The 67,126-nt window shown below is 51.5% G+C and overlaps 6 protein-coding genes across 23 annotated transcripts in view; 2 read left to right on the top strand and 4 right to left on the bottom strand.

Annotated features, from left to right (window-relative positions):
• ZBTB45 (zinc finger and BTB domain containing 45) overlaps nucleotides 1-953 on the bottom strand; it is a 6,078-nt gene extending 5,125 nt beyond the window's left edge. For 2 of the 5 annotated variants that reach the window (XM_055311927.1, XM_055311928.1), the window contains exons 1-2: nucleotides 874-953; nucleotides 157-260 (exon numbers count right to left, since the gene is read on the bottom strand). The gene's annotated coding sequence lies outside the window, so the exon portion shown is untranslated. The remainder of the gene's footprint in view (nucleotides 1-156; nucleotides 261-873) is intronic. The other 3 variants (XM_055311925.1, XM_055311926.1, XM_055311929.1) reach the window with 2 other exon arrangements.
• An 11,620-nt stretch (nucleotides 954-12,573) lies between these two features.
• TRIM28 (tripartite motif containing 28) lies at nucleotides 12,574-18,838 on the top strand. The gene is made up of 17 exons (XM_055311864.1): nucleotides 12,574-13,210; nucleotides 13,551-13,663; nucleotides 13,864-13,996; nucleotides 15,591-15,726; nucleotides 15,802-15,918; nucleotides 15,998-16,112; nucleotides 16,266-16,412; nucleotides 16,512-16,626; nucleotides 16,710-16,816; nucleotides 16,914-16,950; nucleotides 17,032-17,077; nucleotides 17,158-17,410; nucleotides 17,492-17,811; nucleotides 17,892-18,015; nucleotides 18,094-18,180; nucleotides 18,254-18,391; nucleotides 18,489-18,838. The coding sequence occupies exons 1-17, from the start codon at nucleotides 12,874-12,876 to the stop codon at nucleotides 18,663-18,665; spliced, it is 2,502 nt and encodes an 833-aa protein (XP_055167839.1). The 5' UTR covers nucleotides 12,574-12,873; the 3' UTR covers nucleotides 18,666-18,838.
• Nucleotides 18,839-19,529: 691 nt separating this feature from the next.
• On the bottom strand, nucleotides 19,530-22,466 carry CHMP2A (charged multivesicular body protein 2A). Of its 2 annotated transcripts, none has more exons than XM_055311678.1 (6): nucleotides 22,286-22,466; nucleotides 21,284-21,500; nucleotides 20,224-20,403; nucleotides 20,009-20,139; nucleotides 19,857-19,918; nucleotides 19,530-19,741 (listed from the first exon to the last, which is right to left on the bottom strand). In XM_055311678.1, exons 2-6 carry the CDS (start codon nucleotides 21,449-21,451, stop codon nucleotides 19,614-19,616), a joined length of 669 nt encoding a protein of 222 aa, XP_055167653.1. In that variant the 5' UTR covers nucleotides 21,452-21,500; nucleotides 22,286-22,466; the 3' UTR covers nucleotides 19,530-19,613. The 2 variants fall into 2 exon arrangements, with proteins under 2 accessions (XP_055167653.1, XP_055167654.1); XM_055311679.1 differs by having other exon boundaries at nucleotides 21,284-21,496; nucleotides 22,286-22,463.
• A 574-nt stretch (nucleotides 22,467-23,040) lies between these two features.
• UBE2M (ubiquitin conjugating enzyme E2 M) lies at nucleotides 23,041-26,357 on the bottom strand. Its single transcript, XM_055311680.1, has 6 exons — nucleotides 25,624-26,357; nucleotides 24,347-24,441; nucleotides 24,180-24,218; nucleotides 23,966-24,069; nucleotides 23,642-23,705; nucleotides 23,041-23,555 (listed from the first exon to the last, which is right to left on the bottom strand). Exons 1-6 carry the CDS (start codon nucleotides 25,730-25,732, stop codon nucleotides 23,415-23,417), a joined length of 552 nt encoding a protein of 183 aa, XP_055167655.1. The 5' UTR covers nucleotides 25,733-26,357; the 3' UTR covers nucleotides 23,041-23,414.
• A 2,809-nt stretch (nucleotides 26,358-29,166) lies between these two features.
• Nucleotides 29,167-39,967, bottom strand: MZF1 (myeloid zinc finger 1). 12 transcript variants are annotated; one of them, XM_055309850.1, is made up of 7 exons: nucleotides 39,010-39,593; nucleotides 38,386-38,507; nucleotides 37,766-38,198; nucleotides 37,145-37,328; nucleotides 36,423-36,493; nucleotides 36,188-36,308; nucleotides 29,167-32,186 (listed from the first exon to the last, which is right to left on the bottom strand). In XM_055309850.1, exons 2-7 carry the CDS (start codon nucleotides 38,397-38,399, stop codon nucleotides 30,733-30,735), a joined length of 2,277 nt encoding a protein of 758 aa, XP_055165825.1. In that variant the 5' UTR covers nucleotides 38,400-38,507; nucleotides 39,010-39,593; the 3' UTR covers nucleotides 29,167-30,732. The 12 variants fall into 12 exon arrangements, with proteins under 12 accessions (XP_055165825.1, XP_055165823.1, XP_055165829.1 ...); XM_055309848.1 differs by lacking the exon at nucleotides 39,010-39,593 and adding an exon at nucleotides 39,856-39,967 and having other exon boundaries at nucleotides 37,766-38,507; XM_055309854.1 differs by lacking the exons at nucleotides 38,386-38,507; nucleotides 39,010-39,593 and adding an exon at nucleotides 39,856-39,967.
• A 208-nt stretch (nucleotides 39,968-40,175) lies between these two features.
• On the top strand, nucleotides 40,176-57,170 carry LOC129499869 (tigger transposable element-derived protein 1-like). 2 transcript variants are annotated; one of them, XM_055309856.1, is made up of 6 exons: nucleotides 40,176-41,863; nucleotides 43,724-48,979; nucleotides 53,329-53,407; nucleotides 53,856-53,991; nucleotides 54,217-54,323; nucleotides 55,465-57,170. In XM_055309856.1, the coding sequence occupies exon 2, from the start codon at nucleotides 43,830-43,832 to the stop codon at nucleotides 45,690-45,692; it is 1,863 nt and encodes a 620-aa protein (XP_055165831.1). In that variant the 5' UTR covers nucleotides 40,176-41,863; nucleotides 43,724-43,829; the 3' UTR covers nucleotides 45,693-48,979; nucleotides 53,329-53,407; nucleotides 53,856-53,991; nucleotides 54,217-54,323; nucleotides 55,465-57,170. The 2 variants fall into 2 exon arrangements, with proteins under 2 accessions (XP_055165831.1, XP_055165832.1); XM_055309857.1 differs by lacking the exons at nucleotides 53,329-53,407; nucleotides 53,856-53,991; nucleotides 55,465-57,170 and having other exon boundaries at nucleotides 54,217-54,235.
• The last annotated feature ends 9,956 nt before the right edge of the window (nucleotides 57,171-67,126 follow it).

The following is a 67,126-nucleotide window of genomic DNA, read 5'->3' as shown; positions in this document are numbered from 1 at the left end:
CTAGAGTGTAGCCTCTCTCTCTCTCTCTCTTTTTTTTTTTTTTGGAGTGTAGCCTCTCTTAACCTTCGGGGTCTAATGGTGTCTCACTACCCTCCCCCCCCCTCCCGTTTTCTCATGCCGGAAGCACCTCCCTTTCTCGCATGCTCCACATCTCACCCTCAGATCACTTGGCACACCTCCACTGCCCCGGTACCGCTGGGAGCGCTGGCCGAGGCTGACGGAGTCATCTCCTCGTGTTCCCCCGCCTCCCAGTCTATTCCCTGCGACAGCCAGAGGGAGCCTGTTGAGACCTGACAGATAGGGACCCTCCAGCGCTCAGAGCCCTCCACGGCGATGAATTAATTCTTGGCAATCCCTCAAACAAGCCAAGTCTTTGCACGTGCCGTTATCTATGCCACAGCCCTTTCCCTGTCTTCATTCACCCACCATCTAAAGAACTTCAAATCCGTGCCTGGGCGACTGGGGCGGAAACCCGCGCATCAACCCGGACGGCTTTAAAGCCTGCCGAAGCTGCACGGCCTTCTTGGCGCTTCAGAACAAAGGCCCACCCTCCCGGGTATGGCGCCGCTTCGCGCTGCCACGCCTTTGCCCACGCCATACACTTTGATCCAAGCACCCTTCTCACACTCTGCTCACTTGCTCGCGCCCTCCCCTGAACCGCGAGCCCCTTCTCTGATGCGCTCCGCCTGCACCCGCTGCAGACCCGGACAGCCTGTATTTCCCGCCTCCGCGCGCTTGCCAGAGCCATGCCCCCATCCTGCAGCGCCCCCTCACGTCCACAGCGTGCGCTCCAGGCCCAGCACCGGTACCCCTCCCCTGGCACGCCCCGCTGCCGGTGGGCCCCGCAGCAGGGGGATGCCCGCAAGACCCCACCTCCGGCTCCTCCTCAGGCACCAGGCCGGGACGTGGTCTTCTCTCGCTCGCCACCGACAAGGCCGCACTTTCGGGCTGCGACGCTGGCGGAACCCAAGTCCGAGGCGCTGTGGAGTTGGGGAGCACTAGGTCAGAGCACGTTTCCGGTGTTTCTATGGCGATCAGCCGCCGCTACCAGGCTGCACTTCCGGTTCTAGCAGACTCGGAACTAAAGTCACAGAGGCTCTGGCGCGGGGGCAGCGAGGAATGTCTGTGCCAGAGGACGCTTTCAGTGTCGCCTTAGGGACGGGGTAGAGAAGGGACCAGCGCTGTCCATCCGCGGGCCACGCCCCCGTGCGCTCCCCGCTGTGCTGGAGCTGGAGCGCTGCGACCCAGGCTGGAAATGCGGTCTGAAGCCCCAGAATTGTCTCGGCTGGCTCAGACTGCACTGCGACCCCAGGTGGTAGCCTTCAGCCCTTAACATGAATGAAAGCAGCAGTAGGGCTCGCCCTCTGGTCCACCGGACTCCAGCCCGGGCGTGGAGAGCAGAGACATTTCTGCAGCCTACCTCCACTCCCGCCGGTGGCTACGAGTGTAATAATGGAGCAGACACCACCCCAGGCTCTGGCTACCACCTTCCGCCCCTTCTGTCTCTAAGCCTGGGTCCAGGTAGAAGGTGGAGGTGGCCTGTCTCTATGCCCCCTACCTCCTCACACACACAGCAGGCCCACCTGCCCCAGGGCAGGAGGTGAACAAATAAATGAGTGGATATTGAACTAAGTGCCTTCTGCATGCAGCACTCTGAGAGACACCTCAGAATAAAAGAACGGCAGGGGTGAGATGGGTGGTGCGTCTGCCAGGATGGTGATGACCAGCCAGACTCCAAAGATCAGAAGTCACTTTAGGGGACAGAATATGTAGGAAGAGCTGTCCGGGCAGAGGAAACAGCCGTGGTCTTCAAGGACCTTGATGGGGTTGGCTATCCAGGACACCGTGAACCAGGCTTGATGGTGGGGCTGGAATGGTGGGCTGGCCTAGCTTTAAGCTTTGTTCATGAGGGCCAGAGGGCAGGCAGGACAACAAAAAAGTCAGAAGATTCCTGAGACCTCAGAGGACCCCATGCCTTGTTCAGTATGTGTGGAATACAACATGGGGGAAGGAGGGGTGCTGATTTAGCTTCACCTATGAGGACAAGATTAGAGTACCTGCCTCCCACCTTGGGCAGCTGTATTGTAGATGTGTTAAAGGTCAAGAGAGGAACCACTGTCCGTACTGGAAGCCTATCCTGTGGCCCATGCCCTGAGGAACCTTATTAAAACTCAAATCTAATGGCCTTAGTGTCTTTCTTCAGAATCTGGGCCCCTTCGGATGGCCTGCCCAGCCTCAGTAGCCACTCTCCAATCCTATCACTGCTCATTCTTCCTTGGTTCTACCTACCTCAAGGCTGGCTCGTGCCATTCCCTCTTTTTTGTAGCACTCTCACACATAGCTCAGCTGCCACTACCTCCTCCAGGGACTTTCCTGAATGAAGGCCTCCCTGTCTTCTATCACAGGGCCTGTAAGGGTAGGAGTCATCTGTGTTCCTCACCTTGACAGGCAGCTGCTGCTACTACTGAATCAGGAAAGGAGGTGCTAATAGCAGCTTCACCCTGTCATGGGCCTGACTACTACTGAATCAGGAAAGGAGGTGCTAACAGCAGCTTCACCCTGTCGTGGGCCTGATTCCACAGGATTCTGGGACATTGTAAGTCATAGGGGAGCTGAATTCTAAAATACCCCTTCCAAGATTCCATGCACTTTTTTTTTAAGGATTTTATTTATTCATAGGGACACAGAGAGAGAATGAGAGGCAGAGACACAGGCAGAGGGAGAAGCAGGCTCCATGCAGGGAGCCTGATTTGGTACTCCATCCAGGGTCTCCAGGATCACTCCCTGGGCTGCAGGCGGCGCTAAACCGCTGCGCCACTGGCACTGCCCATGCACTTTTTTTTTTTTTAGATTTTATTTATTCATGAGACACACACACACACACACAGAGAGAGAGAGAGAGAGAGAGAGAGAGAGAGAGAGGCAGAGACACAGAGGGAGAAGCAGACTCCATGCAGGGAGCCCGATTCGGGACTCGATCCCAGGACCCGGTATCATGCCCTGAGCTGAAAGCAAACATTCAGCTGCTGAGCCACCTAGGTGTCCCCCATATCCAGTACTTATACATAGTAACAGTACATGGCAGATATAATTAAGGTTACTAACCAGCTGACCTTAAAATGAGATGATCCTTGATTGCTTGGATAGGCCAAAGGTAATCATAGACCTTTCAAGGCAGAGGAGGGAAAAAGAGAGAATTGAAGTAGAAGGATTCCAGGGGCTTTGAAACCCCATGTGACAAGAAATAGGGGGGGGGGGCGGTCCAGAATCTGAAAATAGGCTCACATGACAGCCAGCAAGGAAAATGGGACCTCAGTCTACAACTGCACAGAACTGGAATCTGCCAACTGCCTGAATGAGCTGGGAAGCCAATTTTCCCCCAGAGTTTTCAGATAAGAGCCCAGTCCTGCCCAAAACTTGATTGCAGCCTCTGTGAGACTTAGAGCAGAGGTCACTGCCTGGATTTCTGACCAGCAGAAAAGTAAGCTAATAGATGGGTGTTGTTTTAAGCTACTGAGTTTGTGGTAATTTGTTAAGTAGCAATAGAAAATGGATTAAGCTGCCAGAGACTCAGGGTCTGCACACAGTAAGTTTCTGATAAATGCCACTGTTTTTCCATCTGATGAATACCTTCCCCTTGCCTCTCCCTTGCTGAATGCTTCATTTCTGCCTTATCAGCATCTATCAGCCACCTTGGTGGTCTTATTACCCCATCCTACAAGCAGAGGGATGCAGGGGTGAGAAAGGGAATGAACCATTCAGACACATGGCTAGAACAACCTCAGGCAGGAAGAAAGGCATTTATGGGGTTCTGAGGAGGAACAGTGGCTTTCCTAAGTTGAAGAAAGCAAGAGAATTGTGCACTGGGCTGCTATGGGGATTGTGGAGTTGGGAGAGGAGAGCGGGAGGACCACAGTCCCACCTGCATGTTTAAGGAACTATGGGGAGAGCAATGGATCCAGTGGAGCAGCAAACACAGGAGGCCGAAAGGGCAACAATGGCTGCTCAGACCTCAGCAGGGAAGGCCAGAAGGGGACAGGATAGGGGATAGGATTCAGGGTAGGAAGGAGAGGACATGGGTGGCTTCAGAGGTCTTAGTAGATGAGGGTGAGATGGAGGACTTGGTCCAGTAGGAGGCAGGAGAGAGAAACACAAATCCTGACCAGTCTCAGGCAGCAAGAGAAGTAGGAGCTACAGCCTCCAGTATCACAAACCTTGAGGAGACATCTGTTTTGCTTTCCTCTCCAAAGGCCTTATCACGGTGGTTGTGGGGGCATTTTGAGGAGTAAATAATATATCTAAGGACACAGGTTTAATAAGCCAAGTTAGGATCAATGTGGCCTGAAAATATTGGAAATTTTAGGCCAGGTCCTAGGGTCTTAGTGGCAGTAGGTGAGGAGGGGCAGGTGGCACTAGCTGACAGACCATCAAGGGAAGAACCTGTGAGATTTCAACAGTCACAGACACATGAAAGGAGAGGAAATTAAGCTACTAATTGACTGGGCCTCCTCAGCTGCCAAGAGGCAGGAAGCCCTGATCCCCCACCCCCCTCACAACCACACACACAGCTTAGGCCAGAAGTCAGAAGGCTCAGTCCCTGCTCCCAGCTCAGGGTTCCCAATCTCCCTCCACCCTCCATTACTAGCTTCTCACACAGGATCTCCTTCAGTGGCAGCCACTGCCCACAGGTAAACACTGCTCAGGTCCCACTGTCTACAAGCCCAGCCCTACCCTAATGGGGCTGGATGGTGCCAGATATGGGATGCAGGTCCCAAGATTCAAGTACATACCTCAATCTGCCAGGAGCTTCCCCTTGGCCAGGGGTCCAACACAAAGCCCATTTCTGGAAAAATGCTTCCCAGTACAAGGCAGATAGGATAGAGACAGGAAGGTCCCGGGCAAGGCAGGTAGGTACCAGCTGTGGAGGGTCTAGCCCTCCTGACAAGACTGAGAGGAAATGAGGACCCCTCTGGGGTAGGGTAAGAGTAACGACAGGATCCCATTTCTACACTGATAAGGTCTTGGAAGCTTGGGAGAGGGGTAGGGATAACCCAGCCCCAGGCCCTGGTGAAGTGTATGAAAGATGATAGGAGGGATCCCTGGGTGGCGCAGCGGTTTGGCGCCTGCCTTTGGCCCAGGGCGCGATCCTGGAGACCCGGGATCGAATCCCATATCGGGCTCCTGGTGCATGGAGCCTGCTTCTCCCTCTGCCTATGTCTCTGCCTCTCTCTCTCTCTCTGTGACTATCATAAATAAATAAATTAAAAAAAAAGAAAGATGATAGGAGCAGTAGGTCAGATAATGCAAGATGCCTACAGGACTTATCAAAAAAGAAATATCCAGACAGGGATCAAGGACTGTTGAGGAAGGGGTGGAGGGGGAAATGGACAAGGGATATTTGCAATAAGAGAGAAAATATTTAATTTGCGTTCATATGTAAAAGACCAGAACATCCTGCTAGTCCATGGACAGAGACCTGAGAAAATCACAGGGAAAATAGGAGACCTACATTGAAAGTAATAATCATCATAACACAACTACCATTGTCACTCCTCTTGGGTCCCTGCACAGGGTCCTGTACTGGTTCTTGATTTAATTTTGAAAAGTGAAAAAAACAACAAGAAACACGAAGTACAATACAGCACACCCTGGAACACTCACACCCCCAAATTAACAAATGTTCTTGTTTTGCCCGTTTTCTTTAGAGATCTATTTATTTATTTGAGAGAGAAAGAGCACGAGCCTGGGTAGCAGTAGCGGGAGAGAATGTCCAGTGGACTCCCCTCTGAGCATGGATCCCGACACAGAGCTCAATCTCATTACCCTGAGATCATGACTAGAGTCAGACACTTAACTGGCTAAGCCAACCAGGAGACCCTGTCCTTTTTTTTTTTTTCCCTACTTTTAGTACACACACACAAAAGGCAAAAAACATTTTTCTCTTTTCTTTTTTTTAAAAGTAAGGCTTGTAGGCAAAGGAGAAAGCCCCTCAAGGTGGCACACCTGGGCACTTCTGTCCCTTAAAGGCCTTTTGTTTCATCCTCAGTTTAACAGATCTACTGAAGCCAGATTAATGTTTTTGGTTTTGTTTCGTTTTTTTCACATGTGACAACTTTTTTAAAGTTAATGTTTAGGGGTACCTGGGTGGCTTAGTCAGCTAAGCATCTCCCTTTGACTTAGGTTATGATCCCAGGGTCCTGGAATAGAGCCCCATATCAGGCTCCTAGCTCATGGGGAGTCTGCTTCTCCTTCTACTCCTCTCTCCTGCTTGTGCTCACACAGTCTCTCTCTCTAAATAAATAAATGAATAAAAGTCATTAAAAAAAAAAGAAAGTTAGGGATGTCTGGGTAGCCTAGCGGTTGAGCGTCTGCCTTCAGCCCAGGGTGCAATACTGGAGTCCCGGGATGGAGTCCCACATCGGGCTCCCTGCATGGAGCCTGCTTCTCTCTCTGCCTGTGTCTCTGCCTCTCTCTGTGTGTGTCTCTCATGAATAAATAAAATCTTTTTAAAAAGATAAAGTATACTTATTTTTTAAAGTGATCTCTACAACCATTCATGAGGCTGAAACTCACCACCCTGAGAGCAAGAGTCCTATGCTCCTCTGAGCCAGCCAGCTACCCTATATGTTTCTATTTAAATGTTTTAAATTATTTTTTATTAGAAAGAGCATGGAGGGTGGTCAGAGGGAGAGGGAGAGAGAGAATCTGAAGCAGGCTCCATTCTGAGTGCAGAGACTGATGTGGGGCTCAGTCTCACAATTCTGAGATCATGATTTAAGTCAAAATCAAGTCAGACACTTAACTGACTGAGCCACCCAGGTACCCCTCTATTTTAATCAATGTTCCTCAATCACTGCTTCTTGGAGCCCCCTGTGCATAGAGGATTTGACATCTTCACACATTGACAAGATTGCCTCACCATGGGGGTGTCCAAATATAGCCTTACCTGCCTTTGGACACCAACTCTTTCATATAATTCTCCCATTTCCAGTGTACATAAAATCCAACCATTTTTAGTAAATTTGCCATATGTGTAACCCTAAGCATCCTATTTTAGAACAATTCTATCGTAACCAATGAGATAACCTCCACCCATTCACTGTGAGTTCCTATTCCCATCCCTGTCCCAGGCAACTGTTAATCTAATGTCATTATAGATTAGTCTGTGCTGGACATTTCACATTAATGGAATCACACAATATGAAGTCTGGGTCACTTTGCCTTAGGCTTCTGTGCCACCCAGATGTTGTCAAATTTGTTTAGTTGGGCTGTTAATGGTTTCTGTTCAGGTGCTGTGTCCATGGCTTCGGTTCTAAAAAGCATTTCCCTGCCATGGTGGGTAACTGAGGCAGGAGCTTCTCCAGTCCTGCTTTTACCAGCTGTCCTCCTGCTAAACCCATGCTCTCCTCACGATATAAACTATTCTCTACCCTGCCCTCTTTGTGCTTAACACACTACTCAGGGACGCCTGGATGGCTCAGTGGTTGGGCATCTGCCTTTGGCTCAGGATGTGATCCTGGAGTGTTGGGATCGAGTACCGCATTGGGCTTCGTGCATGGAGCCTGTTCCCTTTCTGCCTATGTCTCTACCTCTCTCTCTGGGTCTCTCATAAATAAATAAATATTTTTTTTTAAAAAAAAGACACTGCTCAACTCTTTTTTCTTTTTTTAAAAAAATATTTTATTTATTTGAGAGTGAGAATGAGTGGGAAGGAGAGGGAGAAAGAATATGAAGCGGCCTCTGTGCTGAGTACAGGGCCAAACATGGGGCTCCATCCCATGACTGTGAGATCATAACTTGAGCTGAAACCAAGAGTTGGACACCCAACCGACTGAGCCACCCAGGCGCCCTTCAATTCTCCTCTTCTAATGTCAGGATGCATCTTTTAAAAATAAGGATGAAAAAAAAAAAAAGGATGAAGGGCACCTGGGTGGCTCAGTTGGTTAAGCAGCCAACTCAATTTTGGCTCAGGTCATGATCTCAGGGTTATGAGATGGAGCCCCATGTGGGCTCTGTGCTCAGCGGGGAGTCAGCTTGAGAATTCTCTCCCTCCCCCCCTCTGTCCTTCTCCCTGCTTGTGTGATCTCTCAATAAATAAGTAAATCCTTATTTAAAGGATCCTTTTTTTAAAAAAGATTTTATTTATTTATTCATGAGAGACACACACAGAGAGAGGCAGAGATACAGGCAGAGGGAGAAGCAGGCTCCACGCAGGGAGCCCAATGTGGAACTTGATCCCAAGACTCCAGGACCAGGCCCTGGGCTGAAGGCAGGCGCTCAACCCCTGAGCCACTCAGGTGTCCCATAAATAAGTAAATCATAAAAAAAAACAACAACAACAGCAAGTTTGGGACACCTGGGTGGCTTAGTCAGTTAAGCATCTAACTCTTGATCTCAGCTCAGGTCTTGATCTCAGGGTGTGGGTTTGAGCCCCATGTTGGGCTCCACACCCAAAGCAAAACCCAAAAAACCAAGAATGGTTTCCTAGTTGCCTGTTTTCAAAAGCTTCCTCACTCCTTAGCATGCCTGGTCCCCATTCCCAAGTCACCAGCTATCCATAAATGGGCCCTGACAGCTGATTTGTCTCTGCCAGGAACCCTTTCAGAACCGCTCAGATTCCTTTCTCCCTGTTGATCCAGAAGTTCCACTCACCCTTTTTAAATTAAGGTGAAATTCATATAAAATAAAATTAACCATTTTAAAGTGAACAATTCAGGAACACCTGGGTGGCTCAAGTGGTTAGGCATCTGACTCAATTTCTGCTCAAGTCGTGATCTCAGGGTCGTGGGATCAAGCCCCAAGTCAGGCTCCACACTCAGCATGGAATCTGCTTAGGATTCTCTCCTCCTGGGATACCTGGGTGGCACAGCGGTTTAGCGCCTGCCTTTGGCCCAGGGTGCGATCCTGGAGACCCGGGATCGAATCCCACGTCGGGCTCCCGGTGCATGGAGCCTGCTTCTCCCTCTGCCTGTGTCTCTGCCTCTCTCTCTCCCTCTGTGACTATTATAAATAAAAAAAATTTAAAAAAATTAAAGTATACATGAGGTGTCTGGGTGGTTTAGTTGGTTAAGCATCCGACTCTTAATTTTGGCTTGGGTCATGGTCTGAAGGTTGTGAGGATTTTCTCTCCTCTTCCCTCTGCCCCTCCTTGCTTACATTCTTTCTTTCTTTCTCTAAAACAAAAACAAAAACAAAACATAAAGTATACAATTCAGTGGCATTAAGTAGATTCCTGATGTTGTACAACTATTACAACTACCTAGTTCCCAAATGAAATCTGTGAAGGTGGAGAAAGAGATTGAAGTGATGCAGCCACAAGACTTCCCCAGGAAGCGGCTTTGTCAGTGACACCTGAAGTTTGCCAGGAGAGCCAGGTGCAGGTGTGGAGTTTGGGGGAAAAGAGAAAATGGCTGCCTGCAGGTAGGTGCTCAAAAGAAGTAGTGGACAGGCCATGGCTGGCCTGGGTGCAGTCTAAGTGACTCTTACGCATTGTTTTATCCCTTGAGTTCTGTCTGCAAGGTCAGAGTATAGAGTTTCCAGTGGTCCAGGACTGGGAAGGGTGAGATGCTGTAAAGGGTGAGTAAGGAGCACAGAGGATGAGAGTATAAGGTGCCACTGACTACTTGGTCTGGGCTGGTGCGAAGAGGTACCCATATCCTGTCATACACATCTGGACCTCTGAGCAAGATGTCTGCCTTGGCCTTGCCCTCCTGTATGCATATTCCACTTGTCCTGGGGTGCCCCCTTGTGCTTCTCTCAGTCTGCCTGAACCTGGTTCCCAGTTGATTCCCTCTCTCTCAATGTAGTCCTGGCACTTCCAGAAGACTTGGTTTGGGCGTTTGGACAATGGAGCTGGCAGTGGCCCAGTACCTGGTAAGGTGGTAGAGGGAATCTTCAAGGCCTACTGCTGGTACCTGATTATACCCTGATTCTGTGGCTGCCATGGACTGGAAGAGAAACTACTGGGCCCCAGGAGGAAGGAGGTACTGTTTAGAGAAAAAAACATGAACCACTGAAACCACAGGGTCAGTTGCCATAGTCTATAGAAGAGCCCATAACGAGGGGCAAACCAGAGGACACAACCTTTTTTTTTTTAATAGTTTTTAATTTTTATTGGAGTTTCATTTGCCAACATATAGTATAACACCCAGCACTCATCTTGTCAAGTTCTCCCCTCAGTGCCCATCACCCAGTCACCCCATCCCCCCGCCCACCTCCCCTTCCACTACCCCTTGTTCGTTTCCCAGAGTTAGGAGTCTCTCATGTTTTGTCACCCTCTCTAATTTTTCCCTCTCAGTTTCCCTCCTTTCCCCTATAATCCCTTTCATTATTTTTTACATTCCCCATATGAGTGAAGCCATATGATTGTCCTTCTCTGATTGACTTACTTCACTCAGCGTAACACTCTCCAGTTTCATCCATGTCAAAGCAAATGGTGGGTATTTGTCATTTCTAATGGCCGAGTTATATTCCATTGTATATATAGACAACATCATCTTTATCCATCATCTGTCGAAGGACACTGAAGCTCATTTCACAGCTTGGCTATTGTGGACATTGCTGCTGTGAACATTGGCAGAGGACACATCCTAACCTATCCAGAGCAAGCTGTTCAGCAACCTGCAGGCCCCCTTCAGCTATCTCCTACTCCTCCCTACTTCACTGCTCTCTCAGTGCCTGGTCAGGGCTTCTGCAGTTGTTTCTACCCAGAACGGTCCTTCCCACAGGTGTTTGGAGGTAGTCGCCTAGGGGAGTCCACTCCTACAGTCTTTACCATCACCTTCTTATTTGGACTGTTTGGCCCTGACACTCTGGTGTCTGCTCCAGAGGTCTGGGTAGGTATGGGTAGCTCCTATGCCCCCTTACCGGTGACTTTGGGTCACAGGGAGGGATGGGGGCGTGGGAAATGCTCAGCCAGTATCACTAATGGATGCCACACCTCACCCCGTGCGCCAGCCAACTTTCCTTCCCAATTCTCAGAGAAAGGCAGCAAAGATCTGAGGCCAGAGCCTTGGGGTAGCAGCATGGAGGGGGCGGGCCACTCAATGGGGGGGGGCGTGGCCCCGCGGACCCGGTGGGTGGGTAGGGGGTAGAGGCTCGTAATAGCTCAGCTAAGGGGCGGGGCGGGGGCCGGATTTGGGGGCTGCGGCCAGGCTGGAACAAAGGCAGGCACAGAGACAAAGCCCCACAGCCCCCCAACTCCCTCCGGGAACAAAGGCCACACCCCGCCCAGTAGGGCCAGACGCGCCTCCACTGCCACCACGCGTGGGCGCCTTGCTCTGCCCACGGTTTTATGTTTGAACCCAGAGTCACGGAGTAGGGTCCTGGGGCCAGACTTGCCAGCCAGCATGTTCTCTGCATCCTCTCAAAAGCTGACCGCCGCCCCCTCCCCGCCCCCTTTAGCCTTGTTCTGAGCTAGAGATCTCAGCACCAGGAGCCCTGCAAAAGGGCTCAAGGGCCACTCCAAGGACCAGCTCCGAGGCATCCATCCCTCCAGCTTTCTTCTTGCCTCAAACACGATCCCCTCCCAGACTGCTCCATCTCAAACAGGATCAAACAGGGATCTTTCGGCCTCCACCGTAGGCCCTTTTTCCCAGCTCAGACCCAGCTTCTCTCCCTCCCGCACCCCCCAACACCCCCGACCCTGCCTAGCACCCAGGATTCTCGCCACAGACTGCTTCCTCCTCAGACAGGATTCCCACAAAAAGGCCATGGTTCTCTCAAACAGGGTTCCTTCCACCCCTCAAAGGCCTCATTCTCCCCATCTGACAGAATTATCCCCAGACATTCTGCTTCCTCCCCCAGACAGAAACTCCTCCGCCCCTCCACCCCCAGGCCCCCGCATAGATGCTGCCTCATTCTCTTACGGATCTTGCTTCCTCCCTCTGATAGGGTTTTCCCTACACAGACCCTGCTTCCTTCCTTAGAATTCCTCCACTGTTGCTGTTCATTCGGTTCGCCCACCTGGAAAAGCATCCAAGTCAGCGCAGCCGTTGCCTAAAAGATGGGAAGGGGGCGCTTGGGGGGCCAGGCGGGATTTCACAGGACTCGCTGCTCTGTAGCCCCTTGGAATCTGTTTGCTTTAGGCAGGTTTTAGTGCTTGCAAGCTAAACAATAAAGCGATTAAAACCCAAAAGTCAACCACTTGGCTTAGAAGTGGGAAGGGGACTCTCGGCCTCTCTCTGAACGCAGCCTTTCTCCCCAGCACTGGCAGACGCCAAGACTGGAGACTTCTTTGGCCTTGGCCTAAGGGGCGGGGATTGAGGTGGCGGCCTGGACTGCCAAATCGCCTGCGCAGGACCGCGGTCAGGGGCTGGGACTAGAGGGGGAGCAAGCGCATGTAAAGGTGCGCGCGCCCCGCCCGAGTACAATGTTGCGGCGGTGATATCAATAGTTCCGCCCCTGCCGCACAGGCGGCGCCGAGGTGGTGGAGGCGGAGGTGGGAAGACCCGGCTCAGGCGCTTGCGTATTCGCGTCCTTGCTCGGGGCGGCTAGCCCGGGCCCCGCCCCCGGGCGCAAGACGCCCAACGCGCTTGCGCGGCGGCGTCGGCGCCAGTTATTTCTGTCCCGCCCCTCGGCCGCGGCTCTTTCTGAGAGCGGGCGCGCGGGTGAGCGGTTGTTCGCGTGGCGTGTGGCGCGGTGTCTGGGCGGCCTCTAAAGAGGGATCGCGGTCGTCGTCGGCGGGAGGCTAGCGGGCGGCTGCCGGCCGGGCTTTGACAGCGCCCCGCGCGCAGCGGGCAGTAGCCCAGGAGGCGCGTGGCGGCGCTTGGCCTCGCGGCGGCAGCGGCCCAGCCGTTGGCGGCGAGTGCGTCTGCGCCTGCGCGGCGGGCCCCGCGCCCCTCCTCCCCCCTGGGCGCCCCCGGCGGCGTGTGAATGGCGGCCTCGGCGGCGGCGGCCTCCGCGGCGGCGGCGGCAGCCGCCTCGGGCAGCCCGGGCCCGGGTGAGGGCTCGGCTGGCGGCGAAAAGCGCGCCGCCGCCTCGTCGGCCGCGGCCTCGGCCTCGGCCTCGGCTTCGGCCTCGTCGCCCGCGGGGGGCGGCGGCGAGGCGCTGGAGCTGCTGGAGCACTGCGGTGTGTGCCGGGAGCGCCTGCGCCCCGAGAGGGAGCCGCGCTTGCTGCCCTGCCTGCATTCGGCTTGCAGTGCCTGCCTCGGGCCCCCGGCGCCCGCCGCCAACAGCTCGGGGGATGGCGGTGCAGCGGGTGACGGCGCCGGTGAGTACGGTCGGTCGGGGCAGCCCATCCCCCCACCCCACAGGCTTTGATCCCCACTCGGCGTCGGGATTGGGGGTCTGTTCCCAGCGTGACGATGGCGGGGGATCGCCTGAGCGAGAGGATAGGGACGCGGATAGTAGTTGGCCAGGTCGAGTATGGGCAGCGGGTTCTGTCCTGGGCGTGAGCTCATATGCTGCAAGTTCGATGAAAGAAGGGTTTGGTTTCTGCTCCCTAATGAGAGGATTTGGCCTTCTTTGGGATGAAGGTTGGGCTCAATGGGGGGATGGGTTACGACTTGGCTGTGAGCTCATAATCTCATTATTTTGTTTGTTTTTGGCAGTGGTCGACTGTCCTGTGTGCAAGCAGCAATGCTTCTCCAAAGACATTGTGGAGAATTACTTTATGCGTGACAGTGGCAGCAAGGCTGCCACAGACTCCCAGGATGCAAATCAGGTATGTCCTGCCCTAGCAACCCCTAGGAGGCCTCAATACATGTAATCAGTTCCAGACTTTGTTCTTCTCATACTACAAGTGTTTCGGCAGACTGTATAGGTTAGGTGAAGGCAACACTTTGCTTAGGTTGTGTTATCTGGGGTGTAGACATGGATCTATTTGGCGTTTTTGCCTCTTCTCACTCTGCTTTTGCCCATTAGTGCTGCACTAGCTGTGAGGATAATGCCCCTGCCACCAGCTACTGTGTGGAGTGCTCTGAGCCACTGTGTGAGACGTGTGTGGAAGCACACCAGCGGGTGAAGTACACCAAGGACCACACCGTACGCTCCACTGGTATGCAAGGCAGAGCAGAAAGCCTTGATTATCTTGCATATGTTCTTAACTGTTTATGGTGCTGGTTATTGATGATGGATGGGTCCCAAGGAGCTTTAACAGCGTACCTCCAGAAGGGTCTGAGGGCAGAATTAAAAAATGGGGATGCTGGGGCTCAGGTGTGTGGGTCTAGTGGGAGGGAAATGACCACAGAAGTGTGAGGGGGGTGCAGTGAGGGTTCAGGCAAGCTCATCAGGCCCCTCCCCCCGCAGCACACAGGGGATAAGCCCCAGTAGTGGAGGGGCTGGACTGGGGTTCCCTGGCAACTTGTTATGGTTCTGTAGGGGGAAATGAGACCTCTGAGCCACTGTGTTTAAGTTGCACAGGCCCTGAAGAGCATTATGGAGAGTCTTAGAACTTTGGGTTATACATGTTCAGCTCAGGTAGGTATTTAGAGAGTGTTTCACTCAGGTAGGTATTAAGAGACTCCTGTAGACGCTGGTAGTGGCAAAGAAAAGGGCTTGGGATCTTTCTGAGTTTATCCTGTTTTTTGGTTCCAGAACACTCTGTGGGTCGCCTTTTGGTAGTTACATTGTGGCTTCTCAGTCCTAGAGCAGAGCATTGGCAGGAAAATAAGAATGGAGATGGTGGTTGTGGGGGCACGAGGAATCAGGAGCCAGGAGCGAAGAGCAGGGATTTGTAGGAGGTCCTGGCTTAAGGCAAAGGGCAGAGTACAGGAGGCGGCAGTATTAGGGGATCCATGGTCTGGCTGATTTGTATCTCAAAGTCGTGTGTTTTGGGCTGGGATGATACAGCCAGGTTGTAAATGGGATTGGGTAGGAAAGAGGGATAGATTGTCTCAAGCAGCTTTTTAATGATGGTGACAGGTTGGGGGTGAGGTAGTATATTGGTCTTTAGGTGGTATTACTCTAAGTACCAGGACTCTCCCCTCAGAAGAGGGGTTCTGACACCTTTGTGAGGGATTTGGTCTGACATTTCACCTCTTCTGAGAAGGCTTTGCAAGGCATGGATCCTTTGTAGGTCTATGGGTTGTAAGCGGTTTGTGCATTTCTTTTTACTCGAGAGGGTAGACCACCAAAGTATGGCTTCTAAGGAAGCTGTGCTTGAATAGTGTCTCCAGTTTCTGATTTGCTTTTGTCTACGCCAGCAAGCAAACATTTTATGTGCTTGGATGGCACAGTAGCCAGAGTGCCTTCCTCTGCTGGACAGAACCTACTGCGAGTGGAGTGGAGTAGTGGAGCCAGTGGTGCTTTTCAAGGTGGAAGAGCTCTCCTGAGTATCCATTTGGGAAGGTTCTAGTAGAGGGAATAGTAAGAGGAAGGTCTCTGCCAAAGTCTTCAGATTTTGTTGTCAATATCAGTAGCTAGAAGGAGGAGTGATTTTCTGGGTCAGGTTTGGGCTGAAGATTTTGAGAGGAAAGATTTAGGTTTACAGGCCTGTGCTTTACCCTAGCCACTGCTGCAGGGCTTTGAGTTTTCCCAGCAGACAGCCCAGGGTTGCAGGACAGGCAGGAAGCGAGGCCTCAAGTTCTGTCTTCTACTTGAGTTGGAGATGGCTGAGGATGAGCTTTAGCCTCATGGTTTCTCTTCTCCAGGGCCAGCCAAATCAAGGGACGGTGAGCGCACGGTGTACTGCAATGTGCACAAGCACGAGCCCCTTGTGCTGTTCTGTGAGAGCTGTGACACCCTCACCTGCCGGGACTGCCAGCTCAATGCCCACAAGGACCACCAGTGAGTACTGAGGATGCTGGTGGGTTTATCTGTTAGCATGGTTCAGCACCCAGGCCCACTTCTGTCTGTCCTCAGATACCAGTTTCTGGAGGATGCAGTGAGGAACCAGCGCAAGCTCCTGGCCTCGCTGGTGAAGCGCCTTGGGGATAAGCATGCAACACTGCAGAAGAACACCAAGGAGGTTCGCAGCTCGTAAGTGTGGATGCCAGGGCCGTAGTTGGGCGCAGTTCTGGGGGATCACCTTCTTGACTTGGTTCACTCTGCCTCCCAGGATCCGCCAGGTGTCTGACGTACAGAAGCGTGTGCAGGTAGATGTCAAAATGGCCATTTTGCAGATCATGAAGGAGCTGAACAAGCGGGGCCGTGTGCTGGTCAATGATGCTCAGGTATACCCTGTTTGAGGGGGGAGGGATTCTGGGTCCCATCTGCTGGCTGCTGACCCCATCTGTGGTAGTCGGATCTTGGGGACTGGCATTCTCTGCTGGCTGTTGATGCCATCTTTGGTGTCTTCTTTCCTTGATTTCTTTGTCTACCTGTAGAAGGTGACTGAGGGGCAGCAGGAGCGCCTGGAACGACAACACTGGACCATGACCAAGATCCAGAAGCACCAGGAACACATCCTGCGCTTTGCCTCTTGGGCTCTGGAGAGTGACAACAATACGGCCCTGCTGCTCTCCAAGAAGCTGGTGTGTGCTGGTGGGCATCCAGTGGTGGGTTCCAGGCAGGTGCCACTCAGTACCCTGCAGCCTTGTTTGCTGTGTGTTCATGCACTGCTCTATCTCCAGATCTACTTCCAGCTGCATCGGGCCCTCAAGATGATTGTGGACCCTGTAGAGCCACATGGCGAGATGAAATTTCAATGGGACCTTAATGCCTGGACCAAGAGTGCAGAGGCTTTTGGTTTGTCCTTTTCTTTATCCCGCTGAATATTGCTATCGCTCCAGACACTGGGTCTTAAGCTGATTTTTATCTCATTTTTGCAGGCAAGATTGTGGCAGAGCGTCCTGGCACCAACTCAACAGGCCCTACGTCCATGGCCCCTCCTCGGGCTCCAGGGCCCTTGAGCAAGCAGGGCTCTGGCAGTAGCCAGGTGAGCAGGGGAGGGGGGGAATCATGGGCTGGGGAGGGTGGGGGCATGGGGTCCTATGGGACACCTGCCCACTGAGGTCCACCTGCTTTACCCACAGCCCATGGAGGTACAGGAAGGCTATGGCTTTGGCTCAGGTAAGTACCCTGTAGGTGGGAGAGCTTCAGTGCTCTAGGTCTATCCCTAATCTACTATCTCTTTCTGTATTTTCTGAGCAGACGATCCTTATTCGAGTGCAGAGCCCCATGTGTCAGGTGTAAAGCGGTGAGTTTGGCTATCCTTTTGTGGAGCCAGATGGGCAAAGGGATGGGTGTCCTAACACCACACTGCCCCTGTACCCACAGGTCCCGCTCAGGTGAGGGCGAGGTGAGTGGCCTCATGCGCAAGGTGCCACGGGTGAGCCTCGAGCGCCTAGACCTGGATCTCACGGCTGATAGCCAGCCACCAGTTTTCAAGGTCTTCCCAGGCAGCACCACTGAGGATTACAATCTCATTGTTATTGAGCGTGGTGCTGCAGCTGCTGCTGCTGGACAGCCTGGATCTGCTCCACCCGGGGCCCCTGGGGCCCCACCACTACCTGGCATGGCCATTGTCAAGGTGAGCCTGTCTCAAGTGACTGTGAGTAGGAAATGAGCACCCAGGTCTGCACCCTGCTTAACACCTATTACATCCTTGTAGGAGGAAGAGACAGAAGCTGCCATTGGAGCTCCGCCTGTTGCCACGGAGGGTCCTGAGACCAAGCCTGTGCTGATGGCTCTGGCGGAGGGCCCTGGTGCCGAGGGCCCCCGCCTGGCCTCACCCAGTGGCAGCACCAGTTCAGGTCTAGAAGTAGTGGCTCCAGAGGGCACTTCAGCCCCAGCTGGTGGTCCAGGTGCCCTGGATGACAGTGCCACCATCTGCCGTGTCTGCCAGAAGCCAGGGGATCTAGTCATGTGCAACCAGTGCGAGTTCTGCTTCCACCTGGACTGCCACCTGCCTGCCCTGCAGGATGTCCCAGGGTGCGAGGCTTGTGTGGGGTCTGTGCAGGGTGGAGGGCTGGGCCAGGTTCTTTGCAGCTCCTCATTCTCCTTCCATCCAGGGAGGAGTGGAGTTGCTCTCTCTGCCATGTACTACCCGATCTGAAAGAGGAAGATGGCAGCCTGAGCCTGGACAGTGGTGATAGCACCGGTGTGGTGGCCAAGCTCTCGCCAGCTAACCAGCAGGTGAGGGTGGAGGCCTATTCCCTTAGGAGTAGCTCAATAGTCCTACCCCCCTGACTCTGTTCTCGGTCTTGTTCATAGAAGTGTGAGCGTGTCTTGCTGGCCCTATTCTGTCATGAGCCCTGCCGACCTTTGCACCAGCTGGCTACTGACTCTACTTTCTCCCTGGTGAGTCTTAGGACTTAGAGAGGGTGGGAGGGACTGCCAGGCCTCACTTTCAGCCTGTGGGGTCTGTCTACAGGATCAGCCTGGTGGCACCCTGGACCTGACCCTGATCCGTGCCCGTCTCCAGGAGAAGTTGTCACCCCCATATAGTTCCCCCCAGGAGTTTGCCCAGGATGTGGGCCGCATGTTTAAGCAGTTCAACAAGCTGACAGAGGTGAGCTTGGGGAGAATAGGGTTGGGAGGGGGGTAGGGTTAGGGGAGATGGGAGGAGGGAGAGTTAGGATCCATCCACTGCAATCTGCCCGGCTCAGGACAAGGCAGACGTGCAGTCCATCATCGGCCTGCAGCGCTTCTTCGAGACTCGCATGAACGAGGCCTTTGGTGACACCAAGTTCTCAGCTGTGCTGGTGGAGCCCCCCCCCCTGAGCCTGCCTGGTGCTGGCCTGAGTGCCCAGGAGCTATCCAGTGGTCCTGGTGATGGCCCCTGAGTCTGTGGCCTCTCAGGCCAACCCGGCCTGGCTCTGTTCTCTGTCCTGTCAAATTCCCTTCCCCCTACCTCCCCCTCTGGTGGCCTGGCTCCTACTTCTTGGTGGCCCCATCCCCCAACCCCTCACAATATGGTTTTTACTTATGTGGATTTAATAAAAACTTCACCACAGTTCCTCAGGCCTTTGGTGGTGGGGGAAGTGGTCCTAGGGCTTGGTCTCTGCAGTTCCCTCACCATGCCCTGGTAGATGGAGTAGGTGTGGGGCACTCCTGAACCATTGAGCCATTTTGGTGTCTGGGGAGTAGGGAAGAGCATCCCCCTTGGGCCCTTCCAGTGTCTTGGGTAGGTGGGAGGGTTGCATGGTACACATGCTGTAGGCTTTTGGGTGCCCCTGTAGGTGGTAATGGGCAGGCAGGGTGTAGCCCCAAATACACAGCTGCATGGTGGTCATTCTTTCTGAGTACTTCCTGGACTTGGGTGTAACCATTTCTCATCAGATGGCACCACAGTGTGGGTGGGCTGAGGATTCCTGGCAGATGAGCTCAGACTTCAGGGTATCTGGGAACCCAACTGTTTTGGAGGTGATAGGCACTGATAGGCCAAGGCATTGGAGGCTTTGGGAGTGGTATGGAAGCAGAGCTCACAGATGACCTTCAGCTCCCAAACCCTGAACATCGTGGAGATGACCTGTCAATTCCTGCCACAAACTGGGAGGCAATCCAGCCTACCTTTTCTTATATCCCAACAACTCTGGTACTTGGCCTTTGGCCACGTGTCAACTGCCCCTTTACTAAACCCTGTATGTGACCTCTGCCAAGGGACCCCAGCCTGGCCCATGTCCGGTCAGTCACACAGACCTAGGAACTAGTGTCCAATCTTTTATTACAGAAGTAGTACAGCAAAACTGGGCATCCATTGCCCACCTCCCACTCATGGTAGTATAGGGTGATTAGTCCCTCCGCAGATTCTTGAGCCGCTCCTCCAGGTCTGCGTCGGCATCTACTAGGGCTGAGGCTGCAGCCTCTGCTTTCTTCCCACTGGCAGCCACACTGAGTGAGCCTCCGGTGGAGGGGAGGTCTACAGAGAGTGGGGGTTAGGAGAGCTCCTGTAGAAGGGAATAATGCTGTGGGGGAGGGGTCGGGTTTTGTCTGGACTGTTGGGTGGGGCAGGGCCCAAAATTGTGCGCACTCACTTGACAGCTCGTCTGTCAGGCTCAATCCCAGCTCATCCAGGACCTGGGATACAACAGCGTCACTTGGGAGAGAGAAGAAGTTTATGAGGGCCTGGTTATGTTTGAGGACCCGGCATCCATCCCCACCCTTCCCACACCTGGTGTCCCCTAACCTCTCCTCTTCATCTTCCTCATCACCCATGGCATCATCAATGGCATCATTCATCATTTCCTCCTTCATGTCCATGATCTCGGCCTGCCGCTCAAATTCCATCATGATCTTCTGGATCTGAGGCAACTTTAGCTGGAAGTGAGGTGGGGGGGAGGGTTAGTTGGGGATTAGTTGGTGGGAGGGGTGGGGTGGGGGGGATGCTTGGGAGAGGCGTACCTGTCTGTTCATGGTGCCCATGGCTTTGGTGACCCCCTTCATAGCTTGTGCCATTGAGTTGTTGGACTTCAGTGTCTGGATCTTCAGGGACACCGCCTGGATGTTGGCCCGCATCAACACAAATTTACGCACATAACGCCGAGTGCGCACCAGGTCTTTTGCCATGATACGCACGGCGTCCTGAGGAGTGCACAAATGTGGCAGGGATGGGCCAAGGAAGATGCTTTCAGATATTTACATGTGGCTTAACCCAGTGTTCACTGGCCCCTCCCTCCTCCCAACCTCATCCTCATGCTTCTTGGGTCATGACTCCACAGGCTCCTCTGTACTCTGACCTCTCTAACCCATAGGTGCTGGAAGGAAGGCTGTGCTGACTCCACATAGGAACCCTTTTCCCTCCATATCTAGAGTCACTCTCTTAAAATGCCTATTTCTGAACTTCTATCCTGGCTGAAGAGTGCCTCTCTCTCCATCTCACAAAGTCTCACACCTCAAGCTCTACCCCAAATGAATCGATCCATAGCTCAGCTTTTGACTTCCCAAATGCTTGCCTTGCCTTGTCTATTTCGGGAAATGGAACCTCTTCAACCTAGCTGCTCAGGTTCAAACTGTCATAGGTTCTGCTCCCTACTGGTTCAGGCTATCCCCATTCTTTTACTGACGTTCAGGTCACAGTGTATTCTGGGCTACATCTCTCTTGCATTAAAATTAAACTCTTTGACTCACTTCCCACTGTGGCCCAGGATTTCAACTTGTGTGGCCTACCATCTACTCTGAATTCACTATAACTCCCTCATGGAACATGTGGTTCCTCATCTGTTTGACACACTGGTAGTTTGGATCTTCACAGGCTCACTCCTCATTACTTAAGGTTTGTGGCTCTGGCGTCCCCTCCTGGGAAGAGCCTTTCTGGATCCCCAAAAATAGGGAAGCCCCATATTTGCCCTTAATTTCTCTCAAGGCACCTGTTGGTGTCCTGTCATGCTCTATAGTTATAGCAGTATCTGACCCAACTATAGCCCCTGATCCTGTGTCCCAACCTGTGCCCAGCTGAGCTCACCATCTGGCCCTGCTTGGCCATCTTCTTGATGTCTGCGATGATTTTCTTCTCCTGGGTCTCTAGCTTCTGTCGTTCACGGTCCAACTCTCGCATGGCACGGTTCAGGGCCCGCTGGTTCTGCCTCAGCAGCTCCTCTGGTGTCTTCCGGCGCCCAAACAACAGGTCCATGATAGCAGTAGCCCACTAATGGGCCTGTGACAAGTGGTGTGAAGCCTAGCTGTGAAGTGGTATGGGGCCCAGAAAAAGCAGAAGCAGAGCCAGGGTCACAATGTATATTGGCAGGGTGGTGCAAAATGTGAAGGGGTTAAGCAGGAAGAAGGAAACCTTAATAGAAGGCTAAAACGCAGCCAGGAACACTGAAATTATTCCACAGAAGTGGGGGCAGCAAGATTTGAAAGTCATCCACAACATACCCACCCCATCCCTTCATAGAGCCCCCAAGGAAGTTCAAGGCTTCAGCCTGCCTCTCCAGCCCAGAGGCCTTGGAGTCTGACAGGCTCACAATGGAGGTGATGTGTGAGGATGCTGGGGCATTTGGGACCCTGAGCTCCAAGGACGGGAATTGTGGGGGCCCCATGGGATGGCAAGGCAGGTGGACAACCTGAGTACCAAGAACAAAGTGGATATAGGGGTTCTGAAGCTTCAGAACGTATGAATGCCATTCGGATTTGGGGGTCCCTGAGTGGGGAGGGAACCTGGGTACGAATAATATGGTTGCAGGGCGTCTGGGCACCCAGTACACTAAAGACATGATAGACGCTAGGGAGTTCTGTAGATCTGGAAGAGTGGGGTCCAGGAACGGGATGGTGGGTGTTGGGGCGCCTGGTTCACCCAGGACAAAACCTGGAGGGTGTTGGGAGGCCCGCGCCCAGAGAGCAAAGTGGCTAGATGAGGCCAGGGTGTCAGGGATGGGCGAGGCAGTCGACATCCCGGCGAAGAAGCCCTCGTCTGCCGTCGCCCACGCACCCACCCGGGACCCGCGGCCCGGCAGGGGCCACTCACCGTAGCTGGGACGGGAACCCGCTTCCGCTTCCGGGTTACGCTCCTCTCTCCTTGGATCCTCGGGCGCGCCCACCAACGATAGCCCCTCGGTTCTTTCTGCCGCCGCCGTTTCCGGAAGAAGTGGTCTGACGTCACACGCTCCACCGGCACTCGGAGCGATGGGCGGGGACAAGAGCGCGCGTGCGCACGCCTCCTGGAGCAGGCACGCATCCAGGCGCATGCGCGCCAGCTTCCGTCTCTCCAGAGCCTGCTTGACGGTGTTCCACAGGTTCCAGGACGACCCAGGCCTGGGATCCTGGACCTCGTTGGGTTGGTGCATCTTTGGGCACCTTCCACCCAGCCACCCCATCCCACCGCCGCACCCACCAGATGGCCCAGCCCATCCGACGGACCATGGCATTTCCATTTCTGGATCTCAGGCACCTGGTGACACCAGGGAGGGTTCCTTGGTGGGCCCAACCATGGCAGAAGGGGGCAGAACTGGAGGTGGCATGGACTTTCCTTTATACTGGTTTACCAAGCAGGAAGCAAGTGGTTACTGGATCCCGCCCCTCATTGGTCCCAGACTGGGATTCATCCCACCCAGCCTGAGGCTGAGGTATTCCTGCCCCCTTTTACCCCCAAGGCTGCTCCAGGAACTGGGTAGCCTGCTGAGGGGTGTCCTAGTGCCACCTGTGACCACATATCTCCCACCACTCTTGCTGGTGTATATGACCTGCCCCTCCCAATCCCACAGAAGTAAGAGGCAGAAGCCATGCAGTAACATTCCCCTTTAATAGCCTGGTGGGACCTCCAGTGGTGGAGGGGTAGGGTGCCCGAGCCCCAGCCACCCAGTCCCCTTGGCCACCCACCCCAGAGCCCAGAGTGGGGGGCTGGACAGCACCCAGCTGGGGGCTAGACAAGCCAATTCATTTCCCATTGCTGAGTGGGTCGGAGGCAGCGCCGACCTTAATCACATGGTGGTTTAAAAAAAAAATAATAACTAGGAGCGGGTGGCAGGGAGGGGAGGCAAGGTCAGGGCATGGGATTCCCCCACCGGCCACCCATGCCCCCCACCTGTGGCCCCCAATAAATATTTGCAGGGGACGCCGGGGCTGGTGGCCCTGGCAGGGGTGGGTGTGCGCAAACCCTATTTCAGGCAGCGCTCGAAGTAGGTGGAGCCAATATAGCCACCCCGCATGGAGCGCTGCACATTCTGCTCAAACAGCCGCCGGTTGTTCTGCAGGACCTCGGCGGCCTCCTTGTTCAGTGGGTCTTCGGGGTTGGGCTCCTGTGGCCGGTATAGGTGGGGGTCAACAGGCCCTTAAAGCAGAAAGGGCCAATCTTCCCCAGCCTTCCCCACCTACCCCTACTCACCAAGAAGAGATACTGCAGGCCATAAATTATGGAGTTTATCGTAAGGACTGGCTTCCAGTCCTCTCTGTGGAGGGAGAATCAAGGTCAGGGGCTGGTGAGTGGATGGCCAACACAGAGCCTGCTGGGACTGAACAAGTCAGCTCCAGGGCACGGGACAGTACAGATGTTGAGAGGCTAGGAGGAGGGCGCACAGCAGGACAGGCCAGGGAGAAAGCTAAGGTCAAGACTTGAGGAAGAAAATATGGAGATGAAGAGAGAGGACCACAGACCACAATAGGGAAGGAAGGGACAGAGACTTGTGCAATCCAAAGTCACAGCCCTCACCTGAGGATGTTGAGGCAGACATTGCCCTCGAGGTCAATGTTGGGGTGATAGACCATCGTCTCACACTTCACCTTGGGGGGGTCATGTGGGTAACCCTGGCCCACCTGGCTCCAAGAAGGGAGAGAAGATATAAAAGTGCCCCAGCAGTGCCTGGCTGGGGCCTCAGCTGTTGCCTCCTCAGCCACGGATGTATCCCTGCCCACCTGGGACTCACCTTAAAACTGAATACAAACTTCCCACTCTTGTAGAAGCCCTGCGAAGAGAAAGAAGAAAGTGTTAGGACATCATCAGCGCCTGGCAGGTAAACTAAGTCTCCCAACTCAAAGTGCTCTCCCAGCTCCCTTGGCCCATGCCTCGGAGTCCAACTAAGTGTACCCTTACCTCATCAGGACAGATAACCAGCTTGAAGTTGAGGAGATCGTCTGGATCTGAGAAGCTGATGTCACACGTCTTGGGCAGGTTTAGCTCGTTTATGTCTGGGTTTGCATAGCAAAGAAGGGGAACGACGAGAGGGAAAGGGAGATGGAAAGACAAGGGCATTAGGAGGTGCAGGTGCCAGGAGAGCACCCATGGCCTCCTCCAGGACCCTCAGGGCTCTGTCCTGGGCTGTGCCCCACACACCCAACCCTCTCCCTACTCTTTCTGCTTTCTAGTCTCCAGGCAGGCTCTTCTAGATCCACAGCACACCTCAAACATGAATTGTAAACTGTGGTTATGCTCTAGCTCCCGGCCCAGGATAAGTTCCAACTCTTCCGAATCCACAGCCTAAAGTCTCAGCGTCCAGCAGCTGCGTACCCAACCCCCCAGCCCCCAAATACTCCCACCCCTGTGTGGCCCCCCAAGAGCCTACAACTACCCCAAACACCAGGATCCCCAGCCATGACCTCCATTTTCTAGTAGACATTGCTGGTCCCCACCTGACCACCCAAATCCAAGGACCCTGCCCCTAACCAATGCTGTCCCCACCATTCCTCCTCTCCTCTGCTTGTCATCCTAAATTCAGGTACCCATCCAACCCTCAGACATGTGAATTCCCATTCCTGTACCCCCTCTAAACATTGCCTCTAAGATTCCCAGCACCCAGCATGTTAGTCTAAATTAACCCTACCCCATCTCCAGTCCCCAGCACACACTGTTCTTCCCTCCTCCACGTGTCACCCCAAACACCAAATTGCCATGTGACCCCCCCAGACCCACAAATCGCAGTGCCCAAAACTTACTTCACTCCATCTCACTCTGATTCCCAATGACCCCAATATACTTCACTAAATCCTCTCCTACTCCTATCTCCAATCCTTGGCCCCCACTATCCAATCTCCTCTGCCTATCACCCATGTTCTCATACTCTGTGGAGTCCCCAGCTTCCTACTCGCCTTCCATTGCCTGACTCTCTGATTCTTGGTCCCCAATGCAAGATGCCTGGCTTTCCGAGTCTTGTAAGTGCCCCACATTCGGCCCCCCATCTCTGACCCCTCGGTGACTGCGTTACTCACCCCTGATCCCCCATCACACCGAAACCCAGGCCCTAACCTCTAACCTCCACATTTGCGGCCACATCTCTGACCCCCCGGTGACTGCATTAACTCACTCCAGACTCCTACATCACCCCATCCCAGCCGCTGACTTCCGACCCCCACCCCCATCCCCCGACCCCCTACCCTTCTGGATCCGCAGCTGCGCAGCCGACGCCTTCTTGCTGCTGCCCTTGGTGCCGCCCGCCGACTCCTCCTCCTTCTTCTGCTGCTTCAGCGAGAACAGCTTGATCATCCTGCCGCCGCCGCCGCTGCCGCCGCTGCGGGGCCCGGGACCCCGGCCACCCGGCCCCCTGCCGCCGCCTGCGCCGCCTCCGCCACTCGAACCCGCCTTCGCGGCCTCCTCCGCTGCTCCTGCCGCCCGCCCGGCCTGCCGCGCCGCTCCGCGCCCACCGCGCGGCCCGCGTCGGCTCCCGTAGTCCGGCTCTGGCCTGGCCCGGCGCCTCGGGCTCGCTCGGCGGCGCTCGGGCCGACTCGGCTATTCTCGGGCCCGCTCGGCCCCGCCCCCACCCAACCGCTTCCTCCTCCCCCTCGCCAGCTTAGGTCCCCTCAGGCCCAGCTGCGGCCGCGCCGCTTGTCTGTTCACTTGCTCCCACCGCGAGGGGCTGCGGCTCGAGGGGAAGGAGGAGGCGGCGGCCGCGGTGGCGGCTGCCGTGTACTAGAAGAGGCTCGGCTTCCGCGGCAGCAGCGGCTTCGGTGCAGAGGTCCGCAACGGCCTCGGACGCCCCACCGCTTCGGATATTTCCGCCGCTTGCACTCTTCGGCTCTTCTCGCCCGGCCTGCGCTATGCGCCTGCGCCGAAGCAGCGGCCGCCGCCGCCCGCCGCCGCCGCCGCAGCCACGGCCGCCGCCGCCACGGCCGCCGCCACCCCCGCCCCGCGTTGCTCAGCAATAGGTCTTAATATTCGGACTTTTTCGGCTGGACTCGGGTATTTCCGTTTGTGCCGCCTGTCCCGCGGTCATTTCCGGGGACGCTCGCGGGTCCAGTCAATGGCGGTGCCACTGCCATCTTTAAGTAGGGCAGTTGATGGTCACTTCGTAGGCAGCCCACCCTTGCAGATTGTGGTGGGGGTGGGTCACATGAGGTCCTTGCCCCTGGAGGTCACAGAGGCAAGGTGATTACGGCGGGCCAGAGCCCGGAGAGGCCGTAGCCTTTACTCAGAGAGTGCGGGGTCGAGCAACCTCGATGTCCCATCGCAAACGCAACTGGCTCGCGGAGATTCTGGATGAGGTAAACTAGTAAATAAAACGTGTATTGTGTTAGAGAGTAGTAAGCACTTTGGGAGATTACATGGGTGGACACTAGATGGGACGTGGGGCGGGGACCCTCTCGAAGCAGGTCCCGAGACCCAGCGGACACGCTTTGCGATCTTCCGCTGTGTGGCCAGCCTCCACAACGATCGCACACAGCTCAGCGTGCCTCGGAGGGCGGGAGGACGCCGCGGGGGGCGGTTCTATGACGTCCGGCTGTCGCCATGGAAACGGTCGGGCGGGTGAGCAGCGCGGCACCGCACTCAGTGGGTGGGTGCGGCCGGTGCTCAGTCTCAGCACCTCTGCGACCCAGTGCGGCTCCCGCTGTACGTCCCCGTCTGTCTCTGAGGCCACCTGCCGTCATCACCTGGAGCGTTGTGGAACAAGTAGTTTTGGCGGTCCGGTTGGGCCGGCGCTGGGGCTGGGCAGGGGTGCTCACGGGGTCCTCTCAGCCGTCGACCTCTGCCCAGGCTCGCAGTCCTCCCCTCGGGGGAGTGGCCGTTCCATGCCCTGCGCCTTCTCAGACCCGACCTGGCGTCCATCTCGACCCGTATCCTCGCTTCAGGGAGTCATCTCCACCTTTTCAGATCTTGGGCTGGCCCCAGCCTCCTTAGAGGCCCTACCCTGTGGGTCTTCGGGTACCACTGAGGTCCCTGGGCTCCACGGACTGATCGCAGCCGTGTCTCTGCAACTGCTCCCTCTTTAGGCCCTTCCATTCACAATGCCACCATCTCCCGACACCCCTTTCATTCTTCTGGTTGTCCTGTTATTCTAGCCTCGCATTTCCAGCATCCTTTCTTGATTCCTTTGAGAGTTAAGTGCTAGGGAGGTCCCAGGATGAGAACTGGGACTCAGAAGCATCAAACAGCTCAAGTTTGGGGTTGACATTGCAGCCATCTCAGCGTTCTTTTGGTTCAGACATGGCTGGTCATGGGACTCAGATGGTCCTTCCAGATTCAGTCTTCCTCTTCCTTTATCCCTTCCTCTCTGTTCTTCTCAGCCACCCGCTTTTCCTATCTATGTTATATCTATTGGGCCACTGCCAAGTTAGGGTTGATGACCATATTCTGTTTCCGGCCAAAGTCTTGGGGGTGTTGCCTGCTGTTGGTCAGTCTAAACTATGTGTCATTTACCTCGGGCCAATTTCTGAGGCCCATCAGATGATGGGGTTTTGGTTCCCTGGAGAGTTGATGGTGCACTAGCCAGAGCTAGACTCGTGTGGTCTAGGAACTCAGGGCTTTCCCATGGTCCAGGGAGGAGGGAATGGCTGAGTTGAGGCAGAGGGGTGAGTTGGAAGTGGTACACCTGTGTTTTGTTACTCTCATGGCAGAGGGGCACAGGTAGTTTGGGTGGCAAGGGTGCCTGTACCCCTTGGGCCTGCATCCTCTTGGTAGGCAGCATAGGGCTCAGCTTATCAGAGGTCCCGAAGGAAGCTGGGGCTGGCACCTGGAGGGATTGGGCAGCATATCACAGGTGAAGAGTGAGGGTGTAAGTGCACTTGGGACCTGTGACTGGGAAGCTAGGGTCTCTCTTGGAAAGGAGGGACCAGGAATGGGAAGGGACGCTGAGTGCTATGGGCCTCCAGGCTGGAGATGGGTGGCTGGGATCAAAGCAGTGCTGGGGGATGAAGGGAATTGGACAGATTTGGGAAGCTTGGGGTTAGAATAACTGGATGGATGTGGCACAGGAAGGCTGTGCTTGGAGCAAACAGTATGGGCTCATGATCCAGGGACAGGTTGGCTGGGCACTGTTGTAGCTTCCCCAGATGACCAGTGCCTTAGGGGTTCCTCTCCTGGCTTCCTCCAGTGGCTCTGAGTGAGGCCAAATGCTTATTCTCTCCAAGCCCTCAGCCCTGCTGATACTATGGTAGTACTTGAGTTCATAACTCCCAAGCTTGGCTTGCAGGTATGTCCCTAGCCAATTGCAGAAATGGCCTTTTGTGGGAGGCTCTCACATCACTCTTCATGTTTCTTTCTTAGAAGACTGGTTTAGCAGGTGGGTCTGTGGACTTTTTTTTTTTTTTTTTTTTAATTTACGATAGTCATACAGAGAGAGAGAGAGAGAGAGGCAGAGACACAGGCAGAGGGAGAAGCAGGCTCCATGCACCAGGAGCCTGACTTGGGATTCGATCCCGGGTCTCCAGGATCACGCCCTGGGCCAAAGGCAGGCGCCAAACCGCTGCGCCACCCAGGGATCCCGGGTCTGTGGACTTCTTAGGACTTTGGACATGGGGCCTTGGCCTCATGTCTCTAAGCCTTTCATGTGTGTTCTAATTTTTCCTGTGTATAATTTCAAGTTCTTAGTCATATGTGTGCAGATTTCTCTCCATGTTTTTCAAACATCATGGTGATCAAAAACATGAAAGTGAACTTTCTTGTTTGGTTTCTGAGTATAAAATTCACACAGGTATTGAAAAGAATCCATGTACAGGATTTATAAAGTTCTGGGAATACTCTTTAACCTCATAATACTAGCTACTTCACTGTTTGTGTGCCCTTCTTAATCTGACTCCTAGCCTCCACCTAGGGACCCAGTGACTGTGTTCCTCCCCTCTGATTAGTATATCCCAGATCAGAGTCCTCAGAGTTCCCTTTGTGGTTGGAGAGGACAGGAAGTGTTGGCATAGGGCCCAGGGGACAACCCCCCAACTCCGACTGTGTCACATGGGGAGCTGTTCTTTGCCAGATGTGGTAGATGCCGGAGTGTCCCTGGTCCTGGCTGGGTTAGGCCAGGGGGGAGGTGGAAAGATGGGTGGAGTAGGGGAGGGAAGGAAGCAGGGAACACATCTCTGGGATGGCCATTGGCTGATGGCCATCTCTGGCCAAGGCTGGCTTGTCTTCTTTCCCTGATTTCAGGATCTCAGTCTTGTAGCAAAGTCCAGCCATATCCCTGGAAGAAGCTTGGACACATGAGGCTCAAAGGATTGTTCTTAGAACCCCTTAGGCCAAGGGCAGGCTAACACCTGTCCAGAGTGGGGTTTAGGTCCCAAGCCAAATCCTGATGCATGAAGGTCTTTTCTTTGGCACTGCTTTTCATCCCGCTTTCGGCAGCCAGTGTACCCACTAGTTGGAGGTGTAGGGGGCACTAGGCCAAGGGCCTGGACAATGGTATGGAAGGGGAAGATAACTAGGGCCAAGAGTCAATGGCACAGGAAAAGTCTAGAGGGTTCCAGAGATGCCATCCCAGTCTGGACATTGAATCTATACTGGCAGGTATACTTACACGGAAGCTGCTGCCAGCTGTGTTTCCTGTGACTTGCCAGTGAATGCATTCCTCATAGAGACCACCGAGTATGGGGGAGCCCATGGGGATTGTGCAGCTGGCCAGGCTTGGCAGCAACTGCTCCATGGAATGTGAACGATCACTAGAGGGCTAGGGAACTGGCCTGGGGCCTCCAGTGGTCATTGATTTCTGGACTGGTCAGGGTTCTATCCTAAGGGGAACCTAACCTTAGCACTTGCTGGTAGTTAACATGCATGAAAGAATCTCGATTTCCAGATAAAACCTAGTTTTATGCCTAAGAAATGGCTTCCTAAGTTTAAAGTTTTAAAAAAACATATCCCCAGCTCTGGCCAGTTTGCTTTTTATACTGCACTTGATGTTCTTGGCCCCATGGTTGTGTGGGCTGAAGGCATCATGGACAAATAGTACCATGATACAAGGTGGCACCCACAGATGTCGGGAGGTGCTGTTAGGAGTCCATGGCTCTCACAGAGACTGCCTGGTTGGGGATGTGCTGGATGGGTGGGGCGGGCAGACTGACCCCCGCAGGTAGGGAGGCACTGAATGGGTGGATCCCCAGACCCAAGTTCTGTCTACTATTTATTGAGCACCTACTAGAGGCCAGGTCCTGGGTGGGCCTGCCTGTACCTAAATTTGATCACAGGCCTCACAACAACCCTGTGAGGTAAGTTTTCTGTGTGCACACACTGCCCTCCCCCAACAAAAGGCCAAAAGCCAAGAGAGGGTATACAGTGAATGCTGCTTACTCTGCACTATGGATGCGCTGGTGCTGGATGAGCTTAGTACTCTGGTGGAAGCGGCGGCCACAGTCCTGGCAGGCAAAAGGCTTCTCACGCCGGTGGGTGCGCAGGTGCTGCGTGAGCGTGGGCCGCTGGCGAAATGCCTTGCCGCACTCCGGGCATGGGTAGGGCCGTTCGCCAGTGTGGATGCGCCGGTGTTGTGTGAGATTGGCATGCTGCCGGAAGCTCTGGCCACAATCAGGGCAAGCAAAGGGCCGCTCACCCGTGTGGATACGCTGGTGTTCAGTGAGCCTTGATACTTGTGTGAAGCCCAGGCCACATTCACTGCAGTGGTATGGTTTCTCCCCGGTGTGCGTCCGCTGGTGGCGCGTGAGCTTCAGACGCTGGCTAAAGCGCTGGCCACACTCGGGGCAGGCAAAGGGCTTCTCGCCTGTGTGCACGCGCAGGTGCTGCGTGAGTGTGGGCCGCTGGCGGAAGGCCTTGCCGCACTCTGTGCAGGCGAAGGGCCGCTCACCTGTGTGGATACGCCGGTGCTGTGTGAGGTTGGAGCGCTGCCGGAAGCTCTGGCCGCATTCGGCACAGGCAAAAGGTCGCTCACCACTGTGTACTCGACGGTGCTGCAGCAGCACGGAGCGGCGGCCGAAGCGCTCACCACACTCCACACAGCCAAAGGATTTGTCACCCGTGTGCACTGCCTGGTGTTCTAGGAGCACGGCACGCCGCGTGAAACTCTCCTGGCACTCACTGCAGGGGAAGGGGCCTGGGGGCTCCAGTGCCCCGGGAGGCGTAGCCGGCGTGGTGGTCACAGAGCCGGGTCCCGGGGGGTCCCCATGGATGCGCTGGTGCTGCAACAGGTTGGAGCGCTGCCGAAAGCTCTGGCCGCACTCAGCACAGTGGAAGGGCTGTTCACCTGTGTGCACTCGCCGGTGCTCCTCCAGCCGCGCGCTGCGCACAAAGCCCTGGCCACAGTCACTGCACACAAATGGCCGCTCCTCAGTGTGTGTGAGTTGATGGCGCAGAAGGTGTGAGCTTCGGCTGAAACTTCGACCGCACTCGCTACACACGAATGGCCGCTCTCCTGTGTGTATTTTCTGGTGCCTCAGTAGGTTGCTGCGTTGGCTGAACACCTTCCCGCAAACGTCGCAGCGGCCACCTCGCCCTGCCCCGGGGCCTGTGCTGGGGCGGCCTAGGTCTCGGCCTCGACCCCGGCCTCTGGGCACACGCCAGCGGGCATTGGCCAGTATGGGGCCCAGGAGCTGGCCCGGATCCTCGTTCGTGGGCTTCTGCTCACCTCCAGGGCCATTGGGGAGCACCACTGCATGTGAGAAGCCACTTTCACAGGAAGGTGACTGCAGTTGGTCAGTGAGGCCAGCCATGCTGAGGTCCCAGGGAATGTGGAGGTGGGGGCTCACAGTGCCTGGGCCAGCAGAGACACTGTCCATGTGGAGCGCAAACCCTGCATCGCACAAAGGGATCCATACCAAGGGAACTGCCTGGACCCACTCTGGCCCATGGGAAAGATTGAACTAGAAGGACCTGAAACTAGCCAATGAACCAGAGGTGACAGGGGCAGGGGATCTATCTGTGCAGGCCTCCCTAAGGTGGAAACAACGGGACAGAACCTAGCATGAAGGGGAAGATTCAGAAGATTGGGACAAGCTTTCCAGGCCTGGCTTAAGTTTGCAAAAATCGCCTTTCTGGAAGTGCTGTAGGGCAAATATGGGGCAAGAGGCCCTGCACTAGTGATGATGGTTTCCAAATACACAGAAGTATGGATGGGTCTGAGAGTGGTGGGATGGGAGGAGGGTAGGCGGCAGGACTTTGGTCTGATGTGCCTTGCTTGAGATGTCCATGGGGCATTTGAGGGACAGAAACTGCATATAGGCTATAGGGTGCAGGAGCTGAAGCTCAGTCTTCAGAGAAATGTGAACATGGGTGCTATGGTATATGCATGGCACACAGAGCCCTGGCCCTGTGTGTGATCAAGTAAGAGTGGGTGTCTATGGAAGGGAGCAGGTCCTAGCCACACTGGAACACTCCAGCATTAGATCCTGTGTGAGGAAGGAGGTGTGAGCAAATGCAACTGAGAAGCAGGGGCTAGAGAAAGAGGAAGGCTGAAGGAAGTTAAGGAGACTTAAGAGAATAGCAAGGGCTTCAGTGGGTGACGGAAAAATCTGTAATTTGTCAAAGAAAAGTCCTAAATTATACTGCATCAAAGGAAATCATTTGTGCACAGCAAAGACAACCTCAGAACCAAAAAACGAATGACAGATTTTCCAGAAGCAAAGGGTTAATTAAGCTTCTAAGTAAAGAACTTAGAAGACCAGTGACCTGAAAAACAGGCAAATGATGTGAATAGGAAAGGAAATGTAACTAATGCTATATTCCATAAAATATGCTGAGTTCATTCCTAGTAAGAAACTGCCAGTTAGAGCTGTACTCAGCTATCATTTTCACACCCTCCCTGGAGGGACCCAAGTGTTTGCATGCCTTGCTGGTGAAGATTAAATGGGAAGCCAGTGGGGCAAAACTACATTAAAATGGCAAACTTCTCATACTTTGATCAGCAATTTCACTTTTATGCACTTCAACAGTTGTGTTCCCCACTGTCCAAAATGACCTATACGTGAGGTTTCTCAGTTCGTCACTGAAAAATTCCTCCAAAGGAATGTCAGTAGGAGCCTGAATGGACAAACAGGTATCTCCACAGTGAGCCACAGTTGGGATCCATGCAGCTGTTCAGAGACAAGTATACTTGCTGCTGTGTGAAGTGGGAAGATGCACAAAAAATGTCAGGTGTGAAACCTGGTGATTAGGCCTTCACATGTGTTTTAAAGGGAAGAAATATGAACTTGAATTTGTGTCTGCTCTTTTATGAACAAAATCTTTTTGGAAGAACACCCAAGATGGTAATGTTGGCTATTGAGAAACAAGACTGTGTAACACAGGCAGGATAGGGAGGGGCATTCTACTGTGTACTCCCTTGTGCCTTTTGAATTTTCTATCATATCATTAGCTTTTCAAAATAACATGATGAAAACAATGGCTGCAGAGATGGTCAGTTGAGGGGCAAGGAGAGCAGGCAGGGGTCCTGATGGAGAGACCAAGATAACTGAAGGGAATCAGTGTTTGAAGCTGGGAGCTGCGATTGTCAATGGAGAGACTGAGAAGGAACCCACCATGGAGTCTGAGGTGGTGCCACTGGTGTGGATGAAGAAAACTGAAAGACTGTGGGGTTGTGAATTGAGAGAAGCAGGTCCAATCTGGAGGCAGTGGTCAGCCACAAAGCACAAGGCTAAGCCTGGCCAGCCAGCTGAAGACTAAAACAGCAGATGGGGGATATGCCAGATCCTACTCTTTCAACTCCAATGTCCAGAAATGACAACAGAACCTGAGAAAAAATTTTAAAATATTTTGGGCAACTTCAAAGGAAGAAAGGACAGTTGGTGAGGTTTAGGAATCCTCAGCCTGGGGATGCCTGGGTGGCTCAGCAGTTGAGCATCTGCCTTTGGCTCAGGGTGTGATCCTGGAGTACCAGGATCGAGTCCCACATCGGGCTCCCTGCATGGAGCCTGTTTCTTCCTCTGCCTGTGTCTCTGACTCTCTCTGTGTCATTAAAAAATAAATAAAGGAATCCTGAGCCTGTGCAGTGAGTTGTAAAGCTCCTAGGTCATTAGACCTAGGGATTAAAGCCAGGCTCTATCATGAAGCTGGAGTTTGAGGATATGGGCTAGATTAGTACAGTTGATCCACACAGCTGGCCAAGAATAAGCTGCTTGCTTTGGCTGGGCTCCAGAAGTATCTTCACTCAACGTCCTGGGGCCCAGATGATCTTTCCATTTCAGGGTTATGATGGATCCTGTGGCAGACTCACCTACCATGATACTTAGGGTAGAGACAAATAAGAAGCTTCTATAGCTATGAAGGGCAGACTGTCAATGGTTGGAGAATTCACACCTGAAGAAACCAAACTAGCTAACCAGCCTGGAAGGGGCACTGAAATATGTCCAAATCCTCAAAGGATGGATCAGCATCCACAAAACAAGGACATTATGAAAAACGAATGATGAGAATCCTTATTGACAAAACATAGTGAATAAGGAATTCTGGGTATCTATGTTTGTTCCATCCTGAGACAACAGTAAAAACCACAACAAAGCTTTCTGTTTCTTAAGGCATAATATACACAAAGATTAAAGAAAAGGAAAGGAAACAAACTCCTGACATCTTCTATTCTGGAAAGCTGAAGGGTAAATAGTAACCTTGTAGCAGATTGCAAAAGGTGAATACCAAGCCAGCAGTGAGGAAAAGGAGGGAAAAAAATCAGTTTGACCTTAAAGACGACTTGAAAATTTTGGGAGTTAGAAGTACCAGGTAGCTCTGGCCATGGAGGTGATGGGACAGGGGCACCAAGCATGCTGAGGAGACTGTTCAGAAGTAGAAGCTGGGCAGGACTATTGCATGGAACAGCCCTGGGCTCTGTCAGCACAGAATTCTAAGCAAATATTGGGCACTGCTATAGCTCTGATGCCTGGATCTCTTCTCCCATCCTGGCAAAAGGCTGGGTGGAGGGTGAGACACCATACCAAGGAAGCAATATAGCCAACAGTGAAGTGATACATATTCCAGAAACAAGGAACAATAGAGGGAAAGGAAATCAGAGAAACAATTAAAGCGTTTCCCATAATTGAGAGAGAGGAATTTTCAAACTGAAAGGGCTTATCAACAATGATGATGAAAAAGCTTTGAAATTTAATAAAAATTCTTCATGCAGCCCAACTAACCTAATATAGAATGTTAAGTAAGTGTATTTTAGAGATGTAGCATCTCAAAACTTTTTATCTCCCATACCAGAGTTTGCAGGAAGGTCCGCCAGGATAAGACAGTAAACCAAGAAAGAGGAGGGGTCCAAGAAACAAGGAAGAAGAGGCAAGGAAACTGGCTGATGGCAGACTGAGAGCAGTACAGCTGAGGGGCCTGCTGTCCTGCTTGATCCATGCCCACCCACTGTCCACTAACCTGCTGTCTTTGCCAGATCCAGACCCTCCCTCCCCTGCTACTTAATCAGTAGGGACTACCCTGCTGTCTTTGCCAGATCCAGACCCTCCCTCCCCTGCTACTCAATCAGTAGTAATGCAAACCTAGAATCTATGGGCCATCCAGGATGCCAGGGCTGGGAGAAGTTGGGGATATGGTGAAAACAGGCTCTGCTCTCTAGAGGTTTTACTGTGGTGAGGAGCAGCAGTTGGAAGGAACCTGAAGTCAGCAGAGGGCTTGATGGAAACCCCAGCAGCCTACTCCATGCCAGTGGAGAGCAGAGAAGGAACAGTCCATAGAATGGAGGAGCCTAGAGATACTGGAGTAAGAGGGCCACATGAGCAGGGCCAGGAGTGGGATAGGTAGATGTGGTGCTGCCCATGCATAGGGCCCAGGCCCACCATGCCCGGTCTCACTCACCTGGAGGGAAGATGCCCCCAGCTTCCTCCTGCCACAGGGCCCCAGGATGCACCCTCCATGAAGGCCCCTCAAGCCCAGTCTTGCTGTGGGGAGAGGCCTGGTCCAGCACTATCTCACAGCCCTGAAACCACAGTGGTCACTGCTCGTCTGCCCAGCCAGGCTTAGGGAGGGACCTACCTGACCCCCACCCACTGAGGCTCCCCAGAGAGAGGAGCATGGCCTGTATGGGACTCACCTGGGCCTCTTTAGGCAGGAGAGTAGAAGTGGCTTCCTGGGGAGTGGCTAGAGGCCCAGAATCCAGAAGCTCTGTAGAGGAAGGTTGGGGTCAGGTGGCCCAAGGGTGTCCCCACCCCAGTGCCCTCCTCAGTGGTATGCCAGATGCTGGAATCCACCTTGAGGTTGGAGTAAGGCAGAACCCCCTGGAAGGCCATAGGAGAAGCTGTACAGGATGAGAGAGGCTCAGGTCTGTGCCCTGCACCCCTGAATGAGCCCTGAGCAGGATGGCTAGTGAAAGTGGAGAGAAGCACTGCACTAGGGTCCACAAAGGAATGATGGAGAGTGTGGGTGGCCAGCTCTGGCATCTGCCTGGAAGGAGTAAAACAGGGACGGGCATACCTCCCAACACCCTGAGGTCCTCCTTCAGCCATACCCACCCATATTCAAGCCTGCTGCCTGCTCCCCAGAGACCACCTATTATCTCCCGATGGAGCTCCTTGGAGAGTAAACCCCACATGCCCTCCCAAGCCAAAACCCCAACATGTCAGGGGAGAACACAGAACCATAGCTGTGACAGTCACACTTGGCATGTGACGAGCAGATGGCCACTGGCTAGGCAGGATGTAGGGGACACCACTGCAAAAGAACAGTTCTACCCAGGTGACCTTTAGGCTATTGACACCAGGCACCTCTGGTCTACTCAATCAGGCTTTGGATCATGCATGCCTTTCCCACCCTTACCTCGGTTCTCTGTAACCGTGGGCTCCTCTTTCACCTGAAGGCCAAGTGGTGACTCTTGTCTGACTTCAGATGGTGTCCTAGGGCCACATTCTGGAGTCTGAGGCTTGGTTTGAAGGAGGGGCTGGAAGTTGGAGGGCTCCATCTTCTCTGATAACACCTCCTGACCCTGCACTTGGACTGTGACCTGGGGAGGTGTCCCCCACCATCAGGGGCCCATGCAGAGAGTTGGGATGGGCACAAGCAGGAGGTTCATGGGCATCTACCCCATCACAGGACCCCAGGTCCTGACCCACTAGATTCTCAAGGACCCACATCCCCTCAGCACTGAGGAGTGGAGGGACCACGTGCAGTTTGCTTTCCTGCTGCTTACACCCATGAATGCCTATTGGTCTCCCTTGCTCCCCACCCTGCATCCCTTCCATGTCCATGACTCCAGGTGATATAGGGGTGGGCCTGAGAGGCTGGCTGTGGAACCTTGTCTACTCTCACACAAGGTCTACTCCAAGGGAGCCACTTCCAAACCACAAGGAACAGGTGTCTGGCCGAGCATGGCAATCCCCAGGATGAGGCAGAGCTGGATGCGGTTCCAGCCTGGGCCCTGGCTCAGGACCACTGACTCACCCATCTCCGGGGGCCTCCTGGCTCCCGGCGCAGCCCCTCAACCAGGGCAGCGGCCTCCTCAGGGCTGCCTGGCTGCTGTCCCTCCACGCAAGCTTGGATCTCAGGGGGCAGTGCGCACAGGAACTGTTCCAGTACCAGGAGCTCCAGCATCTGCTCCTTGGAGTGCACCTCTGGTCGCAGCCACTGGCAGCATAGCTCCCGGAGCTGGGCCAGGGCCTCTTGGGGACCCACTGCCTCCTCATAGTGGAAGTGTCGAAAACGCTGGCGCGCAGCCTCTGGGCCAGGATCCCACCGGGTGGCCTCACCCTCCTCCTCAGAGTCCTCCAGCTTCACCATGACAGGTCCCTCATCTTCCAGGGATGTGTGACCTGGGGAGCCTAGTGCTGCGGGTCTCATTGGAAAGACTGGGCTGGGGTTCTGAGGATATCTTCCCCTAGGAGAGGAATAGGATGAGGCTACTGCAGGGAGAAACTGTGGCAGCAAATGCTTATTAAACATCTACTGCATGCTTCGTTCCATCTTCAGACCTGCACTGAGTGAAAGGCAGATGAGAAAACTGAGGCACAGAGAGGTGGTCACATGCTAGACATCTGTGTCTCTGGTCTCTAGCTGGGACTTACACAGTCTCTGGCATTCCTTTTCTCCATATATAGGAGGCTTCTTAGGCACAGTAAGCATTCCTTCTTCCCTAAATCCTGCCCTTCAACACACACCACGTCATCCCTGTCTTGTGGCTCTCCCCCTGCCAAGTAAATGACATCTGCAATGTAAGTGCCACTACCACCCACCCCCCAGGACTCCCCATGCCTGCCCAATACCAGCCCATCATTGCACCACCCACTCTCCCATCTAGTCTCTCAGACCATTCCCTTCTGCGCTCAGTCCCATAGGGCAGCCTCTATCTGTTCCCCACCCCCAGAGATGGGCAAGATCAACTGGGCAAGGCAGCTTCCCCTCACCCCCATTCAGCCTCAACCTCTGAACCGGCCCAACTTATCACACAAGGTAATGCCCCACCATCTCTTTAGCTTCCTGATTTAGGCGGGTTTAGGAGGTGATGGGAGCTTACAGGGGACCCAAAAAGGTCCCAAAACAACTGGACCAGGTGCCTGCAAGCAAGGTGGGAAAATCTGATCTTGCCTATTAGCTATGTAACCTTAGCAGGTTTCTGTGAACCTCAGTTTCCCCATCTTTACCATCCCCGATAAGTGGGGATGCCCCCCCCTTCCCCGCCATTGCTGCACCTTTCGCAGCTGGGAGTAATGTGCGGGTTTTGTGAAGGAATCTGAGTTTATTAAGTGAGTAGACTCGATTTCCAGGGCCTCTGGATCCCGTGAGTCAAACTTCCGACCTGCAACCTTGGGAGAAAGTTGGACCGTTTTTAAGCCAGCTAGCCACTGCGAAGCTTTCTGAACTACAGTTACCAGAAATCTTGGAGGGCAACTTCCACTTTAGAGAGCATCCCCTCCCTACCTCCCCAGGCAGGTCAAGTGCCGCCATGGCAACCAGGGGGCGGGGCTCCCAGTCCTTGTAGCTGTGGTAATGCAGTGAGTGAAGAGCGTCGCGCGACAGCGCCCGGCTCGCTGAGAATGAGTGCCTAGGCCCCTACTCCGCGCTCCAGATCCCGCTGGATAGCTGGAATCCAAGAGTCCGCAGCCACCAACCGGGTCCCCGCCCAAGCCTTCCTCGTCGGGAGGCCCCCGCCCTCACCTCCATGCTCAGCCGGCCGCTCCGCGCTCCTAAGCATGCGCACTCGCCGACTTCCCCCTCCCCGGCCGGACTATGTCTCCCAGAATGCTCCACGCATCAGCCCGAGTGCCACCTTGCCCTTCCCCTACCCTCGCCTCCTTTTCCACCCTCTCCCCTGTTCCCCGGGGTAGCGTTGTTCGCAAAGATCAGATCACACGACCGGCCGCCTCTTCCCGCGCTCCCCGCCTCAGATCCAGGCGTCCATGCCCCGTCGACGTGCGCAACCTTCTTTGGGGACAGCGGACAGCAGCACCGTCTTCCCAACCGCGCATGCCCCCCATCACGTTTTCCTCAATTCTTTACGGGCCTTCCAGGGATTAGCAGGGTTCTGCACCAATTACCGCTCTCGCTACGACGCCGTCAGATCACATCTCCATGGCAACCACCTGCAGAAAAGGTGGGGCACCGCCTCCACCGCCCGCTCGGACTTCAAATTGAAAAGAGGCTCGGCCCAGGGCTTTCTGGGAAGTGTAGTCGGATGCGCCGTCCGTGCGCGCTTGCGTCGCGCGACGACGTTCCTTTGTGTTGGTGAGCGGTAGGCGGGCCTGGGAGACTCCATTGGGCCAACCCGTAGGTCTTCAGCAGGACCTTGGGGGACCTGGTGGGCGTTTGAGAGGCGGTGGGGGTCGTGGGGTAAGGGCTTGGGTAGCCGACAGAGGCAGAGAAGCCGAGCAAGACAGTGAGGAGAGACAGACAAAGACAGGGCAAGGAGAGGCCCAGGGCCCACTGGGGGCAGAGAGAGCTGAGGAGAGGCAGTGTTCAAAGTAATTGAACAGATACAGAGACTGAGACACTGGTAAGAAAGAAAGTCAACAGGGAGGAATATCTACTCTCAGAGACCTAGAGAATGTGAAAAGAAGCCAGAGGATCAGAGAGTCAGGGCCGGTTAGACATTAGACAGGAGTGTCAGAAAAGTTAGCAAGAGGGAGGGAGATCACGAAGGGATGGATATGAAAGGAGAGACAAAGAGGGTGAGGGAGAATAGATTCACAAAGTGCAAATATCGAGATTCAAGAGATAGACAAGGAATACTGGCATACAGAGAGACAAGAGGAGAGAAAGGGACAAAACTTAGAAATACAGCAAAGATGGAGAGTTTTCAAAGACCTAGAGAAGGGGGACAGCAAGAAGTGAGACAGTTGGAGGTAGACTTGTTAGGAAAACTTATCCAAAATTTGACGGGGGACGCCTGGGTGGCTCAGCGGTTGGGCGCCTATCTTCTGCTCAGGTCTGATCCCGGAATGCGGGATTGAGTCTCGCATCGGGCTCCCTGCGAGGAGGCTGCTTCTCCCTCTGCCTGTGTCTCTCATGAATAAATAAATAATAAAGTCTTTTAAAAATTTTGACAATAGGACAAAAAGATGATTGGGAGCCCTCTCTGCGTTTCCTGGCATTGTCTGTCAAGCCAGCTTCTGATTCTCGAAAACGAAGTAACACTTTCTCTCTTAAGTACCTTTTTAAAAAAAAATATTTTATTTATTTATTCATAGAGATGCAGAGAGAGAGAGAGAGGCAGAGGGAGAAGTAGACTTCATGCAGAGAGCCTGACGTGGGACCCGATCCCGGGGCTTCAGGATCACGCCCTGGGCTGCAGGCGGCGCTAAACCGCTGCGTCACCGGGGCTGCCCTCTCTTCTCTTAAGTACCTTTTGATCAGAATCCAGGCTGCAAATGCTTGTGGTTAGAGTTGTGTATCACCTCTAGGACACCGAGCAGAAACTGACACCCGGGCCCGCTACCCTGTGGGCGCACTACTAATTCGACTTTGGGCTTTTATTTCAGTGCTCCTTTTTCTCACCTTTTCTGTTCTTTCTCATCTTTCTGGAACCACCTATGTCATCCTAGTTCCCTCCATGAGGTAAATAGCTTTTTGACACGCAATCATAGAGCTTATTTTTAACTTTTAAAAAATATTTGACAGTCTGAGCGGAATGAATTCTTCAGGATGGGAGACAAACCGAGAGAAAGAGAAAACGGACAGCCGGGAAGGGAAGGAGATAGGGAGGATGATGGAAAGTCACACAAAGTAGGCGGCGGGAAAAATTCGAGAGAAATGAAGCAGCTTCGGGCAGAGAAAGCCTCCGGCGCCCCCGGCTGGACTCTACGCGCAGCGCCCCCGTCGCCGAACTACATTTTCCGGCCGGCCTGGGAGTGCCGGGCGCAGAGCTCAGAGCCCTCAGGGGCGGGACTCCTCCAATCTCGCCAGTCCCGGTCAGTCTTGCGTCTCCGCGGATAACATGGAGGCTGAGCTCAGCCGCCTCCAGAAAAAGGCACTGTAAGGCAGGAGATGGGGAAGAGCCACAGCCCCACCGGCCCAGCAGAAGCAGCTGGCCCGCGTCGCGGTCTGGAGGTGAGGACGGTCGGCCGCCCGGGGGTCCTGTCTCCGGTGGCGGGGGCTGGGACGCCGTTTCCCTTGGTTCCGAAAGGCGGGATGGGAATGGAGAGAGGCCGCTGCGCGCTCAGCCGGACTGGCGCGGATGGGCCAATCGGAGCTTCCCGCGGCCCCGCGGCTGTCGGGGAATTGTAGTCTCACCGGGACGAGCCCTGTCTCCCATCCAGACCTTGGGCAGTGAGCCTCTCCGCTTGGGGCTTGGAGACTTTCTCTCGTGAGTGAAAGAGGGAATGAATGAATGAACATATCGGTGAATTAATTAAAATTTTTGGGTGAGCAGAGGAAGGGATGTTGGAGAAAGAACAATGGCGCGTGAGTGGTTCAGAATTCCGAGACTCCTTCCAAGCTAGAGGCGCCTTTCCCATGCCCACCCACCTATCTCTGCCTCCCAGGCTCGAGGGTCCTGTGGCCTGTACTACCTTGTTTCAAGCATGTGCAGCCCATGGATCATTGAAGGTATTGATGCTATACCTATAGGTGCCATAGTCGGCGCAAAAACAGACTTGTCACTCATTTGTCCATGCTTTCACAGGCAGTCAGGTGCTACTTTCTCATGGTTCAAAATGCAGAAGGGACAAGGTGAAAAACCTGCCTCCCACCGCTGCATTTTATTTAATAATTTCTTCAGCAAACCACTACTGCACACAGTATTCCTGGGCCTGGACACAAGGGAAAGATCAGCAGACACAGCTACTATCTTCAGGCAGCATGTGACAGATGCACCAAAAAAATGTCGATGGGGAAGGCCTCTTTGATCAGGTTACATTTGAGCAGAGATCTGTAGGAGAGGGAACAGACCATGCAGATAACAGGGAAGAACTGGGCCCTGGGCGGAAGGAAACAGGAGCCCACGTAGTTGGCCCCAAGGATGTGGGCAGGAGTGAACAAAGTAAAGGAGGAGGCTTTGAGGCGCTTCACCAAGTGCTTGGTGAGGATTGTGGCTTTTACTTACAGCTGGGAGGTCTCTGAGCAAAGCAGGGGTAGGATCATAGTGCTTACTGAATCTTTGTGGCTACTGTGTGGAGAACCACCTTTGTCCTCTATTCCCAGGTGCTCTATGATTGATGGCATGAATTAGGTTGGCTTCCTTCTGCTTTAGTTTATGACTGGTGTAACATATTACTGAAAAATGAGGGGTTTAAAACAACAAATATGTATTATCTTAGAGACTTGGAGGTCAGAAATCTGAGATGGATCTCCATGGGTAAAATCAAGGTATCAGCAGGGCTAGTTCCTTCTGGAGGTTCTAGGCTTCAGTGGTCACTTGCCTTCTTCTGAGTGAAATCTTTTGCTTCCTCTTGCAAGAACCCCTCTGATTACATTTAGGACCCATTTGAATAAACCAAGATAATCTCCCCATCTCAAGATTATTAATTTAATCACACCCACAATATCCTTTTTGCCATGTAAGGTAACTTATTCATAGGGATTAGGATGCCTAGTGCCACCTCCGGAAAAAGGCACTATAAGGCAGGAGATGAGGAAGACCCGCAGCCCCACTGGCCCAGTAGAAGCAGTTGGCCTGCATCGCAGTGTCTAGACTATCTCATGGTTGCAAGAGGTCTGCTGGGGGAAGAGAGCAGAATCTCCTAGCAGATTCTCTTGATCTCATAGGTTAAAACTAAGTGACATGCTCACAAGAATGCTTGGAAGTGAGTGTGCAGTGTTTTTAGCAGTCGGGAAAGAAGGGACTGGGCATGCCTCTGAGGCAATGGTCAGCAGTGGGAAGTACTCTGCTGTCAGAGCATGGGAAGGCCAGCTAGTAGTTGGGACTTCCAAGTACTCACGCATTAATGCCCATGTGTCCTTGTCCTACAGGTAGAGGCAGGTGTGGCAGGAGAGGCCAAGAGGCTGCCATTGTGGGCACACACTGGACAGGCACTGGGGAGAGACCTCATCAAGGCGCGTGGCTCAGGGAGGCGGAATGAAGACAACTCCCCGGCTGCAAGTGTCAGGGAAGGCACCCCTTGGTGGGATTGGTCTCCGCCACAGTGCCAAGCGGGACCGAAAGTCCATCACACTGCATGTAAAGTTAGAGGTGCTTCGGAGGTTTGAGGAAGGTGAGAAGCTAACTCAGATTGCCCGAGCCCTGGGGCTGGCCACCTCTACCGTCGCTTCGATCCGTGTCAACAAGGACAAGATCTGGGCCAATTCTCAGGCAGCCACACCTGTCAGTGCCACACAGCTGACCCGCTGCCGGGGTGTGGTGATGGGCCATATGGAACGCTTGCTCAGCCTATGGATTGAGGAGCAAAAGCGGCAGAACCTGCCCATCAGCACACTGCTCATCCAGGATAAGGCACGACGGCTCTTTGTGCAGCTGCAGCACGAGCAGGGCAATGGCACTCAGGCTGAGACCTTTGGGGCCAGTAATGGCTGGTTTGCCCGATTCAAGGCTCGCCACAATGTGCTTTTGACAGATGAGCCATCCGTGGCTGACACCCAGGCTGCTGCCCACTACCCCCTAGTGCTGCGCACCATTCTGGAGGAAGGCTGCTACTCACCACGCCAAATCTTCAATGTGGATGAGACGGGCCTATTCTGGAAGCGGCTCCCAGAGCGCATGCTACTGGCACTGGAAGGGGCAGCTGGGCCTGGCCTCAAGGCCTCTAAGGACCACCTGACCTTGCTGCTTGGTGGCAATGCAGCTGGCGATTTCAAACTGAAGCCTCTGCTGGTGTACCCCTCAGAGAACCCACGTGCTCTCAAGGGCTGCTCCAAGGCCAGCCTTCCTGTGGTCTGGCGCTCAAACCGCAATGACTGGCTGACACCCAGCATCTTCCAGGAGTGGTTTACTGGCTGCTTCTGCCCTGCTGTAGAGAACTACTGTGCCAGCCACGGCCTCCCACACCGTGCCCTGTTGCTCCTGGATGGCGCGCCCTGCCACCCTGCTCACCTGGATGGCCTCTCAGCCCATGTGAGAGTTGAATTCCTGCCCAAGAACACATCGGCCCTGATCCAGCCCATGAACCAGGGTGTCATTGCCACATTCAAGGCCTATTACCTGCGCCGCATGCTCAGCCAGCTAGTCCAGGAGACAGCTGGTGAAGACCGACCCTCTGTGCAGGAGTTCTGGCGAAGCTATACTGTTGTGACCGCTGTGGACAATATAGCCGAAGCCTGGGCAGAGCTGCAGCCTGTCACCATGAACAGTGCCTGGAGAAAGCTCTGGCCCGAGTGTGTCCCTGCTGGCACACCTGAGCCTGACACTGTGCCTCAGCTCCGCCGCAGCATTGTTGCACTAGCTAGCCACGTGGGCCTTGGAGATGCAGCTGAGGCTGATGTTGCCAACCTACTGCAGGCCCATGGGGAGCACCCCCGCCACGGCATCCCCCAGGATACAGAAGATGGGGACATCAGTGGCTCTGGGTTGCCTTGGGAGGCAGGGAAAGGCTCAGTTTCCAGAAAACCAGAGCCAGATTTCACAGAGGCTGTGGTGGGTGCAAGGACTGAGGAAGCTGGTGTGGGTGCTCTGAGCCCCGAGCACCTGGCCCAGGCCCTGTCTCACTTTGCTGCTGGTTTACGAGTCCTCATGGAGAATGATCCAAACCGGGAGCGCAGCCTGCGGGTCTCTCGGGGTGTCCACTGTGCCCTTGCCCACCTCTGGGAGCTGCACCGGGAAGGGAGGCGACAGGCTCGGGCAGCTGCATCCTCAGGAGGCCTCACTGCAGTGGCAGCAAGGGAGTTGGCAGGAAACCTGCCTTTGCCCCAAGTAGGGCCCATAGAGGGTAGAGAAGTGGCTAAGGGCACACGTCCAGAAGGGCAGACCTCTGGCTGTCCTGTATGATTTGGGGCTTGGACTTGACCTCATGTGATCTCTGTCTAGTGATGTTTTGTTTCTGGAGGTCAGATACTGCTACTTCTCCCACATGGTTCTCATATCTCATGATCTGTGGTCTCTGTATAGTGACATACAGCTTCAGGCTTGGGGAACAGAAGGGTGGTGGTCTCTGATTGGCAGATGAATTGTAGGGCCCAGGAGTGCCCTCCCATGACAGAGACACATCCTGTAGTATGGTAGTTGCCCAGCATAGCCTGCCAGGGCAGCTTTCCTTGTGGTGAGAGGCCAGAAGTAAGATCAGCCTCTTCCATTTTCCAAACTTGACCTCTCCCTGCACCATTGGAACCCTTCCTTGCCAACTTTAGATGAGGGTTTCCTGTTCTGGGCATGTCTGTTCTCACTTTCCATGCCATCCTCACGTCTTCTGGCTTCCATGGCCTCTGTTGACTCGGGTCTCTGGTACCTTCTCTGTGCCTGAGCACTTTGATACTGTGGATTTTGATACCAGGGATCACTTCCTTGGTGAGATGTTTTCTTCCTGAGTTTCTGTGGTATAGTTGTCTTGGCTTCCTTCCATCCTCTGAGGTTGAGGCTTTTGTGACTGTGATGGTCTCCCTATTCTGGTGCTCTTTGAAAAATACCATCCACTCCTAAGAGCTCAGTGATCAACTCAGGGTTAACTCCTAGTACATTGGTTACAGCCCAGCCTCTCCCTGAGTTAGATCCAAAGCTCTGATTCTGATGGACACACACACACACACACACACACACACACACACACACACAGTTTTATTATCTCCCCTAATTCCAGTTTGTTTTTCTGTCCCCCAAACTATAACAATGGGCATTGTGGGGTGTCCATCTGACTGCAGAAACACCACCTGGGTCACCAAAACCAAAGCTGCATGAGCCACAGGTGGTGGGACAGGGGTGTCTGGGCTTTTGAACTCCTTTGAACACAAGTGCACATACACACACTCACACCAAGTAATAAAGATGAGAGAAAGGATTCCTGCTACTTCTGTCAGCTAACACTGCATCGATGGGCTTGCTGTCATATCACAGGGGCTGGGGGCCAGGGAGGGACTTGAACAGCCAGCCTTATTGGGAGAAAGGTCATATGAGGCCCCACGCTTGCTTTCCTGGGGAAAGTAGTAAGAGGGATGACAAAGAGAAGGGAAGCTTTTCTTAGGATTCTGGTGACAGACTGGATTAATTGATTGCACAATTTGTGAGTACTTGTAATATGCCAGGTGTTGAGGAGACCAGAGTGAGACTGACTTCAGGAGCTGCCAGTCCAGAAGTTGTTGCATTCTATGTGACAATGATATGGGAGAGCTTGGTTCTTGTCTCACGGAGTCGAAGAATGAATCTCGTGGACACAGGAGAGTGAGTAAAGTGATAAAAGTTTAAGTAAAGATACAGAGAAAGCTCTCAGGAGTGAGAGGGGTCCCAACAGGGTTGCCCCTGAGGGCTTGTAGGGTTGGTCTTTTATTGGAAGCCTAATCAGGGAACCTAAACCCTTTTTTTTTCCCCCTAAACCCTTTTAACATTATCTATTGACATCACATTGAGTAAGGACTATTGATAACATCTTTAATGGCATACTTCTTTGGGGTCTGGTTATTCTTTGTTGGTCACAAGTAGCTGTTATTACAAGACACCCTCCCCACCCACACCTTAGGGCAGGGTGGTCTGGCTTGTTCCTTAATCTCTGGTTTCCTTACAACTCAGCAGTTTTAGGATTTTGTGTGTGCTTCCGTGGCGCCCTACCTAGCCCTGTTTGTCCCTAACTCAACAAGGCTATGACAGGTGACTCAGGAGAGACCCCCACCTAGCCCGGGGTAGAGGTAGAGGATAGGACATAATGGATAGGCTTTCTGGGGAAGTGGTATCTTAGCTTTCAGGGACCTTGCTGACAAGAAACTAGTCATTTCCAAATGCTGCGTGTTACAGAGGGGCTTTACAGAGGCAGCCCAGTGTAGTGGGGTGATGATTGGTGAAGCCTAAAGACCAGGAGAAAGGGGTATCCTCTGTGGAGGCTGAGTGCGGTACAGCAGCTGAAGGAGACAGGTGACCATGTGGGAATCGTTGAGGCCAAATCTGAATGTGTGGAAGGAATAGTTACATGAGCAGCCACTCGTGGTCATCCAGGCGTTGTGTAGCAGAGATGAGGCACACATGGGCCGGTCCAGGCAACAGGGCTTGTTTTTTCAGAGCCAGGGACAGCGCCTGACCCTCAACAAACGCGATGCGGGAGACCCTGGATTCTTCGACCAGCAGCCTTCCTAGGCCCCTGAACATTTCAGAGTGGCCCTGGTGGTGGATCAGGGAAACCCGGTGTCTTCTGGGAAATGCAGTGTCTGCAACTCTACAGGCTGGCTCTCCGACACTCTTGGGAACTACATTTACCAGAGAGCCTGGCCAACAGAGACTGTCTTCCGTGCCTTTCACTTCCGGGCGTGGACCGTTTCCATAGAGACTTGAAGCACCTGACGCCAGTTTCCCTCACCTCTTGGCGTTTTTGCGCGGAATGGTCGAGTGGGGGGCGGGGGTTGCACGCGAGGGGAAGGGCACAGGCGCCGGAAGCAGTCAGTGGAGGGGCCGGCAGCTTCCGGTTCTCGTTGCTAGGCTGGGGTTGGTTGCTGTCCCTGCACAGTGGAGCGGTCACGTGTGGCTCCCAGGGGTGGGGTGTGTGTGTGTGCATGAGTCGCGCAGTGCAGCCACAAGTGTTGGAAAAGGCCTGGGGCAGGGTGTGTGCCGCCCGGCGGAGGGCGGCAGCGGAAGTGGTGAACAGAAGCACCGCCGGTTTCCCAAAAAGCCCTGTTAGTCCTCGAGGAAAGGGATCCCGGGGCGCTTGGGATGCGGAGTGTTCCATGATCGCATCCTGACCCGGAAATGATTCCGGGCTGAGTTCGTCCCTGGCCGCTCCTCCGGTTCTGCCCTCGAATGGGTGCTGTTAACCTTCCTGAGCCGAATTTCTCGGGCTTCTCTACAGCAGTTCCCTTTTAGATGGATACCCAACCAAGCTCTTTCAAAACTGTTCTTACTTCCTCTGCGGAGGTCAATTTCCGTAGCCCAGGCCTGAATTCCCTCTTTGCTCCCACTACGCGTCCGGCCGTCTGTATGTGAGAGTGCTCCGGGAGGGCACTCCACACTCCAGGATTAAATTGCAGACCCTTACGCGGCCGAAGGCTCTGCAGGATTGCCCTGGCGACAGGGCTCTGGCCTGATCTGATCCCACTCCCCAGAATGTTCTCTCCTGTAGCTTCCTCAGGACACCTGACAGCCAGGTGGGTGGGTGTGGGGGGGGGGGAGGGCGGCGGGCGCGGGAATGGAGCTGCCCGGGTCTGGGGAACCCTGACCAACCTTTTTAAAAACACGTGCTGGCAATGAAAATAGTCCCTTTGAAAAGTTGCAGTGGTAACAAATGGCCGTTCCCCCCCTTCCCAGATGTCTGACGGTATGTAGAGATTTATAAAAGAAAAAAAACGATGTTGGCCTCCAGTTACTTTACCCAGGTTTGCCCACTGGGGGTTTGTTCTTCAGGCGCCATTTCTGAACATTTATAACAGCTCCTGCGTAGGCTCACACACATAATATACTGGAGAGGTTTATGGTTTTAAAGTGTTAACATTAGTGGAATCACCGGTGGGGAGGTCCACAGGTTACTTTCTTGTTTAACATTGTAGAGTGGAAATCTCTCCTTGTCATTTTTTGATCTTACTGGTTTGAGGTTCTGTAGGAGTCTGCCATGGGGGGAGGAAGGCCTTCCAGTGTAGGAGTCAGCTATTGCCATCCCTGTGCCTGGCCCATGCTAGCTGCACTGCCTCTGTCCCTAGCTTCATCTTGCCCTTCCAGTCTGTCCCCCATATCACTCTTCCCGGTGCATGGCAGATTGCATCCTTCACTTGCTCAGACCCTCCCTCGGCACTGACCCTCTGCTAGTTCTCGCCTGCACTTCTGCTTGACTGCTGGTGGGGTTCTCTTAGTTCATCGGAACATGACAAATCCATGCCCCCTATCCTCAGGAACAACTCTTCTATCTTTACCCAGTCTGGCATCAGCTATTGTAAACTTCTGCAGGGGTGAGTTTGCTCTCCTCTTAACCAGATTCCCAGTGCCAGGTGTTCTTTTAAGGGCACAGATGGGGAGGCTGGAGGTATCCCCTACCAGGTTGCCAGCTGGCAAGACTTGAGGGGCCCTGATTGGGTAGGCATTTGTCCCAGTATGATGGTGTGTGGCCTGAGTGAGTGTGGGGGAGGCCAGCTTCCCAACGTCTCACCATGGCAGCCCCACTGAATGCATGCCATGTTTCAGGCCATATAAATCAAGCAGGGAAGGAAACAAGATTTCTGCCCTATTGAAACTTAGTCTATTTGGAGAGTTGAATAGTGAGACCACCAGTCACGATTAGGGTGTCCTTTCTCTGGATAGGGTGGAGGCACAAGGAGGTGAGCACAGAGGTCAGCCTGGCCAGGGATGGCTTTGCATTTCCTGCCATGTGGCATTTTCACCTTAGCTACAGGTATGCCTGTATGCCTGTGAGGCGGGGATAATGATGAAACAGGCAGGAGAGATGGTTGGTTAGGATGCCATCATTCATCCTGGCATTTGTTCACACATTCGCTACGCATAACCTATGCAGTGACTTTTACTTTCTTGGTTCTCTGTATCAAGAGGTAGAAACCATAGCAATTAAAAACAAAAACAGTTTTACTAAGTTATAATTTACATACCAAAAAAAGTACAGTCCCTGGCTTTAGTATATTTATAAGATTGTACAACCATCACCATTGCCTAATTCCATAATTTAAACATCTCCAAAGAAACTCTGGAGTCACTCTCCATTCTTTTCCTAATGCCCTGGCAACCATAAAAAAGGAGATAGGGATCCCTGGGTGGCGCAGCGGTTTGGTGCCTGCCTTTGGCCCAGGGCGCGATCCTGGAGACCCGGGATCGAATCCCACGTCGGGCTCCTGGTGCAGCGAACCTGCTTCTCCCTCTGCCTGTGTCTCTGCCTCTCTCTCTCTCTCTCTCTCTCTCTCTCTCTCTCTCTCTCTCTGTGTGTGTGTGTGACTATCATAAATAAATAAAAAAGGAGATAAATTATGTACCACAACATAGATGAACATTGAAAACATTACACTCATGAAAGAAGCAAGTCATAAAAAGCTACATACTGCATGATTCCCTGTAATGAACTGTCCAGAATAAGCAAATCCATAGAGACACAAAGATTTTCATTTCTCTTGGTTATTTACCTAGAAGTAGAATTGCGTGGTCATATGGTTAGGCTGTTTGACTTTTTGAGGAATGGTAACACACCACTTATTTTAATAGAGGGGATTTTAATGTAAATAACCAGTTATTGAAGGAGGAGAAAAGTAAAGAAAGAACTTCAAGGTATCATGGCAGTAAGGACTGCAGGGAATAGTATCTACTCCTAGAGCTGTGGGAGCAAAGGGAAGAGATTGGAATTAAGACAGTTAGAAACTGAAAGGAGGTCCTGAGACCCAGACCCCTGAGCAGAGGCTGGTGCTGGGGTCTCTGAGGGGGACATGATGAAGCTGGTTCTGCACGTGTTGGAAAAGCTGCAGACTGGATTAAGTTACTGTTAAGGGGGGAAAAGTTACTCTTAAAGGAAAACCTTGATAATGCATGACTGTTTTGCCTAGGCATGAACGTGAGGTGCAGGTGAAGCATTTTGGAGGCATGTAGTCCCTGTGGGGTGTTCAGTTGTGCTCTTTTCTAAGCCTGTTGCCAATGTTTGGAGGTGGACTGTCTCCTGACCAACATCCAATGTTTGCTTCCTCCTTTGAGGTTTGTCTCCCAGTTCTAGTTCCCAGCTTCCCACTGAATGGATGCTTAGGTGATGCACACTATAAGATTTTGCAGGGCAGGGATCCCTGGGTGGCGCAGCGGTTTGGCGCCTGCCTTTGGCCCAGGGCGCGATCCTGGAGACCCAGGATCGAATCCCACGTCGGGCTCCCGGTGCATGGAGCCTGCTTCTCCCTCTGCCTGTGTCTCTGCCTCTCTCTCTCTGTGTGTGACTATCATAAATAAAATAAAAAAAATAAAAAAAAAAAAGATTTTGCAGGGCACCTGGCTGGCTCAGTCAGAAGAACATGGGACTTTGATCTTGGGGTCATGAGTTTGAGCCCCGTGCTGGGGGTGTAGAGATTACTAAAGAAAGAATAAAGTTTAAAAAAGAGAGTGATTTTGCATCATAACATTGTGGATGTTGGAACAGCAGCTTACTGGTCACTGAATGGACTCAGGCCTGGTACTCTTGTGGATCTTATGGGGTGTGCATGGTTATGTCCATTCATCCTTGAAATCAGATGGTTTCAAGTTTGCCACAGTTCACACTTACATGAACACTCCTGCCTTTGCTTCATGCGCTTACCTGATCCTGGCCTGTTGCTGGCCCCTCCAATGGCCCCATGTGAGAGAGGGTAGAGGATCCGGCCCTTGCTTTCTCTGAGTGGCCTTGGAGATTATTGCTGTAATGCTCTCAGAAAGTTCAGAAGCCTGATGTCTCATTTTCCCTTGGCTATCAATGTCAAGATGTGAGGGGAGGAGGGGTCCTCAAGACCACTTTTGGCTTAATGATTTGCTGTAAGGAGTCACAGAATTCAACAAGACTTTTCTACTTATGATTATAGTTGATTACAGTGAAAAGATACATATTAAAATCAGCAGTGGAGAAAGGTGCATAGTCTGGGAGGTAGTGGGCATGAAATTCTACATGTCCTTTCCCAGGGTAGCCATGTGGACAGTGCTTAATTCTCACAGCAATGACATGACAATGCAGCAACCAGGAATGTTTACCTGAGCTCTGGTGTCCAGGTTTTTTATTGAGGGTCAGTCTCATAAGCATGGAGCATACTGACTTTAGTTACTCAATCTTAACTCCTTCCAGAGATCAAATTAGTACAGTGTAGCCCAGGGTCACTACTATAAGTCACATTGTTAGCATGAACTATCTGGTTTGGCCCAAGTACTTAGGTAAACAAAGATGCCTTTTTTTTTTTTTTAAAGATTTTATTTATTCCTGAGACACAGAGAGAAGGCAGAGACATAGACAAAGGGAGAAGCAGGCTCCTCACAGGCAGCCCAATGTGGGACTCCACCCTGGAATTCCGAGATCATGCCGCGGGCCAAAGGCAGACACTCAATCGCTGAGCCACCCAGGCATCCCACAAAGATGCCTTTAATAGGCAGAATATTCCAAGGGCTGAGAGGTTACCTCTTAGGAGCTGGTCAAGGGCCAAACTTTTGGAACGTGCAGGGTTTGGAGAAACCAGGCCTGCTGAGTCAACCCGTTACTGAACATATCTGGCTGCAGGCAAAGGAAGGTTCTCATCGTTTCCTTGGTGTTTCAGTGACTTGGGTTTCAGGGGCCTTGGTTGTACTCTTGAGGTCTGTATGTATAAAAATGGGAGCTGCATGTTAGTCAGGGCAGGGTGTTCTGTGTGGTTTGGAGGGCAGGCCCTTGTCTCATCCAACTCAGAATCCCAGACCAGCAACTGGTTACATGTAAATTGACTGATTGATTGATTGATTGATTGGCCTGGGTGCCTGACCACTGTGTCCTTAGGGTGAGGCTGAGGACACCAACTCTTTCCTCTCCCCTCAGCACTGGCCAGGCCTGTCCTGAGGACCAGGGGCCTGGAGAGCTGGCAGAGCTGTCCAAACCCTTCATGGATGGAGCTCAGGTGAGCTATGAGTCCTCCAAAGTCACATGCCACATCTTGCTGACCACTCGCCGCCCCTCCCCCCCGCCCCCAGCCGCCCCGATCCTCCCCAATGCCTCATAAGCTTTCCTTGGAGGGTCACTTCAGCAGCTGTGCCCAGCCTCCCCTACTACCCCCTCACCCTTAGGCTTGGCCCAGGAGCCTGCCCTGCAGCCTCTTTCATCTCCTGGTTGTGAGGGTGGAGTATACCCAGGCTTATACTTCTGAGTATAGAGTAAATGCTTGTCCTGAGGTCCTGGGATCCCAGTGCCCAAATCCAAAGGCACAAGAGTGAGACTGGGGCACAGATGGGGTTGCCTGGTCTCAGCTTCTTTTGGGTATGGCTAAACATCACTGTCAGGAAAGCCCAAATTCAGGTTGTTATTGTTGGCACCAGTTTACAATGTATTTTATTTTATTTTTTTTAAAGATTTTATTGATTTATTCACAAGAGACACACAGAGAAAGAGAAGCAGAGACACAGGCAGAGGGAGAAGCAGGCTCCATGCAGGGAGCCCGACGTGGGACTCGATCCCAGGACTCCAGGATCACACCCTGTGCCAAAGGTGGGCTCTAAACCACTGAGCCACCCAGGGATCCCCCAGTTTACAATTTAAAACAGCATTTGATAGGCCCACAGGACATGGCTGTGGCCAGGACTGATTGCTAATTCTTCCTTTCTTCTTGTCTCCCTTGCTCTTCCTGCCTTGCACTCCCTTTCTACTGGTTTCCATTTTACTCCTGCTATGCCACTTTGACTTTCTTCTCCCTGTGAACATGGTGTATTCCAGATGGTGGTGGCATTTGGAGAAAAGGCCAAATCTGGATCCCACAAAAGAAGACTGGGGGCCACCCAGTGCCCTGCAGAAGGCAGTCTTCAGGAATGTGACTGGTTTGGGTAAGGATGCGGATTTTGGGGAGTGGATTGGCCTTATTGCCAGACACACAAGCCCTCAGATGAGTGGTCTGTTTCCAGCCATGGGTTCCTGCTGCAGAAAGCCTTTACCTGAGCCTACCCACTTTCCATAGGAGTGGGGAGAGGGAGGGCTAGCTTAGGAGATTGTTTATTGTTTAAATTTGGCCTGAATGTTTTGCTGTGGATCCCAGATGCCCACACATCTCACATCTGCCTTCTTCTTCTTTTTGGGAGCGGGGGGAGTTCAATTTGCCAACACATAGCATATCACCCGGTGCTCATCCTGTCAAATGCCCCCCTCAGTGCCCGTCACCCAGTCACCTCAACCCCCTGCCTACCTCCCTTTCCACTACCCCTTGTTCGTTTCCCAGAGTTAGATGTTTCTCATGTTCTGTCACCCTCTCTGATATTTACCACTCAGTTTCTCTCCTTTCCCCTTTATTCCCTTTCACTATTTTTTATATTCCCCAAATGAATGAGACCATATAATGTTTGTCCTTCTCTGGTTGACTTATTTCACTCAGCATAATACTCTCCAGTTCCATCCACATCGAAGCAAATGGTGGGTATTTGTCTTTTCTAATGGCTGAGTAATATTCCATTGTAAATATATACACCACAGCTTCTTTATGCATTCATCTTTCGATGGGCACCGAGGCTCCTTCCACACTTTTCACATCTGCCTTCTATACACACCTATGTACACCTGGCTGAGGCATGCCCAGACTTGACCTCAGATTACATGCAGGAAATGAGTACCACCTGCTGGCTGAACCTGTTGCACCTGAGCAGGAAACTCTTCTGCCCCAATACTTGGACCAGCTCTGGGTTCTCCTTGGAGTGGCCCCTGTGGGTTTATCTTGGGATCCCAAGTTGCTGGTCAGCTTCTCCCATTTGAGTGTCTATACCACTTAATGTAGAATCAGAGTCAAATGAGAGACTGACTTTAAACACCACCCTTGGGTACATTAGTCAGATAAAGGAAGAGTCACTTGCCATTAGTTGGCCATGGGGCATGTGGCCCATCTTCATTTAGGAATCCAAGCCTGCTGGTCAGTGAGTGTCCACCTGCCCTGGCAGGGAGACCTGGCTGAGAATTTCCAGTAAACTGTACCTGTGTTAGTTTCCAGGCAGCACAGCTCCCCACCATTCTCACAGGATCTTGGATGTGATGCCAAACAACAGTTTTATCACTGTTTTAACTTTTTACTGTCTAAAAAAAGAGGAGAAACACAATTCCATGTGTTTCACAAGTGACAAGTACAGTGAGATACTCGAATAAGTGAAACATACCAAATAAAAAGAGGGATCTACTCTCTCGCTCCACCAACTGAAGTGATTTGTCATCTGCATTGGGAATGAGGAAATGCTGATTTTCCCCCTGTCAGAAGGCAATGTGAGCTTTTGCTATGTCAAAAAATGAGAACATGTAGGATATGCTGCATGAGGCCCATGTTAGCATTGGGCATGGAGGGAAGCATAGGATGCTGGCAGAGCTGAAGAGCTACAAGAATGTGACATAGGAAGCTATACTCCTGTACTTGAAGATATACAGACCCTGGCAGCATAAGTTGCATCCTGTGAAGAAATAGATGTTGAAGACTAATATTTGTAGAGACGAGGAGCTGGTGCCGGGTGGACCGTATTGAAATGCAATTTAAATTTATCATGGTCTACCAGAGTCCCACCACCAAATTTGTCCAGTGGAGGCTTCTGACCAGCAAAAGTGCTGGGGATGTGGCCATATGTCTGCTAGATATCTTCATATCTTTTTAAAAAGATTTTATTTATTTTAGACAGCATGAACCAAGAAGGGGCAGAGGGGGAAAGTGAGAGAGGCATACTCCTCACTGAGCCCTATAGGCTCAGTCTCACAACTCTGAGATCATGACCTGACCTGAGCCCCCATGTCCAGGTCAGTCACTTAACTGACTAAGCCATCTATGCACCCCACATCTTCTGCATCTTTGGGGCCCTTTCTATTCTTTAGTCTGGAAATGGAAGATACTTTGCAAATGAGGTATGTGGAGTAGATTAATGATCATGACCAGGAAGCACCATCTGAGCCAGAGCCCAGGCAGCATGGAGTGGGGCCACCAAGACATCTACAATATTGTGACTTGGTAGAGGGGACCAGTGTGTGGACCTGGGAGCTGCACTTTGTTCAAGTGATGAAGAACAGAATTTTGTTGTTTTATTTTTTTTTAATATTTTATTTTATTTATTTATTTTTTTTAAGATTTTATTTTTAAGTAATCTCTACACTCAGTGTGGGGTCTGAAGTCACAACCCTGAGATCAAAGCTCAACAATCTTGAGCTGCAGCCCAAGAATAGAATATTTAATGAGAGCATCTGCAGTTCATCTTATGAGGGGATGTTCGGTCATGACATCAAAGTGGGCGTGTTGACATCCTCGGTTCCCAATGGGGCAGTCAGCCAGCTGGAGGCAGAAGAGGATCTGTAGGAGTTGCTGCAGAGTGTGAGGATGGACAGGTCTGAGAATGAGTGCAATGGCCTCACTGTCTTGTTGCTGGAGGTGCCAAGAACTGGAGTGGTGCTTTGTGGTGTATGCCCTATGGGCTGTGGGGAAGCCCAGGTATGTGAATCCAGCATGACATATGTGGACTCGTCCTGTGGCAGAGACTCTCAGGCTATGAGAATGGTGACTTGGGCATGGAGGAGAGACTTCTTGCTTCCCTCAGTATGCTTCCACTCCCATTTAAGAATGTGTAGTTGGGGGGATCCCTGGGTGGCTCAGTGGTTTGGCGCCTGCCTTCGACCCAGGGCATGATCCTGGAGTCCTGGGATTGAGTCCCACGTCGGGCTCCTTGCATGGAGCCTGCTTCTCCCTCTGCCTATGTCTCTGTCTCTCTCATGAATAAATAAATAAATAAATCTTAAAAAAAAAAAGAATGTGTAGTTGGACTCTATCAACGCACTTTCTGCTCCTGGCATTGGTGACACTATCAGAATTTCCATTCTGGATTTAGACAAGGAAGGCTGAAGTCAGAAACATCCTGTGTGTGATTCTTTCCATCAAAGATGGGCAGTTATATTGATTAGGCAACAGATTGGGAACAATTGAGCAGTTTTTCATGAGGAGTCTATTCACAATGTGTTTAGAGGCTTCAGTTTTCTTTTTTTTTTAAGATTTTATTTATTTATTCATGAAAGACACACAGAGAGAGAGGCAGAGACATAGGCAGAGAGAGAAGCAGGCTCCATGCAGGGAGCCTGATGAGGGACTTAATCCCAGGACTCCAGGATCACACCCTGGGCCTAAGGCAGGTGTTTAACCGCTGAGCCACCCAGGCATCCCTTCTTCTTTTTTTTTTTTTTTAAGATTTTATTTATTTATTCATGAAAGACACAGAGAGAGGCAGAGACATAGGCAGAGAGAGAGGCTTCAGTTTTCATCAGAGAGGTCACACCTGAGAATGGTTCCTGAGTGAACTCTCGAGAGTCCTGTCTGTAACTGGCAGGGAGGGACACAGGTTGTGTGTGTGTAAAGCCAAGTGCAGGACCAACAAATGTCCCTGCCAGGGTCTTTCAGGTTCCTATGTTCCTCCAATCATTTGGGTTCTGCTGTAATTAATGACCAGCTGCTGATGAAGTTCTGTATAGCCCTCCTCTCATGTTAGAAACTGTTGACATGAGGAGCCTGGAACCTGGGCCTCTGCCTTGCTTTCCTTGCATTGCTGTGCTGACCTCTACATGGACTTTATCTGTGATCAGGAGTCAATTCAGTAAAGAATGCTTTTATTGGTGTGTATTAGGTTCTGTCTAGGGCTTGTTTCATCAGGACACACCCTTGGGTTGGCGTTAGGAGGGACAGGAAAGGAGAATGGCAGTAAGATCAGGCAAGTGATGAATATGGTGTTGGGACAGGGAGGAAGAGCCCAACTCCCAGCTTCACTGAGGAGACTGTCCCTGGGATGTGGCATCCAGCTAGAGATGGACCATGCCTCTCTCAGGAGGAGACTCACACAGCTAGAGGTGCAATGAATAGGGCTGGTGGCTCATGGAAAGTGTGAGCAGATCTTGGCTCCAGGGATCCCTGGATTTGGCCTTTGCTATGAGCTCCCACTCAATCCCCCAGGCTCCTTTCCTGTCCTTCAGATATCCAGCCAGAAGAGAGAACTCTGTGTAACTTCTGAGTCTATAGAAAGGTAGTATGGGCCCAAAGGGAAGGCCTGAGGATAGAGGGGAAGTCCATCCCATAAAGTCCATCAAAGTGAGGATGTCCATCTTGAGCCAGATATGGAGGCAAGTGACTAGGTACCTGCCCAGCCCAGCTTTCAGCTGCCCATGTTGGGTACTTAGACCATGCCATGAATCAGCAAGCATCCTTGCCTAGAGGAGCTCCTGGAAACCATCAATCTTTGAGGGTGTGCAGGTACTCTGGGGGCATGGAGAGGTATCTACCATAGAAGGCCTCCTGCAAAAGAGTGAGTGAGGCAGCGTGGGTTGAAAATGGGTACAGGAGAAGACATGTGGGCAGCCCCCGTGGCTCAGCAGTTTAGCACCACCTTCAGCCCGGGGTGGAATCCTGGAGACCCAGGATTGAGTCCCATGTCGGGCTCCCTGCATGGAGTCTGCTTCTCCCTCTGCCTGTGTCTCTGCCTATGTCTCTGTCTCTGTCTCTCTCTCTATCTCTCATGGGTAAATAAATAAAATCTTTTGAAAAAAAAAGGAGAGGACATGGTGAGCAGAGATTTGCCTTGAAAGAAGGCTCAGAATGATAGATGCAACTTGCTGTTTGAGCATTAGAAGCCTTCTAGTCTCTGAGGCAGATGTGTTGGTGAGTCACAAGGCCATATAAAAATGTAGGTGATGGGTAATGAATAGCAATGAATACTAAGCCATGGTATATTAGTTATCTATTGCTGTGTAATACATCACTCCAAGTGGCCTAGGACAATACATCATGTCATAGTCTCTCTGGGTCAGGAATTTAGGAGCTTTTAGCTTTTTTTTTTTTAAGATTTTTTATTTTATTCATTAGAAAGAGAGAGTGAGGACAAGCAGAGGGGAGGGTCAGAGAGAGAGGGAGAAGCAGACTCCCTGCCAAGTGGGGAGCCCAACACAGGGCTCCATCTCAGGACCCTGGGATCATGACTTGAGCCAAAGACAGATGCTTAAATGAATGAGCCATCCAGATGCCCCTGGTGTTTGGCTTCTACCAGAGTAAGCCAAGAGAGCAAGACAGGATCATTTATAACCTAGGTTTGGAAGTCACAGACCTTCATTTCCACAATACTTTACTGGCTACCCAGGTCAACTCTGTTCAGTGTTGGAGGTGGTAACATGAATATCAGGAGATGAGAATCCCTGGGCATCATCTTGGAATCTGGCTACCACACATGAGGAGCTGTTTGAGAATCTTAAGCAGAAGGGACAGGTTCAGATTTGTTTAGGCTATCGTGTTTTGACACATTGTGTGACGGTCTCATCTAGTCTTACTTGCACACCTGCCCAATTCTTGGCACCTGACAGTATATACTTGCAGAGGGATGCTGGGAAAGTGGAAAGGGAACCTTAGTATTATGATACTGGGAAAGGCTCCCTATGTGACTGACCTCTGGTGTGAGATTTGAACAATTAATGAGAGAGCAGGGCAGATAAGATGAGAGAAAAGTGTTGAGAAAGTGGACGTTTGTCCTGTACCACTCTGTCTACCTTCCAGCTCCCCACCCTGTGACCTACCTCTCCCTGCCCAAGCTCAAGGAACTCCAGTCCATAATCTTGAACTTCCCTTATGCTTCACCCCTATATCCCTACCATTTCCTTCATCATCTGGCTCTAAATGGAGGGGAATGAAAATCTGGCTGTGCCTAGTTTCTGCTCCCCCGCAACAGCCCTCTCAGTTTTTCCCCCCTTTCAGGTGCCCGTATGGTGCTCACTAAGTATCAGGTTCAGAAGGTGGTTATTTTAGGGCAGGGAACAATGGTGGAAAAAGCTCCTTCAGCTGCCATTCCAAGAGGGCACTCTGAACATTCCTAAAAAAAGATATTGTGGTCAAATATGTATGGGATAGGCTGCATGCTCTAGCCAACCTTTATATTTGAAGGTTAACTTTCATTCTCTTCCAAACCCCATTAAAACTACAGAACACATTAACAACATTGAGAAATCCTTGCAAGAGTGTATTTGTATATGTTTAATCTAGCATGTTCCAAATAATACCTAAATTTTTTCTTTGTGGGAGTGTGGTGGGGTGGAGAAGGAGTTCTTGCAATGTGTCAAGGCACTGCTTTAATGCTTTATAACCTCCCCAGGAAATAGGTACTATTGTTATCCTTACTTAACATACAAGGAGACTAAAGCATAGATGAGTAGGATCTAGGAAGCAGCAGGTCCAAAATTGGAACCTAAATATACTTGTGTGGAGTTGGAGCACCTCCTCACTTTTCAAAAATATCTGTTGGAAAAAAAATCTGTTGGTATTCCAAAAAATGATTGGAAAATGCTAACCTAGGCAAAGGTTTTATTTTCTTTGTTTAAGTTTTTATTTAAATTCCAGTTAGTTAGGGGTGCCTGGGGGGCTCAGTCGGTTGAATGTCTGACTCTTGATTTCTGCTTGGGTCATGATCTCAGGGTTGTGAGACCAAGCCCCATGTTGGGCTCCATGAGGAGTATTCTTTCTCTCCCTCTCCCTCTACTCCTTCCACTCATGCTCTCTCTCTCTCTCTCTCTCTCTCTCTCTCTCTCTCAATAAATAAATAAATCTTTAAAAAATGTCAGTCACTCAATCAACTGAGCTACCCAGGCACTCTGAATAAATTTTACATTTTAATGGATCCATCTTCATGGATCTTGCAACCTCCATCTTGCATGCTTTCTCCAGTCAAAAATCCCAGGAAAGAAAAATCTTTCAGATACGATCTTATATTTACTTGGGCTGATACAGCATCGTCCTCCAAGAGGAACCCAAAAATATTTGAGTTTAAAGAAATCACAGATTTATTCTTCAGGATAAAATGCTGTTGTACAAAAGCTAATTCATTGAAGGCTTTCTCAAGATTTATATAGTATGAGTTCTCTGCTATTGATTCAGACTAGGGAGGTTATTGTCTAAGACTTTGAATATGTTTTTATAGTTACTTTCCATGATGAATTACATGATGCTTTTAAGACGTGAGTCCTGGTTGAAAGCTTTGCAACATTCATTTGTTTATATGGTTTTTCTCCAGTATGAATTGTCTGATTTGTAAGGTATAGACTCTAAAAGCTTTCCCACAGTAATTGCATTTATAGCATTTCTCTTGACTGTGAGTGCTCTGATATCCTGTAAGGTATGAACTGTGTCTGAAGGTTTTGAGATATTCATTGCACTCAGAGTTCCTCTCTTGAATCGGCTGCCTGATGTGCTTTTTTTTTCCTGAAGCATTTCCCACATCCATAATGTCGATAGTTTCTCTCACATGTGAATTCTTTGATGTATTGTAAAGTGGGAGGTCTAGCTGAAAGCTTTGCCACATCCCTTGCCCTTGTAGGGTTTTCCCCAGTATGTAATTTCTGATTTTAAGTGAAACCCAAATGGCCACAGATGTCATTCCCACACTCAAAACATTCACATGGACTGATGTTATGGGCTACAAGGTCACTGAAGAAAGCTTTACACACCAACCATATTTATAATGTTTCTCTCCAGAATGGATGCTCTGATGTAGAGTAGGACAAGATTTCTGGCTGAAAGCTTTATCATATTCACTGCATTCATAGGTTTTTTTTTCCAGTGTGAATTCTGTAATGTTGAGTAGCGGGTTTTCTCTGACTAAAGGCCTTCTCACAGTTGCTGGATTTATAGATTTTTGCTCTCTAATGAATTAACTAGTGTTGAGTGAATAATGTGAGGCTGAATGCTTTTCCATATTCATTACACTGAAAGGGTTTTTCTCCAGAATAAATTATCTGGAACTGAGTTGAAGACCTCTCTGCAGCTGGAGACCCTGCCACATTCTGTGTTTTCTAAAGGTTTCTCCCCAGCACAAATTTTTTGATGTTGAGGTATTAATGAGTTATGGTGAAAGTTTTCCCACATACATTGCACTCCAAGTGGCTTTTCCCAGGTATGGATCTATGATAGTCAATAAAGGGAGAATTTTAATGGAAGGTTTTCTCATATTCATTTCCTTCAAAAAACTTCTCTCTGGTATCATTGTGTGCTTGAATAAAGAACACTTTCATATTAGGGACATTTCCATATTTACCAGGATCCTTTTGAGCATGAATTATGTTTCAGAGGGAAAAACTGGTTCCCTGGCTGAAGGCATTTCCACATTTACTACATGTACATACTTTCTCTCCATTTTGGGTTCTGCAGTGTCCAAAAAAGGGGCTGAGCAGGCACTCTGTATGTTGCCACATTTACTGTATTCCCAAAGTTTCTTCTCTGATATAGCTGGGCATTCTATTTCAGAAATCTCTTTCCTGTAGAAATGCTGGTCTGTCTACATGGAAGTGACTCTGAATGCTGGAAGTCTTTCTGTCTATCACCAATATCTAAGAGGTATTTGTTACTTGCCCCAGATCTCTATCCTTATTTGCCTTCTGCACCCACTCCCCAACTCACCCTGGCACTCTCAGGCCTCATCTACTTGGATATCTGGGAAATAGTTCTTGGTAAGGAGGAATTCTCATCCTAAGTGTCCTCTTTGTGAAGCCTCCAATCTAGAGCTACAAACTATTAAAAAGTATCTTGAGTACTGTGCTGGGAAGTAATATGGCAATAATGAATGAGATTGGGGTAATAAATCAGAATCTAATGCCTTCTGAGAGTAGCTACCATGTCATTAAAACCCACAACTAGAAGAGTTTCTAATAAGTAGATGCTTCCTATGAGCTAGACACACTTTCTAGCACTTCATATGTAATTAACTCACACCACTACACTCAGAGGTAGGTGCTACCATTATCTCCATCTTATAGATAATGATATTGAAGTAATTGCTAAAGGTTATACTACTAATAAAGTACAAACAAAAGCAGTCTAGCTGCACAGATGTTGCTTTAAAGTACTTTGTTAGGGCATCTGGGTGGCTCAGTGGTCTGAGCGTCTGCCTTCAGCTCAGGTCATGATCCCAGGGTCCTGGCATTGAGTCCTACACCAGGCTCTCCACAGGGAGCCTTCTTCTCCCTCAGCTTGTGTCTCTGCCTCTCTCTCAGTGTCTCTCATGAATAAATGAATAAAATATTTGGAAAAAAATAAAGTACTTCATTACACAGAGAAAAATCAGAAATAACCCAAATGTCCAATGATTGTAGTATTCTATTACATGGAAATGTTGAAAATAATGAGGCCTAGTTAGATGTCCACTCTTATGTTAGATTAAAGTAGCAGAAATTACTTACACGTATAGAAATTACTTACACGTACACTTTTAAAAGTTATGTTAAAAGCCATTTATAAAGGGGCACCTGGATGGCTCAGTTGGTTCAACAGTTGATTCTTGATTTCAGCTCAGGTCACGATCTCAGGGTCCTGGGATTGAGCCCTTGGCTGGGCTGGGCTGTATGCTCAGTGGGGAGTCTGCTTGAAGATTCTCTCCCTCTTCCTCTCTCTCTGCTCCTCCCTCTGCTCACGTGCCATCCCTCTCTTTCTCTATAAATAAATAAATAAATAAATCTTTGTTTTTTTTTTTTTTTAAAGATTTATCCACTCATGAGAGACACAGAGAGGCAGAGACACAAGCAGAGGGAGAAGCAGGTTCCATGCAGAGAGCCCGATGTGGGACTCGATTCCTGGACTCCAGGATCACAACCTGGCCCGAAGGCAGTCACTCAACCACTGAGCCATCCAGGGATCCCCATGTTTTGTTTTGTTTTTTTTTTTTAAGCCATTTATAAAACTGAAAATAGCTCAACTTCTGGGGAAGATGGTGGAATAGAAGGATCCTAAGCTCACCTCATCCCCTGATACAACTAAGTAATACTTACATCAGTGTAAATAACTCAGAAAACTACCCAAATATTGGCAGAACATAATCTCCACAGCTAAATGTAGAGAAGAGGCTACATCGAAGAGGGCAGGAAGGGTGGAGATGCGGTTGGGAGACCACCTGACCCATGGGACTGTCTGTAGGAGGAAGGGACACTATGGGCAGGTGTGGAGAAGGGAGAGAAACAGACTCACAATAGGCACCTCAGGCTTAGGGAATCCATACAGGGAAGATGAATTCCCATAACATTTGGCTTTGAAAACCAGAGGGGCCTAACTTCATGAGTTCTTACAATTAGTGGGGCTTAACATCTGGAACTTTAAAAATCAGCAGGCTTGACTCTGAGAGAGCTGGAAAGCAAGAGGAAACAGAGTCAGCTTCACTGAGATACAGCATAGAAGCAGCAGTTTGAAAAATGCTTGGGGTATATGGGAAGGAGATGTTTACTAATCTAATTTGTTTACTAATCCAGCACACTTGAAGGGCAGAAATCTTTGGAATACTTCAACAACAAAAGAGCTGGCAAGCACCATTTCCTTCACTTACATGGACATTTGTGGGAACAGCCTAGCATGAACACTCCCCATTTAGCTTGCTAACAGTGTGCCCTGCCACCCATGCTCTTCTGTGGATCCACCCCCTCCATCTCAGCCGAGGCAAGCGTTTTCCTCAGGTGGATGCAGGTCCCTCCTGCAGCATACCTGTGTGGACCTTGCTGGCACTGTGCGCCCCACCTCCACACTCTTCTGCATGCCTGCCCACCCCACCCCAATTCCTGATGACAGGAATTTTCTAAAGTATCTCCAGCAGAAAGGCAAAAACCTTGCTAAAACCATGCACCTCCCCCCTCCTCCCGTGTTCTCCTATGAACCTGCCATCAGCAGGTGTCCATCCAAAGCAGTGCCACAAGCATGGCAGTGTGCAAGTGGCCCCAACAGTGGCCAGCACCACTTCAAAGCATCTCCTATCCCTCTGGGGAAAGGGGAAGATAACCACAGAGACCAGACTGCAGCCCTAGCAGTGGGCTGAGGGCAAACATCTGATCTGACTGTAGGCACTATCCTACATTTGTGGAAAACCACAAATTACCAAAACTGGAACAGGAAGAAATAGAAAACCTGAACAAGTAAATAACCAGGGAGGAAATTGAAGCAGTCATCACAAACCTCCCACGACACAAAAGTCCAGGGCCATATGGCTTCCCAGGGGAATTCTATCAAACTTTTAAAGAAGAAACAATACCTATTCTACGAAAGCTGTTTCAAAGGATAGAAAGGAATGGAATACTTCCAAACTCGTTTTATGAGGCCAGCATCACCTTAATTCCAAAACCAGACAAAGACCCCGTCAAAAAGGATATTATAGATGATGAACACGGATGCAAAAATTCCGACCAAGATACTAGCCAATAGGATCCAACAGTACATGAAGAGTATTATTCACCATGACCAAGTGGGATTTATCCCCGACATGCAAGGTTGGTTCAACACTCGTAAAACAATCAACGTGATAGATCATATCAAGAAGAGAAAAGACAAGAACCATATTATCCTCCCAATAGATGCAGAGAAAACATTTGACAAAATACAACATCCATTCCTGATCAAAACTCTTCAGAGTGTAGAGATAGAGGGAACATTCCTCAGCATCTTAAAAGCCATCTACAAAAAGCCCATAGCAAATATCATTCTCAATGTGGAAAAACTGAGAGCCTTTCCCCTAAGATCAGGAACATGACAGGGATGTCCACTCTCACCACTGCTATTCAACATAGTATTAGAAGTCCTAGCCTCAGCAATCAGGCAACAAAAAGAAATAAAAGGTATTCAAATTGGCAGAGAAGAAGTCAAACTCTCCCTCTTCACAAATGACATGATACTGTACGTAGAAAACCCAAAGACTCCACCCCAAGATTGCTAGAACTCATACAGGAATTCGACAGTGTGTCATGATACAAAATCAATGCCCAGAATTCAGTGGCATTTCTATACACTAACAATGAGGCTGAAGAAAGAGAAATTAAGGCATCAATCCCATTCACAATTGCACCCAAAAGCATAAGATACCTAGGAATAAACCTAGCCAAAGAGGTAAAGGATCTATACCCAAAAACCTACAGAATACTTCTGAAAGAAATTGAGGAAGACATAACCAGATGAAAAACATTCCATGCTCATGGATTGGAAGAATTATTTTTTAAAGATTTTATTTATTTATTCATGAGAGACAGAAAGAGAGAGAGAGAAAGGGGGGGGAGGCAGAGACACAGGCAGAGGGAGAAGCAGGCTCCATCCAGGGAGCTCGACATGGGACTTGATCCCAGGTCTCCAGGATCATACCCTGGGCTGAAGGCAGTGCTAAATTACTGAGCCACCCTGGCTGCCCAGATTGGAAGAATTAATATTGTGAAAATGTCTATGCTATCTATGCAATTTACATGTTCAGTGTGATCCCTTTCAAAATACCATGGACTTTCTTCACAGAGTTGGAACAAATAATCTTAAGATTTGTATGAAATTAGAAAAAAAACGAAATAGGTGGGGGAATATAGAAAAAGAAAACCTGGGATCCCTGGGTGGTACAGCGGTTTGGCGCCTGCCTTTGACCCAGGGCACGATCCTGGAGACCCGGGATCAAATCCCACGTCGGGCTCCCTGTGCATGGAGCCTGCTTCTCCCTCTGCCTGTGTATCTGCCTCTCTCTCTCGTCTGTGACTATCATAAATAAATAAAAAAAATTTTTTAAAAAAAGAAAAAGAAAACCTATGCTGGGGGGCATTATAAGGCCAGACTTCAAGCTATATTACAAAGCTGTGATCATCAAGACAGTGTGGTACTGACACA

The sequence above is a fragment of the Nyctereutes procyonoides genome, unplaced genomic scaffold (genome assembly GCF_905146905.1).
Source record: "Nyctereutes procyonoides isolate TBG_1078 unplaced genomic scaffold, NYPRO_anot_genome, whole genome shotgun sequence".
Classification (NCBI taxonomy): Eukaryota; Metazoa; Chordata; class Mammalia; order Carnivora; family Canidae; genus Nyctereutes; species Nyctereutes procyonoides.
This window is presented reverse-complemented; position numbering and strand designations above follow the sequence as displayed.

Excerpts from the sequence above, each read along its gene's own strand:
- TRIM28 (XM_055311864.1), top strand. The coding sequence starts at position 12,874 with ATGGCGGCCTCGGCGGCGGCGGCCTCCGCGGCGGCGGCGGCAGCCGCC. Across the intron at positions 17,411-17,491 it reads CTGGCATGGCCATTGTCAAG|GAGGAAGAGACAGAAGCTGC; the intron begins GTGAGCCTGTCT and ends ACATCCTTGTAG. Across the intron at positions 18,181-18,253 it reads CTGACTCTACTTTCTCCCTG|GATCAGCCTGGTGGCACCCT; the intron begins GTGAGTCTTAGG and ends GTCTGTCTACAG.
- CHMP2A (XM_055311678.1), bottom strand. The coding sequence starts at position 21,451 with ATGGACCTGTTGTTTGGGCGCCGGAAGACACCAGAGGAGCTGCTGAGG. Across the intron at positions 20,140-20,223 it reads TGGGCACCATGAACAGACAG|CTAAAGTTGCCTCAGATCCA; the intron begins GTACGCCTCTCC and ends CCTCACTTCCAG. Across the intron at positions 19,919-20,008 it reads GAGGAAGATGAAGAGGAGAG|TGACGCTGTTGTATCCCAGG; the intron begins GTTAGGGGACAC and ends CTCTCTCCCAAG.
- UBE2M (XM_055311680.1), bottom strand. The coding sequence starts at position 25,732 with ATGATCAAGCTGTTCTCGCTGAAGCAGCAGAAGAAGGAGGAGGAGTCG. Across the intron at positions 24,442-25,623 it reads GCAGCTGCGGATCCAGAAGG|ACATAAACGAGCTAAACCTG; the intron begins GTAGGGGGTCGG and ends ATGCAAACCCAG. Across the intron at positions 23,556-23,641 it reads GCCTGCAGTATCTCTTCTTG|GAGCCCAACCCCGAAGACCC; the intron begins GTGAGTAGGGGT and ends TACCGGCCACAG.
- MZF1 (XM_055309848.1), bottom strand. The coding sequence starts at position 38,263 with ATGTTTAATAAGCATTTGCTGCCACAGTTTCTCCCTGCAGTAGCCTCA. Across the intron at positions 37,329-37,765 it reads CAGGAGGCCCCCGGAGATGG|GTCACAGTCCAAGTGCAGGG; the intron begins GTGAGTCAGTGG and ends ACACCTCCCCAG. Across the intron at positions 36,494-37,144 it reads CACGGTTACAGAGAACCGAG|AGCTTCTGGATTCTGGGCCT; the intron begins GTAAGGGTGGGA and ends CTTCCTCTACAG.
- LOC129499869 (XM_055309856.1), top strand. The coding sequence starts at position 43,830 with ATGAAGACAACTCCCCGGCTGCAAGTGTCAGGGAAGGCACCCCTTGGT.